This window comes from Choloepus didactylus, chromosome 22 (assembly GCF_015220235.1).
Source record: "Choloepus didactylus isolate mChoDid1 chromosome 22, mChoDid1.pri, whole genome shotgun sequence".
Taxonomy (NCBI): Eukaryota; Metazoa; Chordata; class Mammalia; order Pilosa; family Megalonychidae; genus Choloepus; species Choloepus didactylus.
This window is the reverse complement of record NC_051328.1, coordinates 455,982-528,070: the sequence shown is the minus strand read 5'-3', so window position 1 is coordinate 528,070 and position 72,089 is coordinate 455,982. Positions and strand designations below refer to the sequence as shown.

Here is a 72,089-nt window from a genome sequence, read left to right as displayed (position 1 = left end):
ACCTACTACATGTCTCTCAGTCTTCTAATGCTAAGTTTGGGGATTTTTCTAAACTTCATTATGATCTGTTGTTTGAAGGGCAGGCTATGTGTTTCTTCTCCTTTTTAATTCATGGAAAAGTATGAAAGCCTCCAGCACACAGGAGCACCTGAGTTTCATTTCATATATGTTTTAGTTGCCAAGGCTGCTCAAAGCAGATACTATGTGTTCTAGTTTGCTAATGCTGCTAGAATGCAAAACACCAGAGACAGATTGGCTTTTATAAAAAGGGGTTTATTTGGTTACACAGTTACAGTCTTAAGGCCATAAAGTGTCCAAGGTAACACATCAGCAATTGGGTACCTTCACTAGAGGATGGCCAATGGTGTCCGGAAAACCTCTGTTAGCTGGGAAAGCACGTGGCTGGCATCTGCTCCAAAGTTCTGGTTTCAAAATGGCTTTCTTCCAGGACATTTCTCTCTAGGCTGCAGTTCCTCAAAAATGTCACTCTTAGTTGCACTTGGGGTATTTGTCCTCTCTTAGCTTCTCCAGAGCAAGAGTCTGCTTTCAACGGCCATTTTCAAACTGTCTCTCATCTGCAGCTCCTGTACTTTCTTCAAAGTGTCCCTCTTGGCTGTAGCTCTTCTTCAAAACATCACTCACAGCTGCACTGAGTTCCTTCTGCTTGTCAGCTCATTTATATGGCTCCACTGATCAAGGCCCACCTTAAATGGGTGGGGCCACATCTCCATGGAAATATCCAATCAAAGTCATCACCCACAGCTGGGTGGGGCACATCTCCAAAGAAACACTCAACGAAATCTAATCAAAACTGATAACATCTGCCCACACAAGATTACATCAAAGATAATGGCGTTTGGGAGACACAATACATTCAAACTGGTGCACTATGAAATGGGTTAGCTTTAAATAACAAGAATCTATTAGCTTACAATTTGAGACCATGAGAATGTCCAGATCAAGGCAACATAAAGGCAATGCTTTCTTCCTGAAGACCATCTGCTGGCAATCCTTGGCTCCTCTGCCACATGGCTCTGTCTGTAGCTGTTGGTATTCCTCTTCTCTTCCAGATTCTGTTTATTTCAACTTCTTGCTTCTGTGACTTTATCTATCTATCTAACTATCTCTTAATTCTGTTTATTAAGAACTCCAGTGAGAGGATTAAAACTCATCGTGATTGAGGTTGGCCACACCTTGATTAAAGTAATTTCATAAAATTCCCACTTACAATGGGTTTATACGAACAGGAAAGGATTAGATTTAAAAACATGTTTTTCTAGGGTACATTCAGCTTCAAACAACCACACTATATATGACAGTTTCTATGCCATTAATCAGAAAATAATTCCTTTCCTTTGAGGCATGATGTGTGTTTTTTATTTTCTTTATGGAAAATTAGTGTAGCTGCTTAAACAGGAGTGCTTTTTGTTAAAAATAATAATATAAAACCTGGAAGGTAATGGGTACTTAAAATATGAGTTAAAAATTATATGTAATTACATGTAACTTTGAATAGGAAGTGAGATCTGGTAGGTTTGTTCAGGTTAGTGTGAAATTCTGATACATCCCAAAGTAATTTGGGCAGAGAATGAGGGTATATTTGCAGGCTACCCACCCTGGGGAACTGGAGAAGAATGAGGAAATGTTGGACTTCCCCACCTGGGCTGCTACTGGCATTCTCAGAAACATTAAGGACTGACAGTTTGATAGGATGAGCTCTTGATCTTGGGGCATCCCCTTGTGAAAACTATTGCTGCAAAGGAGAGGCTGAGCCTACTTATAATTGTGCCAAAGAGGCTCCCCTGAGTGCTGCTTTTCTTTTACTCAGATATGTCCCTCACTGTCTCCCTAAGCAAACTCAGCAGGTGAACTCACTGCCCTCCCTGCTACATGGGATATGATTCCCAGGGTTATTTCTCCCTGGCAATGTGGGACATGACTCCAGGGATGAGCCTGGACATGGCATTGTGGAATAAGAAAATCATCTTGACAAATGGGGGGAAGTTAAATGAAACAAAATAAAGTTTCAGTGGCTGAGAGATTTCAAATGGAGTCAAGAGGTCACTCTGGAAGGCATTCTTCTGTGTTATATAGATATCCCTTTTTAGTTTTTAGTGTATTGGAATAGCTAGAAGGAAATACCTGAAATTGTTGAACTGCAACCCAGTAGCCTTGATTCTTGAAGACAATTGCATAACTACAGAGCTTACATGAGTAACTGCAATTATGAAAACCTCAAGGCTCACACTCCCTTTGTCCAGTGTATGGACAGATGAGTGGAAAAATGGAGACAAAAACTGAATGAAAAATATAGTGGGATGGGGGGATGGAATGTTTTTGGTGTTCTTTTTTACTTATTATTATTATTATTTGGAGTAAGGAAAATATTCAAAAGTTGATTCTGGTGATGAGAGCAGAACTATATGATGGCACTGTGAATAGTTGATTGTACACTGGACGATTGTAGGGTATGTGAACATATCTCAATAAAACTGTATAAAATTATATATGTTATAATTAGCAGCCCAAAGCACTTATACAAAAGTTCTTTTTTTAAAAAATCCAGGGACTTTGGTTGCATTTGATTTTGTAAAGAAGTGAAAGATTTTCAAAGATAAGTAATTCTGCATTTCGTATTGCCTGATCTCTGGAGTCTGGGGTAATCAGCCTCCATGGAGACCCTCAGTGATCCTTCATCCTGGCATTCACACCTGTGTGTAGCCCCCTCCCACAGTGAGTAGGCTTGACTTACATAACAGGATGTTTAGAAAAAGGACAGTGTGACATCCAAGGCTAGGTCAAAATGATATGTGTGGCTTCTGTCTTGTGTTTTTAGATCTCTCCATGGGAAGCCACCTGCCATGACATGAGGATATTTAAGCATCTCTGTGGAGAAGCCACTGTAGCAAGGAATTGAGGCTTCCTTCCAACATCCATGTCAGTGAGCCACCTTTGAAATGAATTATCTAGCCCTAATCAAGCACCTTCAGATGTTTTATTTAGGAATATTTCTATTTAGGACTTATTTGACATATCCACTTGGATGTTTCAAAGGCATTTTAAATTTAATATGCCAAAAGCTGAATCCAGATTCTTCTTCCAAACTGGGTTAGAATCCCAGGTATTCTGATTATATACTGCTAAGTAACAGACCACCCTAAAAGTTGGTGACTCAAAATAATAACAATATTTTTATTATTTCTTGGGGTTTCTGTGGATTAGGAATTGGGTAAAGGTTCAGCTTGGTTCTTCTATCTTGGAGTCCCTGATGTGGTTGCAGACAGGTGGTGGCTGGGGTTAGAACAGTTGGAACCTTGATATTCCAGGGCTAAACAAATCCACTATTAGTTTTCTATTGCTGTTACAAATTGCCATGAACTTAGTGGCTTAAAACAATATCCATTTATTGTCTTACCCCTCTCCTGAGTCAGAAGTCTGGGCACAGGGTAACTTAAGCTGGGGTCTCTGGTTGGGGTCACATGAGGCCAAAGTCAAGGAGTCGACAAACCAAGCCCTTACCTGGGGAATAATCTGCTTCCAGGTTCATTCAGGTTGTTGGCAGAATTCGGTTCTGTGTAGTTGCTGGCTGTTAGCCAGGTTCCAGTCTCAGATCTCAGCAGCTAGTGAACACCTACCTTCCTTGGCCTCTGGACTCAAATTCTTGTGCTTTGAATCATTTTGCATTTCCCTTCTGCCTTATCTCTCTGACTTCCTCTTCTGCCCTCTATCCTGCTTTTAGGGGCTCATATGATTACACTGGACCCACCAGGAAAATCCAGGATAATCACAGGGGCCAAATATTCTGCCATCATAAATCTTAAGTGCCTATACAGTAGTACATGGTTTGTCTTGATGGAGATAGTAGTAGAATGGCATTTATATGGATTTATCCACACTTCTGCCACAGAATTTTGTCAGTGGAACTAATGAAATTGAGACCACATGGTCTTAAACTATTTAAAACAATACACTCTCACACTATTACTTATGAATGTAGATGTTCACATTAAAGCACTGGTTCCCCAAGGATCCAGAAGTGCTTATTGAATCAGGTTCACAAAATAGAGGGAGGAGAGAATTGTGTTTCATTTCAGGCAGCTGCCAGTCTCAACACACAGCTGTCCCTTTGGAGTTGTCCCTCACTTACTTGTGAATGCTTTTCCTCTTCCACAGGAAGGCCTCCTTTTGGGTGTTTGCACAAGACAATAGGCTTCCTCTAAAAGGGAGTTTCCTTACTTGGGACTTGGGTGTTTCCTCTTTGTGTTCTCAAACTTCTGGTGCTTTCCTTTTCTTTTGATGTGGCCAGGAGAAAACTGTGCGGCCAACTGCAGGAGAAGTAATGATTTCAGAGAAAAACATAGAGGTAATTCTTATTCATTCCATTTTGTTTGTTCATTCATTCATTCATTCCCTTCCTCTTAGGACAAAAGATTTGGAAACACTCTTTGGGACTTGTGGTTGGTTCAATTTTCCCCCTTGTTTTCTCATGCTGGAGATGCTACATCACATTAAAAAATTCATTTTCAGGTAAGTATGGGATATATTATGAAGATTCTTTTGTACCTGAGCATTTTTTAGTGCATGTTCACATGGAGAAGACCAATACTTTACCAAACATATTTCACTATGAACACACACCCTCTGTGCACGTGACACCTGATTAATGTGCATGAAAACCAGGGTTTCAGGGAACACACTGGGAAGAGTTGTGTGAGAGCACAGAACAAAATTGAGGCTGTTGAGGGAGTACATTTAACAGGATTCCTGGGGACCTAAATGATTAATGCATGGAGGCAGTGCCCAGGAACAACTGTGAAACTAATGCACCATTTTGAGGAATGAGAAGGATACAAATTGTGAAGAGCATGTAAAGCTGGGTCAAGGGTTGAGGATGATCATGGTCAGAAACACTGAGGAAAATATGGCCACAGAATGCCATATGGTATATCTATGGGGGAGTAGACAAATCCCCTAGAGCCTAGAGTTATGCAAATAGCTCCATGCCTGTTCCAAGTCCTCTTCTGAAACTGTTCTTCAGAACTTGCACAACTCAGAACTTCTTGAGTTGACTCTGAAGAAGTGCAATTTTATGTGTGATCAAAGTAAAATCTATATGTTGAGCACTTACCACTTGCAAAGCCCATTAGGGGGAGAAGTTGATTGTAAGTATGAGCTATGTTCTCTGCAAAACCCATGTAGAATTGCTGATAAAGGAAAGGACTAGGAATCATACTTTGCATTAGGTGTATTCATGAATGTGATCACTCCGTATTCATTTCCACCAATGTCACAGGAAGAAGCAGGCTTGAAAGCATATGAGGAGAATTAGGTAAAACTTTAGAGAAGACCTTGACATAAATGGCTAAGCTCCAAAAGAAGAGCATATTCTTATATTTTGAACTTTCATTTATTAACGTACCTCTTGAACATTCATATCTCAGGTAATGACATTTAATAGCCACTCAACCATACAATTGAGATGACTCAGAATCAATTTTGAATCTCCTATTTTCTTAATCTTTCAAAATCTGTTGGTCTTTTAAGTCTTATCTTTCTACTTCCAAAGTGTCTCTAAAACCTATGCTTTCCAACATATTCTAGTATCACTCTCCTAAATCAGTTCCTCATTATCTTTTGGTTCATTTATAAAAATAACCTCCTAATTGTTCCTGTTATTCTCACTTTCTACCAAATCCAGCCCCTCTCCTAGTCTGCTGCCAATTATCCATCTAACAGAGATCTGGGTATGTCACTTTCTTGCTGCCATCTCTCAGAGGTTCTCCATGCTTGTCAGTTGAAGCCACAAAGTCAACCTGTCGTTTATAAGGCCCCTTGTGATCTGGCCCCAGCCTGGCTCTTCAGTTTCCTCACCTTCCTATTGCCACTACCCACACTAGTCTTCAATTCTGCCATCTCTGCCAAGCACCTTCCCTCCAAAGCAGTTATCTCTGCCCCACGCTCTCTATTCTCCCTTTTTTTCTATTAAGTAAATACCTATTCATCTTTCCATTTCTATCTCTCTAGGAAGCCTTTTCTGGTTCATATCTGCCTTCTTCCACTCCATCCCCCATTCCTCATTTATATCCTGCTATGATGATAACAATGATAATAATGGCAACTCCCATTAATTATCAGTCTGGGCACCACAATTATACTGTCTCACTTAATCACTCAATACCTGTATGAGTTAGACATTATTATTCCTACATCACAGATGAAGAAACAGGTTCAGAAAAAAGTTAAGTGGCTTTCATAGGTATTCCAGCTGGTACATGGCAGAGTACATGTTCAAACCCAAATCTTTCTGACTCCAGAGCAAAGACTGGACTATTTACTGTTACTTTCTATGGCTTTCTTCAAAGGATAATAAAATGAATGATGTCAGGGAAGTAGACTTTCCGGTGCAGCTGTCTTGTTCCCTGTCTATGAGTTCTGAGGCCTTCTTTTCTACAAGCATCTGAAATAGTGCCCGGTTCACAGCAGTTCCTTAATGGATGTTTTTTGAGTGAAAGAATGAAAGAACAAATGAATGACTATTTTAATAAAGACTTTGCTGGGTTCAGTACAGAGTGTGTGTGTGTGTGTGTATATATATATATATATATATATCATGATAATGAAGAGTATGAATTATATATTTCATAATAATGAAATATCATAATAGTTTGAATTTCTATGTTGGGAATAATTAATCTGGGAAACAGAGATAGGAAAGATTGAATGCAGAAATGAATTAGATTTTTGTTGCTTTATTGTGTATCTGTATCAGTTAGGAACAGCTGCCATTAACAGCCTAAACAAAGAACTCTGAAAGTGGCAATTACTGTTCAGTACCAGCATCTCTGTAATTCTCTTTCATTTTCCTCCTGTGCATGTTTCCTCAAGGTTTCAAAATGACTGTTGTAACTCCAGACATGACATTCACTTTTAAAGCATGAGAAGGAGGAAACAGGAGTCATGCCAGCCATATATTTTCCTTGTTACTAGGAAAATGTGTTTTCCAAGAGCCCTCAACAGACCTCCACCTGCACCTCATTGGCCAGAACCATATCCTGGGGTCACTCTACCTGTTAGGGAATCTGGAAATATATCCTTTACGCTGAATGAGGGCAGGTTCTGTTAACAAAGAAGAGGGGGAACGAAATAACAAGGAGGCAACCTATAGCACCAGCCACACCATGTGTATTGTTCTTAATTGGTCACACTGACTTTATGCTTCAGTCATCATTATGTTGTCCTTCCAAAATTTCTATGTTCCAACAAGAGGAGACATTCAAGATACTAACAGACAGAGAGATATTTTAAGATTAACTAATGATAATTGGGGGTGAGGGGCTGAGCCCTTATCATTAACCATGCATGTTCTTTAAGTTCTTTAAGCTTCAGTTTTCTCCTTTGTAAAGTGGAAATAATAATAGTGACATCACAGGATTAATGTGAGGATTAAATGAAGTAATGTACATTTGTCCAGAATATTGGAAATGCAGGGAGGGATGGATAACAGAGATTGAGGGAAGAAAGGAGGGAGAGGAAGAGGAAGGGAAAGACAGACACTGACAGAGAGAGACAGACAAACACAACGCCCTTAGGGAGTTCTTTGTTCAGCATAGGACCTAGTGAATCAGTGGGCAGAGGTTTGAGAACCTGGCCTAAGGTTTTGAGGGCAGTGGGCATGGCTTGGTGGCCATTCCCTTGGGATGTGGCCTCGTGTCAGCCAGTTGTCAGGTGGGTGGTGCAGGCACTTGGGCACCGCCTTCTTCCCTGGTCAACCAGCATTCCTGGGAGCCACCAGAGATGGCGCTAGGAGCCTGCTCCTGGGCATAGGATAAGGGCCGCCCCTTCAGGAAGTGGGCGGGGCCACCCCAGTCCAGTTGCTCTGTTGGGGCAGGGAGTTTGGTGTTGGTGACTATGTGGGGTGGGGCCGGGAGCTACCCGCCTCTCCCTGGCGTAGTGCTCACTTCCACGCCAGAGGCCATGGCATTTGGAGCATCGCGGGCATTGCAGCCAGGAATTTGGTGATGGCTGCGGATCCTCAGACACTAGGCTGAGGTGAGCTCTGTGCGCCCTGGGGATGTCTGTGGTAGGTATTTGTCCTGTGCGCTGAGAAGGGAACAGACCCTTCTGTTAAGTTTCTTATCCTTTAACATGCTGCAACTCCTCTTGTCCTCCACTGGAGTATGTCGTGGTGGATTTGTCTGCAGTGGACCCCGAGGGAAACTCTGATCACCGAATGTAGAAATTATCACACTTCTGTGAACTGGATTAGGATACAGCTGTTAAAAATGATTGGTTAGCTCTGGGATGACTGTTTCCCTTTGTCTAGGGCAGTCCTGGTGTATGTCTGTTGTCCTACCTATAAATGTCACCCCGTTTCACTCTCAAGAGTATTCTGGTATGGACTTTGTTTTATATGGTCACACCTATTAGGTCTAATTTTGAAATTTCTCTAAAGAAGTTTAATTTAGTGACTGAATAAAAATAAGTTAAAAACTTAAAAATGCATAAAAAATAGGATGCACAATCAGACACAGACATATATGCTTGTGCCAGGATGGCCTATCCATGCAGAAAATGGAAGAAATTGAAAAGTGAATGTCTGGGAGGTTGTATAGCTGAGGGAATAGGAGCTGGATGAGAGGGAGGCTTACCTTTAATTGTGCACCTTTTTCAACATTTTTTGATTTATTAATATGAACATGTGTTACTTCTTCACAAAATATATATTAATAATAATAAAGATCATAGGTGAAGTGGGGTCCCTTTCCCTTAATCCCCAAACATCTACAAAGCAACAGTGTTGTGTAAACAGCATTAGGCCATGAGGAGGGGGGAGTGAGACTGGGCCTGTACCAGTTAAAGAAATCAAAACTTTACCGTTTAGGGGAGGCAAAGCTGCGGTTGCACACATCAGCCAAGGGTAACCCTTTTAACAATAACTGCTCCAGGTCCAAGTGAAACTTTTTGTAACCCTTTAATAATCAATAGCTGCTCCAGTCCCAAGTGAAACTCTTTGTGAAATTGTTTTCGTGAAATTGTTTTGTATGATCAATAACTGCTCCAGTTCCAAGTGAAACTCTTTGTGTAATTGTTTTTTTGTGATCAAGAGCTAAACTGCCAACTCTGCTTCTGTTAGAATAGCTTGCTTGCGCTTCTAGGATACGGTTTCTGTCTATATAAGGCACCAGCGCACACAGGTGGGGGCTGCTTGCTGAACTCCCTGCGTGGAGTGAGAGACGGCAGCCGCCTGCTAGCTGGCTAATAAAAGACTCTTTAAATTCTGTTTGGCTGTCTCGTACTTTAACTCGTGGGCACCGTAACAATAGGGAGGGGCCTCAACAGGAGTTTGAAGTATGGCCTGTTGTGTGAATCTTGCATTTCAGAAGGTCCCTGGTCAGCTGGACATTCCCAGCCAATAGGACAAGGTTTTGGATTTATGTTCATGAGACATATTGGTGTGTAATTTTCCATTGTTTTAATACCTTTATGTGGTTTTGGTATTAGTATAATGTTGGCCTAATAGAATGACTGGTAAAGTGTTCCCTCTGCTTTATTTTCTGAAAGAGATTGTGGAGAATTGGTTTCAATTCTTCCTTAAATGTTTGGTAGAATTTACCAGTAAAACCATCTGAAGCTGGTACTTTCGTTTTGGAATGCTATTAATTATTGATTCAAAATTTTAATGGCTACAGGACTATTCTCATCTTATTTGTTCTTCTGTCAGTTTTGGTAGTTTGTGTCTCTCATGGAATTGGACCATTTCATTGAAGTTATCAAATTTTTGGATGTAGGGTTGTTCATATTCTTCCTTGATTGTCATTTTAATGTCCACAGAACCAGTTTTCATTCCTTAATTTGATAATTGATTTTGGTAATTTGTAGCATCTCTATTTTGTTTGGTTAGCCTAGCTAGAGGTTTATCAGTTTGACTAATCTTTTCAAAGAACAAACTGATGTTTGTGTTTGGTCATAAGTTTTCATTCCTAACTGATTAACTAGCATGGTTGTATGGTAGGAGTGTTTTTCGATTTATAAGAAACTGCCAAATAGTATCCAGAGTGGCTGTACATTCTACATTCCCTCAAGCACAATGTTTGAGAGATTTAGTTTCTCTGCATTCACACTATTTTTTATTTTACTTGTTTTAAGAGTATGTAATTACATCTTATAGTGGTCTAATTTGCATTTCCTGGAAGTTTAATGATGATGAACATGTCATGTACTTATTTCCTATCCATATATCTATTTTGGTGAAAGCTTTATTCATATATTTTACCCATTTTCTAATTGGATTGTTGTTACATTTTTTTTTTACTGTTGAGTTTTACATAATATGTATAGTAGGTATCAGTTCATTGTCATATATGAGGTTTGCAAATATTTTTCCCCTGTCTGTAGCTTGTCTTTCCAACCTCTTAATGGACTTTTGTAGATCATTAGTTTTACCTTTTGGTGGAGACCAATTTTTCATTTTTATAAAAATCTAAGTCTTTGCACTCTCCTTTAAGAATCGAACTCTAGAGGGAGGCGGGGCAAGATGGCGGACTGGTGAGCTGTATGTTTTAGTTACTCCTCCAGGAAAGTAGGTAGAAAGCCAGGAACTGTGTGGACTGGACAACACAGAGCAATCTGACTTTGGGCATACTTCATACAACACTCATGAAAACGTGGAACTGCTGAGATCAGTGAAATCTGTAAGTTTTTGTGGCCAAAGGACCCGTACCCCTCCCTGCCGGGCTCAGTCCCATGGGAGGAGGGGCTGTCAGCTCCAGGAAGGAGAAGGGAGAACTGCAGTGGCAGCTCTTATCGGAAACTCATTCTACTGATCCAAACTCAGAAAGACTGAGACCAGACACCAGAGAATCTGAGAATCTGAGAGCAGCCAGCCCAGCAGAGAGGAGACAGGCATAGAAAACAACAGCACGAAAAACTCCAAAATAAAAGCAGAGGATTTTTGGAGTTCTGGTGAACATAGAAAGGGGAAGGGCAGAGCTCAGGCCCTGAGGCTCATATGCAAATCCCGAAGAAAAGCTGATCTCTCTGCCCTGTGGACCTTTCCTTAATGGACCTAACTGCTTTGTCTCTTAGCATTTCAATAACCCATTAGGATCTTTGAGGAGGGCCGTTTTTTTTTTTAATCCTTTTTTCTTTTTCTAAAACAATTACTCTAAGAAGCCCAATACAGAAAGCTTCAAAGACTTGCAGTTTGGGCAGGTCAAGACAAGAGCAGAACTAAGAGAGCTCTGAGACAAAAGGCAATAATCCAGTGGCTGAGAAAATTCACTAAACACCACAACTTCCCAAAAAAAGGGGGGTGTCCGCTCATAGCCATCATCCTGGTGTACAGGAAACACTCCTGCCCATCACCAGCCCCATAGCCCAGAGCTGCCCCAGACAACCCAGTGTTACAGAAGTGCTTCAAATAACAGGCACACACCGAAAACTGGGCGTGGACATTCACCTTCCCTGCAACCTCAGCTGATTGTCCCAGAGTTGGGAAGGTGGAGCAGTGTGAATTAACAAAGCCTCATTCAGCCATCATTTCAGCAGACTGGGAGCCTCCCTACACAGCCCAGCAGCCCAGAACCGCCCTGGGGGGATGGCACTCACCTGTGACACAGCACAGTCATCCCTCAACAGAGGAACAGGGGATGCACAGCCTCGAAGAGGGACCCACTTGCAACTCTCAGGAGCCATACTCCAATACCAAGGACTTGTGGGTCAGTGGCAGAGACAAACTGTGGCAGGACTGAACTGAAGGATTAGACTATTGCAGCAGGTTTAAAACTCCAGGATCACCAGGGAGATTTGATTGTTACAGCCACCCCCCCTCCCTGACTGCCCAGAAACACGCCCCATATACAGGGCGGGCAACACCAAATACACATGCAAGCTTGGTACACCAATTGGACCCCACAAGACTCACTCCCCTACTCACCACAAAGGCAAAGCAGGGGAGAACTGGCTTGTGGAGAACAGGTGGCTTGTGGACGCCACCTACTGGTTAGTTAGAGAAAGTGTACTCCACGAAGCTGTAGATCTGATAAATTAGAGATAAGGACTTCAATTGGTCTACAAATCCTAAAAGAACCCTATCATGTTCAGCAAATGCCAAGAGGCCAAAAACAACAGAAAATTATAAAGCATATAAAAAAACCAGACGATATGGATAACCCAAGCCCAAGCACCCAAATCAAAAGATCAGAAGAGACACACCACCTAGAGCAGCTACTCAAAGAACTAAAGATGAACAATGAGACCATAGTACACGATACAAAGGATATTAAGAAGACCCTAGAAGAGCATAAAGAAGACATTGCAAGACTAAATAAAAAAATAGATGATCTTATGGAAATTAAAGGAACTGTTGACCAAATTAAAAAGATTCTGGACACTCATAGTACAAGACTAGAGGAAGTTGAACAACAAATCAGTGACCTGGAAGATGACAGAATGGAAAATGAAAGAACAAAAGAAAGAATGGGGAAAAAAAATTGAAAAAATCGAAACGGACCTCAGGGATATGATAGATAATATAAAACATCCGAATATAAGACTCATTGGTGTTCCAAAAGGGGAAGGAAAGGGTAAAGGTCTAGGAAGAGTATTCAAAGAAATTGTTGGGGAAAACTTCCCAAATCTTCGAAACAACATAAATACACAAATCATAACTGCTCAGCAAACTCCAAATAGAATAAATCCAAATAAACCCACTAAGAGACATATTCTGATCACACTGTCAAACACGGAAGAGAAGGAGCAAGTTCTGAAAGCAGCAAGAGAAAAGCAATTCACCACATACAAAGGAAACAGCATAAGAATAAGTAGTGACTACTTAGCAGCCACCATGGAGGCGAGAAGGCAGTAGCACGATATATTTAAAATTCTGAGTGAGAAAAATTTCCAACCAAGAATACTTTATCCAGCAAAGCTCTCCTTCAAATTTGAGGGATAGCTTAAATTTTTCACAGACAAACAAATGCTGAGAGAATTTGCTAACAAGAGACCTGCCCTACTGCAGATACTAAAGGGAGCCCTACAGACAGAGAAACAAAGAAAGGACAGAGACACTTGGAGAAGGATTCAGTACTAAAGAGATTTGGTATGGGTACAATAAAGGATATTAATAGAGAGAGGGGAAAAATATATATGACAAACATAAACCAAAGGATAAGATGGCCCAAATCACATCCCAAATCACCAGGATACACATACTTTTCTAGTGCTCACGGAACTTTCTCCAGAATAGATCATATGCTGGGACATAAAACAAGCCTCAATACATTTAAAAAGATTGAAATTATTCAAAGCACATTCTCTGACCACAATGGAATACAATTAGAAGTCAATAACCATCAGAGACTTAGAAAATTTACAAATACCTGGAGGTTAAACAACACACTCCTAAACAATCAGTGGGTTAAAGAAGAAATAGCAAGAGAAATTGCTAAATATATAGAGACGAATGAAAATGAGAACACAACATACCAAAACCTATGGGATGCAGCAAAAGCAGTGCTGAGGGGGAAATTTATAGTACTAAACACATATATTAAAAAGGAAGAAAGAGCCAAAATCAAAGAACTAATGGATCAACTGAAGAAGCTAGAAAATGAACAGCAAACCAATCCTAAACCAAGTAGAAGAAAAGAAATAACAAGGATTAAAGCAGAAATAAATGACATAGAGAAAAAAAAAATAGGATAAATATCAACTAAAGTTGGTTCTTTGAGAAGATCAGCAAGATTGACAAGCCCCTAGCTAGACTGACAAAATCAAAAAGAGAGACGACCCATATAAACAAAATAATGCATGAAAAAGGTGACATAACTGCAGATCCTGAAGAAATTAAAAAAATTATAAGAGGATACTATGAACAACCATATGGCAACAAACTGGATAATGTAGAGGAAATGGACAATTTCCTGGAAACATATGAACAACCTAGACTGACCAGAGAAGAAATAGAAGACCTCAATCAACCCATCACAAGCAAAGAGATCCAATCAGTCATCAAATATCTTCCCACAAATAAATGCCCAGGGCCAGATGGCTTCACAGGGGAATTCTACCAAACTCTCCAGAAAGAACTGACAACCAATCTTACTCAAACTCTTTCAAAACATTGAAGAAAAGAGAACACTACCTAACTCATTTTATGAAGCTAACACCAATCTAATACCAAAACCAGGCAAAGATGCTACAAAAAAGGAAAACTACCAGCCAATCTCCCTAATGAATATAGATGCAAAAATCCTCAAGAAAATACTTGCAAATCGAATCTAAAGACACATTAAAAAAATCATACACCATGACCAAGTGGGGTTCATTCCAGGCATGCAAGGATGGTTCAACATAAGAAAATCAATCAAAGTATTACAACACTTTAAAAATTTGAAAGGGAAAAATCAAATGATCATCTCAATAGATGCTGAAAAAGCATTTGACAAAATCCAACATCCCTTTTTGATAAAAACACTTCAAAAGGTAGGAATTGAAGGAAACTTCCTCAACATGATAAAGAGCATATATGAAAAACCCACAGCCAGCATAGTACTCAATGGTGAGAAACTGAAAGCCTTCCCTTTAAGATCAAGAACAAGACAAGGATGCCCACTGTCACCACGGTTATTCAGTATTGTGCTGGAAGTGCTAGCCAGGGCAATCCGGCAAGACAAAGAAATAAAAGGCATCCAAATTGGAAAAGAAGAAGTAAAACTGTCATTGTTTGCAGATGATATGATCTTATATCTGGAAAACCCTGAGAAATTGACAATACAGCTACTAGAGCTAATAAACAAATTTAGCAAAGTAGCAGGATACAAGATTAATGCACATAAGTCAGTAATGTTTCTATATGCTAGAAATGAACAAACTGAAGAGACACTCAAGAAAAAGATACCATTTTCAATAGCAACTAAAAAATCAAGTACCTAGGAATAAACTTAACCAAGATGTAAAAGACCTATACAAAGAAAACTACATAACTCTACTAAAAGAAATAGAAGGGGACCTTAAAAGATGGAAAAATATTCCATGTTCATGGATAGGAAGGCTAAATGTCATTAAGATGTCAATTCTACCCAAACTCATCTACAGATTCAATGCAATCCCAATCAAAATTCCAACAACCTACTTTGGAGACTTGGAAAAGCTAGTTATCAAATTTATTTGGAAAGGGAAGATGCCTCGAATTGCTAAAGACACTCTAAAAAAGAAAAACGAAGTGGGAGGACTTACACTCCCTGACTTTGAAGCTTATTATAAAGCCACAGTTGCGAAAACAGCATGGTACTGGCACAAAGATAGACATATAGATCAATGGAATCAAATTGGGAATTCAGAGATAGACCCTCAGATCTATGGCCGACTGATCTTTGAGAAGGCCCCCAAAGTCACTGAACTGAGTCATAATGGTCTTTTCAACAAATGGGGCTGGGAGAGTTGGATATCCATATCCAAAAGAATGAATGAGGACCCCTACCTCACCCCCTACACAAAAATTAACTCAAAATGGACAAAAACTCTCAATGTAAAAGAAAGTACCATAAAACTCCTAGAAGATAATGTAGGAAAACTTCAAGAAGTATTAGGGGGACACTTCCTAGACTTTACACCCAAAGCACAAGCAACAAAAGAAAAATAAATAAATGGGAACTCCTCAAGCTTAGAAGTTTCTGCACCTCAAAGGAATTTCTCAAAAAGGTAAAGAGGCAGCCAACTCAATGGGAAAAAATTTTTGGAAACCATGTATCTGACAAAAGACTGATATCTTGCATAGATAAAGAAATCCTACAACTCAATGACAATAGTACAGACAGCCCAATTATAAAATGGGCAAAAGATATGAAAAGACAGTTCTCTGAAGAGGAAATACAAATGGCCAAGAAACACATGAAAAAATGTTCAGCTTCACTAGCTATTAGAGAGATGCAAATTAAGACCACAATGAGATACCATCTAACACCGATTAGAGTGGCTGCCATTAAACAAACAGGAAACTACAAATGCTGGAGAGGATGTGGAGAAATTGGAACTGCTTCTCGGTATATACCCGGAAGATTGGAAAGCAGTGACACGAACAGATATCTGCACGGCAATGTTCATAACAGCGTTATTCACAATTGCCAAGAGATGGAAACAACCCAAATGTCCTTCAACAGATGAGTGGATAAATAAAATGTGATATATACACACGATGGAATACTACGCGGCAGTAAGAAGGAACGATCTCGTGAAACATATGACAACATGGATGAACCTTGAAGACATAATGCTGAGCGAAATAAGCCAGGGACAAAAAGAGAAATATTATATGCTACCACTAATGTGGACTTTGAAAAATGTAAAACAAATGGTTTATAATGTAGAATGTAGGGGAACTAGCAATAGAGAGCAATTAAGGAAGGGGGAACAATAATCCAAGAAGAACAGATGAGCTATTTAACGTTCTGGGGATGCCCAGAATGACTATGGTCTGTTAATTTCTGATGGATATAGTAGGAACAAGTCCACAGAAATGTTGCTTTATTAGGTAACTTTCTTGGGGTAAAGTAGGAACATGTTGGAAGTAAAGCAGTTATCTTAGGTTAGTTGTCTTTTTCTTACTCCCTTGTTATGGTCTCTTTGAAATGCTCTTTTATTGTATGTTTTTTTTTTTTCATACAGTTGATTTAAAAAAGAAAAAAAAGTTAAAAAAAAAAAAAAAAAACAAGGAAAAAAATATGTAGTGCCCCCTTGAAGAGCCTGTGGAGAATGCAGGGGTATTGGCCTACCCCATCTCGATGGTTGCTAACATGACCACAGACATATGGGACTGGTGGTTTGATGGGTTGAGCCCTCTACCATAGGTTTTACTCTTGGGAAGACGGTTGCTGTAAAGGAGAGGCTAGGCCTCCCTATAATTGTGCCTAAGAGCCTCCTCCCGAATGCCTCTTTGTTGCTCAGATGTGACCCTCTCTCTCTAGCTAAACCAACTTTAAAGGTGAAGTCACTGCCTTCCCCCCTACGTGGGATCAGACACCCAGGGGAGTGAATCTTCCTGGCAACGTGGAATAAGACTCCCGGGGAGGAATGTAGACCCGGCATTGTGGGACAGAGAACATTTTCTTGACCAAAAGGGGGATGTGAAAGGAAATGAAATAAGCTTGGGTAGCAGAGAGATTCCAAAAGGAGCCGAGAGGTCACTCTGGTGGGCACTCTTATGCACAATATAGACAACCCTTTTTAGGTTCTAAAGAATTGGCGTAGCTGGTGGTGGATACCTGAAACTATCAAACTTCAACCCAGAATCCATGAATCTCGAAGACAATTGTATAAAAATGTAGCTTATGAGGGGTGACAATGGGATTGGGAAAGCCATAAGGACCACACTCCACTTTGTCTAGTTTATGGATGGATGAGTAGAAAAATAGGGGAAGGAAACAAACAAACAGACAAAGGAACCCAGTGTTCTTTTTTACTTCAATTGCTCTTTTTCTCTTTAATTATTATTCTTGTTATTTTTGTGTGTGTGCTAATGAAGGTGTCAGGGATTGATTTAGGTGATGAATGTACAACTATGTAATGGTACTGTGAACAATCGAATGTACGATTTGTTTTGTATGACTGCGTGGTATGTGAATATATCTCAATAAAATGAAGATTTAAAAAAAAATGTAACTCTACTGAGGAATAAAAGATCTCCATAAATATTGCAGTAAAAAAAAAAAGAATCTGTGGTTTCATATATCAAATATGCATTATGATAGCAAAATCCTTCTCTTGCCTAGCCTGACAAATCCATTGATTCTTCTTCCTCTCTCTCATGTTTTTATCACATGTTCAATCCAGCAACAAGTACTTCAAATATATATATATATAAAACCTGACCTCCTGTGCCAGTTTGAATATATTGTGTCCCCCAAATGCCATTATCTTTGATGTAATCTTGTGTGGGCAGATGTTATCAGTTTTGATTAGATTTCTTTGAGTGTTTCTTTGGAGATGTGCCCCACCCAGCTGTGGGTAATGACTCTGGATAGTTTCCATGGAGGTGTTGCTCTGCTCATTCAGGGTGGGTCTAAGTTGATCGGTGGAGCCATATAAATGAGCTGACATACAGAAGGAACTGAGTGCAGCTGTGAGTGACAGTTTGAAGAGGAGCTACAGCCCAGAGGGACACTTTGAAGAATGCACAGAAGCTGAGAGAGTAGCTGCAGATGAGACACAGTTTGAAGACGGCTGTTGAAAGCAGACTCTTGCTCCAGAGAAACTAAGAGAGGACAAACACCCCAAGAGCAACTAAGAGTGACATTTTTGAGGAACTGCAGCCCAGAGAAGAATGTCCTCGGAGAAAGCCATTTTCAAATCAGAACTTTGGAGCAGACACCAGCCACATGCCTTCCCAGCTAACAGAGATTTTCTGGATACCATTGGCCATCCTCCAGTGAAGGTAACCTTTGTTGATGGATGCTTTATGGCCTTAAGACTGTAACTGTGTAACTAAATAAACCCCCTTTTATGAAAGCAAATCCATTTCTGGTGTTTTGCATTCTGGCAGCATTAGCAAACTAGAACAGCTCCTTACTACTCTGCACTGCTACCACTCTGTCCAAGCCACAATCAAATCTCACCTGGACTACTGTGATAGCTTCCTAACAGGTGTGCTTACTGACCTGCGTGGCACTGCAGGCCATTCTTATTCATCAGCCAGAATGATCCCATTAAAACCTAAGTCAGAAAGTCCCACATCCATTCTCAGCTGACTAATGGGAAAATCCAAAGCTCTTACACTGGCATGCAAGGGCCTCCACAATGTGTGTCCCAACTTGCCCTCTTTTATCATCACCTGCACTCCTAATCACTGTCACCATTCCAGTGACAAGAGCTTTCTAACTATTTCTGAAGACACCAGGCATCCTATGGTTTTGAATGTAACTGTTCCTATGCCCACAATTCTTTGCACTCAGATATCTCCCTGGCTCTCTTCTTTCACATCCTTCAAGCCTTTGCTCACATCCCACCTTCCAAACAGGCCTACTCTGTCTATCCTATTTAAATTGAAATGGAAGCTTCTTGCTATCTCCATCAATCACCTACATACTGTTTTTGCCTCCATAGCATTCTTACCTTCTAACATACTGGAATATTTACTTATTATGTTTGCTGTTCATTTTTCCACAGGTAAAATGTAGGCTCCACTTTGTGTCTTGTATCTAAAGTGAGTCTATTATACATAAAATATTGATGGATGATGTTCTTTTTATCCATGCTGTCAATGTCTTCCTTTTAATTGGAGAGTTAAATCCATTCCCATATAAAGTAATTTACTGATAAGAAAGAATGTTCTTGTGCTATTTAGCTATTTGTTATCTATTTGTCTTATATTTTTGTTTCTCAATTACTCTATTATTGCCATTAAAAACAGTTCATTTTTTTATGTGCCATTTCAATTCCTTCTTTCTTTTTCTGTAGATATTTTAATTATCTTTTTACTGGTTATCCTGGAGATTAAATTTAACATCCTAGACTGAAAAGAATATAGTTTGAATAATATCAGCTTAGTTTGAATAGTATACAAACATTCTGCTCCTATAGTATACAAACACTCCCCCTTTTATACATCATATGCCCATTTACTTAGATTTATAATTATTGTGTTTTGAATTTGCCTTTTAAATTACATAGGAAAAAAGAGGTGTTACAAACCAAAAATAAAATAATACTGACTTTTATATTAACCTATGAAGTTACCTTTGCTGGTGCTCTTTATTTCTTCCTATGGCTTCTAATTAATGTCTAGTGTCCTTTCTTTTCAGACTGAGTGATTCCTATTAGGGCTCCCTCTAGCATTTCTTGACGATCAGGTATATGGTTAATGAATTCTCTCAACTTTTGTTTATCTGAAAATGTCCTAATTTCTCTGTGGTGGTTTGAAGGTGAAAGAACCCCAGAAAATCATGTTCCTAAAGCTAATTTATTCCTATAGGGGTAAGCCTGTTGTTGTTGGGATCATTTTTTTCTTTTTTTAATGAAATATTATTGATATATATTGAAATACCAGATAACCGTCCAAAGTGTACAATCAGTGGTTGATGGTATCATCATATAGTTGTGCATTCATCACCATAATCAATTTTTGAACATTTTCATTACTCCAAAAAATAAAATAAAAATAAGAATAAAAAAAAAGAACACCAAAAACATCCCATACCCATATCCCCTCCTCTATTATTTATTTTTCATCTTTATTTTCTTACTCATCTGTCCATACACTGGATAAAGGGAGTGTCCCTGCCTTTCCCTCTAGCTATCACCTTAATTCCCTGTTACCCATTTAACAGTAAAAGTCATTAGAGAGCTGTCTTTATACAGTGGCTCTAATTCAGCTTATCCCATTTTCCTTTAAATCCAGGCCAATTAGACTTTACCTTCCTAATTCCACTGAAACTGCTCTTGTAAAGCTCCCAGTGACCTCTGTGCAGTTCAATACTGTGGTTAAGTCTCAGATCTCTTCCTGTGCAGTCAGGAGCATTGGTTCCACAGATCACTCTTTCCTTGACTCTCCCTCTTCACTGGCTTCCAGGGCACCATACTCTCTTGCTATCCCTCTACCTCCTCAGTCACCTCTGTGTCCCTTTGCAGGTGGCTCCATTATCTGTGACCTCTCCATGTTGGAGGGCCCCTGGGCTCAGTCCTTGGTCCTCTTCTCTCCTCTTTATATACACACATTCCTGGTGTTGTAGCATGGTCTGAAGGATTTAAATGCCTTCAAACACTGACAACTCTGAAGTTGCCATCTCAACCCACACCTCCACCCCAGAACTCCAGAATCCCCTTCACCATCTCCACCTGGCTTTCTAAGGGACACTTTCATCTTAACATTTCCAAAGCTGAACTCCCAACCTTCCTGCCCCAAAGTTCCCACCTGCATTCTACACATCTCTGTTCATAGCAAATCCATCCATTCAGTCAGAATAAAAGCCTTGCACTCGTCCTGCAGTGATTCTCCATCCAAAGTGTCAATGATTTGTTGGAACCCTTCATACTGTTACCACTACAACCACTCTGGTCCTGACCCTACATAATATCTTGCTGAATTATTGTAATAGTCTCCTGACTAGTCTCCCTTCTACTTCTGCCTGATGCCTTCCCCCCACCCTGGAAAGTCTGTTCTCAACAGACAGCCTGAGTGATTCATTTAAAAACTTTTTCAAATCCCGTTTTATGCTGAGGATCCTCCAGTGGATTACATCTCAGTTGGTGACCCCCAAGGTCCTGCCCAGTTGGGCCTCACAGCATCTCCCTGACCCTTCTTTTACCCTCCTGTCCCCACCTCCACTCCCAGTACAGGGCCTCCTTGCTGCTGAGCAAACACTCCAGACCTGCCTCCATGTTCAGCCTTTGTACCTGCTGTTCTCTTGCTGGAATGTTCTTCCCCCAAGAACATTGCTCAGTGTCCTCACCTCCTTTAAGTCTGTGCAAGTGTCACCTTCTCAGTATGTAAAGCCTATTTAACCCACAACTTCTTCCCTACACTCCTCAGCTTTATTTTTCTCCTTCAAAATGCAATAACTTGGCATAATGCATAACATGAGTCATTTATTTACTGTGTGTCTTCCCTTCCTTGAATGAATGCTACACCAGCCTGGGTTTTTCCCTTTTTGTTTGTTTGTTTCCTTCCATGGCTGCTTCTCTATCATGGAGAACAGTAACTGGGACACTGTAAGTATTCAAGAAATACATGTTGACCGACTGAATGTATCTCATTCTTGTTATTTCAAGCATCAAAATATCAATTAAAACTTAGTCTGTGGCCCTAACGTGTGCCCTTAAACTTCCCACACTTTGCCCTTCCACATCAAACTCTGCCCCAAGCTGACATTAAAGACATCTTCTCACCAAGATGGAATCAAATTTTATCTCCTCCAGGAACCCTTTCCCCATCCTCCATTCTTTCTCTTTTCAAAGTCCTTTCACTTGGCTTTTCTACCTTATGCTAGAATTATTTTGTGTATAGCGAATCCTTCCTACAAATTTGTCGTTTGCCAAAGAGCAATCAAGCCTTGTATTCTGTAGTGTTTTTCATCCTACACAATACCTAGCAGAGCCTCCTTTAAAAAGATTTGTAAAAATATTAAAAAGTCCCAGTGGGGAGTCCGGCGGCCTTTAATGTGTGGGGAAACACTGGTGGCTCCGGCTCCATGAGGAGCCCGGCAGCCGGCGGCGTCTCCACGTCATGAACTACCCGGGTCCCCGCGGAGCCCGGAGAGCCATGGCCCGGGTGGCGACGGCGGCGGCGGTGCCTGGGAGCTGGTTCTGCGCGGAGCCCGCCGTCGGCGGCAGCGTCTCCTGCTTCCAGCGCCTGCCCGGCGGGGACCCGGCTACAGCGAGGCGCCCCCGATCCTGCTGCGCGGGATGCGAGGGGCCCCAGGGACCACCTGGCGCTGGATCCTACCTCAGTGACGGAACTAGGACTTCAGCTCGGCGGAGGCGGGCTCCTTCCTGCGCAGCTGCAGCGCGGGGGAAAGCGGCGGCGGCGGCGGCTCCTCGTTGCTCTACGCAGCAGCCACCACTGGTCGGGGCGAACTCCGGGGTGGCGGGGCTGCGGGAAGGCGGCTGGGGGAGAGGAGGCGCAGGTGGCCGGCCTGCTGCAGCGCTCCGAGGTGGTGGCTAAGCTCGGCCCGGAGGAGGTGCGCTGGTTCCACAAGGAGGACAGGAAGACCTGGAAGCCCTTCATCAGCTGCGGCTCACTCCGCATCGCGCTCACCTTCCAGACCCTGCTGCAGGCCACGGCTGTCCAGTCCCGGGCCGAGGAACCAGACGGCGACCACGTGTGTGCCCGGCCTCAAGCTCCGTGGAGGGCAAAGATGATGCCCCTCGCATGCAGTGAGCTAGCCCGAGGTGGAGGTGCTGATACATACCGACCCGGTGTGCGTGCGGAGCTAACTCTATGAGCTGGATGTGACCCAAAGTGTGCTACCCGGTGTATTGGAACCAGGATGATAAAATACCAGTAATGTGTGGACAGTGGTTTATTGATGGTACTTGGCAGCCTCTAGAAGATGACAGTAATTTAAATGAGCAAGCATATCTCAGCTGTTTTGGGGGTCAGCAAATGCAGGAAAGTTTTGATGTTGAACTGTCAGAATCCAAAGACTTAAAATATGCTATTCATTAGTCTAAACCACGTGGACTGGCACAGTGTGAATGAAGTATATATTTACAGTGAGGCAAGAACAGTTATCAAAAGCTGAGATTTTCTAAAGCATCAAACAGTAGGTCCAGACTTCATAGAGGTTATGTAGACAAAGCCACATTAGAGGATAAGCCGTCACAGACTACCCATACTGTATTTGTTGTGCATGGCATTGGGCAGCCAAAACTTACCTTTGATGGAGACACTTTTGATTCTATTATTCCTGACAAAGTGTGAGGTTTAAGGGATATAATGAACAGCAGCACAATGGACATTATGTATTTTTTTTAATTCATTTTTATTGAGATATATTCACATATCATGCAGTCATACAAAACAAAGCGTACATCCAGTGGTTTACAGGATCACTATATAGTTGTGCATTCATCACCAAAATTAATTTTTGACATTTTCATTACCACACACACACAAATAATAAGAATAAAAATTAAAGTGAAAAAGAGCAATTAAAGTAAAAAAAGAACACTGGGTGACTTTCTTTTGTTTTGTTTTTTATTTTCCTTCCCCCATTTTTCCACTCATCCGTCCACAAACTAGATAAAGGGGAGCGTGGTCCACATGGCCTTCCCAATCACACTGTCACCCCTCACAAGCCACACTTTTATACAACCTTCTTCAAGATTCATGGATTCTGGGTTGTAGTTTGATAGTTTCAGGTATCTACTGCCAGCTATTCCAATTCATCAGAACCTAAAAAGGGCTGTCTGTATTGTGCATAATAGCGCCCACCAGAGGGATCTCCTGGTACCCTCCCCCCGCCCCCCCCGAATGTCTCTGCCACTGAAGCTCACCTCATCTCCCTTCACATCCCCTTTTTGGCCAAGAAGATGTTCTCCATCCCACAATGCCAGGTCTAGATTCCTCCCTGGGATTCATATTCCACATTGCCAGGGAGATTCATTTCCCTGGGTTTCAGATCCCACATGGGGAGGGCAGTGATTTCACCTGCCAAGTTGGCTTAGCTAGAGAGAGAGGGCCACATCTGAACCACAAAGAGGCATTCGGGAGGAGGCTGTTAGGCACAATTATTATAGGGAGGCCTAGTCTCTCCTTTGCACCAACAGTCTTCCCAAGGACAAATCCTATGGTAGAGGGCTCAGCCCACTAAACCACGAGTCCCCTATGTCTGAGAGCACATCAGCAAACATCGAGGTGGGGAAGCCCAATACCCCTGCATTCTCCACCAGCTCCTCAAGGGGACTTTGCATATTTTTTTTCATTTTTTTTAATTAACTCTTTTCTTTAAATCAACTATATTGAAAAAGAATTAAAAAACATACAAAAAAAAACACATTTCAAATAAAGTGGAACAAGGGAGTAAGAAAAAGACAACTAAAGGTAACTACTTTACCTCCAACATGTTCCTACTCTACCCCAAGAAAATAACCTAATATAGCAACATTTCTGTGACTTGTTCCTACCATACCCATCAGAAATTAACAGACCATAGTCATTCCTGGGCATTCCCAGAACATTAAATTTACCTACAATAGCTTATCTGTTCTTATTGGGTTATCATTCCCCCTTCCTTAATTGCTCTCTATCACTAGTTCCCCTGCATTCTACATTATACACCATTTGTTTTACATTTTTCAATATTCACATTAGTGGTAGCATATAATATTTCTCTTTTTGTGCCTGGCTTGTCCTCTTTATAGGGATGAATTAGTTACAGGCCTTCAGCAAGAGTGAATTGGCTATATTCCCTTTTCTTTTCTTGGAATCCAGACTTTGAAGTTAAAGGGGTAAAGTCTCAATAGTGCAACATTCCTTGTGATGTATACTCACTTATGACATAATGACTGGCTGGAATCCAGTTCAATTCTATGAACAGTTACTGCAGAAGGAAGAAGAGTTAACTGATGAATGATGGTTGAGTTATGAAAATGGAATTTTCTTGATGAACTCCATATAACAAAACAAAGCTGAGGGAAATAGAATGGTTACTTGATTAAAGTCATCATCTGTGAACAAATACCTGCCTTAAAGTTTAAGGTTGAGAATTTCTTCTGTATGGGATCTCCCTAGCTGCTTTTTTTGGCATTGCATGGCATCTGCCCAAGAAACAATGGAAAGCAAGACTGTATTTTGCCCAGAGAGATTTGTGACCAGTTACTAAATATTTTTCATCCAGTAGATCCAGTGGCTTATAGATTAGAACAATTAATACTGAAACACTACAGCAACATTTCACCAGTTCAGATCCAATAGCACAACACTTCAAATCCTCCACTCTGTGAGCATATGAAGCCAAGCTTTCTCAATCCAGCAAACCTCAGTTTCAGAAAATGAAGATGTTCCAACCATACCAAGCCCAGCAACCTCACCAGTCTTATCTTGCTGACACTATGGGGAATCTATAACAAATGTAGGAAAAGCAAGCATACTAGGAGCTGCCAGCATTGGAAAGGGATTTGGAGGAATGTTCTCAAATTTGGACATTCATCTATATTATACCATCTGTGACATCAAAAGACCCAATAGAAGATGAGAAGAAGCCAGTTGCCTCACCTCCTACTCCCACTGTGGCAAAACAGAACTTCCACACAACAGTTCTGGTTCTTGATTCTGCATTGGAATTGGATCACAGGATAGATTTCAAACTCAGAGAAGGTCTTGTGTAGAGCCATCGCTGGTCAGCTGTCACATCACATGTTGCCCTCTTTCTTTTAACCTTCAGGTACAAATGTGAGCACAATAATGATTCAAAACCCAATTTAGATCCAAACTGAAGACTTGAAGGACAATAATATCTCAAAATTGATTTTTTTTTTTTTTTTTGGTTAAAATATGTGAGTCAACACATGGAGATTTCAGGTTTAAATACATTTAGTTTGATTAGGGCAAGAAATACCTGAATTTAAAAGCACTTTTAGTTTATTTAAAAAACAAAACTTGTTTGATTCCTAATGAAGTTATATGCAGTTATCATTTTAATTATGAATCTGATAGAAGCCCTTGTAGAGCATCAAGCAAAAAAACCTAGAAGTGAGGAATGTTTGGGTGAACTGCAAGTAAAAGTTGTAAAGCACAATCTAATTTCTTCTGAATATAAAAGCATATCAATGAGTTGAATCTAATATATTGACCAAAATATGTTATAAATGTAAAATGGTCAAGGTCCAGAGTATTCTATGTAAAGATCACAAGATGTTACATTATTTTAGTTTCTATGAAAACTTCCATCTCCACAATTCCATTGAAAGCAGTGTAATAGATTTAAAATCTGTTTTGAATTTAACTTGTTACAAAAAACTAATGCTAAAAAAGAAACAATATTTGCACTACTGTATTTAAAAACTTATTACCTCTGACTAATTGCTTTATTTCATTGCATGAAGTATTACACTTTTTTTGCTGTTTTCTGTAAGTACAATTTAGGAGCCACTTTTATTTCCTGTAGTGTTAAGAACTTTTTTCTCAGAACTCCATCTTTGTACTCTTCAGATGAATATACAGACACTGTGGGATACTTTCAGTATTTTTCCATTAACAACTTGTGGTTTCACACAATAACACCAGTTTTATTATTTTGAAGGGAAAAAAAAGAACTTTTTATTACATCATATGTACCTCAGAGAAAATTGAAATTTTCTAAGGCTGATATGGAGTACTCTGTAATGGGTACATTTGATTAACTTTATTGAAAAATTAGTAAACTTCTATGGAGTATGGAGTATGGCAATTATTTTAAATGAATAAACATTTGTGTGCCAAACAACATAAATGAAGGGATGGAGTGCCACTAACAAATTTTAAAGTGCTTAGGAAACTGTAATTGAGGCCTCTAAGGCACAATAGATCAGGATTCTAAGGCACTGGAAGGGATTCCCTCAGCTGTAATTGTTTCCATGGAGCCATTCATCTGAGGAGCTCAAAGTGCTTTAAAAGGTGTATGTTCAGCAATCTATGTGGTAGCTTCTTGAGGTAATTGTGTTATATTCATGTTACATATTGATATACAACTAAGGCACAAAAACATTTAAAGTGCCTTGAATTAGATTAGCATAGCAAATCATAAGAGTGTAGATTAAAGCCAGACCATATTCTTTTTTATATGCTCTTCAGTGGCTAATGACCTCATAGATATTTGCAAACAGAACTTGCAATCCATAGTTTGGAGAAATGGCTGTGAAGCCCATATTCTGCCCTACTTGTTTTATACTTTCACAAACAGAGGAGATAGCAGGGATTAGAAGCCATCTCTCCCACAGCCAACCCTCAGGTCTGAGTGGCTTCCACTAGTTTCCACTTTAAGTGCTGTTTTTGTCAGTGGCTTGTAGGTTTTACTCAGCACCATCAGTACTCTTGTCTATTTTGGCCTTTCATTCATTGTGCACAATATAAATTTTTAGTGTTTAAAAAAATCCTAAGGCTTCAAGACCAAGTTTGTGATGCACTAAGGAACCCCCACTATAAAAGGCTTTTAATGAGATCTTAGTAAACCTGAAGCAATCTCTTTCAGATTTAGAGATTTCCTATAAACTCAGGTTATTTTCATAGACTATTTACTTCAGAAGTCTAATTTAGCTCTCAGGGAAATCAAACTCAGGTCATCTGCTTGCATCATTAAGGGTACTTGAACATATGTTGCTGTGACTGGTATAACACAGAAAGCCCTAAAAGCTTTAAGGGATTCTTAACCACTGACATGTGAAAACCCCTTTTCACTTGAGAAGAGTGGAAGTCTGTGAAATTAATTTGCTACCTTGAGTAAAAAGGAAAGAATGTTCTGGTGGTCACAGCAATAGCAGTATTTCCTTTTTTCATACTGAGAGGTCAAATTTAACATCTGGGGGTTTATCTGAATTCTTCGAGAGAACAGCAGCCAACACTCCCCTTTCAGAATGAGATCCTCTGGACTAGTGGGAAGATACGTTGTATTTAATACATTTCTCAGTAGAGATGGTTTTGATTTTATAGTGCTTGTATTACCATGTCTCAGCATGTTATCATGGAATTTACTCGTATATACTTGAGTAATATCCAGAGTATGTGCAATTCTGGCTTGATACAGAAGCTAAGTCAGTTACTGAGTAACATTTTGCAAATTTATTCTAGCAAGTACTAAACTGGCCAGAAAGTTCAGATTTTTTACAGCATTAAAATTTTAATTCTCAAAAAAAGGGGGGGGGGGACTGAGAAATTTCAAATATATACAAAAGTGGAAAGTATCGCATTTTGAACTAACATTAGCCATCATCTTACTTCAACAGTTACCAATAGGTTGTCAAATTTGTTTCACTATACCTTCCAACCCTCTACCTACTGTTGGTGATTTTTGAGAGCTTTATTGAGATACCATTTACACAACATAAAATTCACCCATTGTAAGTACAAAATTCAATGAAGTTGAGTGACCGCAGACTTGGGGGTATTAGGATGGAATGACCAGGGCTGCTCTGGCCACGCAGACCCAGCCTAACCCCCATTGTCGGCTAGCACAACACAGCCGAGCCCGCCCAGCTGCTGCAGGAAAGCCCATGGGTCCGGGAGGCCACCATGGACCGCGACGACCGCACGGACAGCGCCCTGAGCACCCAGCCCACACCCGCGCCTGCCGTCCATGACTCGAGCCCCGGCTTGACAAACTGGACTGGGTCCAGTGGTCTCGGCATGCAGCTCGCTTTCTGGTGGCGGGTGACCAGCGGCAGCCAGCGCGGCGTAGAGCACAGCGGCATGCGGACCCCACAGCAGGCCTTCCGGGAACTGCAACGCTCGCTGCCATCAGTGCCGCAGGACACCACGCTCTCCAAGCTGGATGTGCTGCTGCCAGCCACCACCTACATCGCGCACCTCACCCGCAGCCTGCAGGACCAGGCCGAGGGGCCCGCGGAGCCCAGGCTGGGTGCCCCGCGTGGAGAGGGCTACCTACACCCGCTCAAGAAATTGCCCATGCGATCAAGACTGTACATCGGTGCTACAGGTCATTTTCTAAAGGATTCTATCTTGGAGAGAAACCACAACATGGCAACAATTCAAGAAACTCACAGCCTTAGGCTTTCCCCTGGTGGGGGCTGACTGAAATGGGGTTTATTGTTTTTAAACAGTAGGAAGTAATTCTATTATTAGACATAGCAGACCTCATTTCTGAGAGTTATATATGAACGCATAGTTGGATGATCACAATTATCCGTCCAATCTGAATATATATGAAATGAAATACGCAGTCTTGTATAAAATATATAGATTATCTAGTCAGTGTGACAAGTAATCACTGCTATATAGTACAAGAGACTATTGGAAAAAAGAAAAAGATATGCAAAAGCAAATTGTGTATATATCCAAAATATGCATACATTTTCAGTAATGTATCTGTTAGAAACAAAAGCTGTCATCTATCCATTGATAGTCTTTTCAGTTTTTTTAAGCCATGTTTATAATACACCAATATTCAATTTTTGTGGAAAGCAGCTCGTGCTAATAGTTGATCTATGATGACATTTCAGTTGGTTGATGTGAGATTGTTTATTCAGTTTTAGCTGAATATGTGTGAAAAACTGGTAATGTACTATGAAGATGCAGTAACTTCTACAACTCACCATCTTTCCCTCTTAGAAAAAGTGATTGGGGTATGAGAAATGGTTTGCTCTGTAGGACAAGGGTTTAATAAGCCTTCCTAGAAGCTTATTAAATATTCTAGTAGGCTTCCCTGTTGTGAAGGCAATTGGGGATCCCCTGCAGCCACTGTGAGCAGGAGGACATCAGTCATGGGTGCCAGGGTCCCTTAGGCTCCTCCCCAGCCCCCTGTGTCCACACACCACCCTCCTTCAGGACATCAGCAAGGTGAGTAGCTTCAGCTACAGCCATGCCAGAGAGAGAGAGAGAGAGAGAGGTATGTGCTGGCCAGTTGGGGACCTTGTGTGAACCCCCCAGGGACCCTTCCCTCCCTTGTCAGGTCCTGTTCACAATCTCTCTTCTAAACCATTATGAAATGGGAGAAATTATGTTTGATTTGGGAGTTCTGGCACTGATCTGCACCTTGAGGGGGTCTGAGGACACAAAGTCACCATCCTGAGCTAAATTCAGGCTCAAGAAGACCCCAAATTTTGAGCCCTGATATGCACCCCATAACCAGAGAAGACCTTTCTCCATGGGTTTCTCTCTCCTGCAGGTCATCAAGCCCCTGGGGAGCAGCTCCTCTGCCCAGTGCAACCAGCAGTGGTTTCAGTGTTCACCAGGAGCTTAGGGGACAGAAGAAGCCCTGAGGTAGAGATGTCTGCCAGGGAACACACTGAACCCCCAAACCACAGGGTCAGTAGAAATTCCTAAAAATAAATGATGCCCCATTTTATTTTCTCCTGAGCTTGGTTTTCTTCCAGCTTTTGACAGTGAAATTAAGCAAAAGACCATTTGAAGGCAAAATATCATTCAGTTGTTTCAGGGGAATATAAACATTTTAACTCATAGCTGAGAATTCTTAAATTTTATTATTTTAATATAAATATGCTCCTCATAATGTGGCTAAAGCAGATCGTTTTAAAAGAAAAGGCATATAATAAGTTTCCTCTATGTTAATATGTACAACTAAAAGAAATATTTAATGGAAAGGATCAAATACCTTAAGGGCTTGAAAAATGTCTCTCATTTTCAGTGTTAGTATTATTAAATTTATTACCTCTTGTAAGACTATAATGAGTTCCATAAAAAAGAAGGAAACAACATTGAGTGGTCATTTTTGAAATTAAAATAATATTCAGGGCAAAAAAATGAAAATTATTAGTGTAAATCAACTCCTTGGAAAACCTTCAATTTCTTTTTGTACTTTGCATAAATATTATGGTATGGCAATTATTGTATAAAATTTGGGAGGCAAAAATTCATTAATGATCTTATGAGTGAATCTAATTTTGTTTTACTTTTCACATTTTAAAATGAATTTTGGTTATAGAGGCCATTCAACACTTAATCAAAAATTATTTTCAAACCATTCTTATTTTTGCTACATTAGAGCAAATCCCTGATCTTTTGGAATTGTGGCCCCACATTGTTTTTGAGGTTGAAAATTTCCTTCTAAATATGCAATATGGCAGTAAAACCTATTAAAATGCATTGTGTTTTGACAAACACCATTCGTGATAATTATAGGCATACAGATGGTTGTCAGGCTTTTAGATTGGTTATTCCATTTAGTTTTCTGTCTGCCATTAAAATACTTCCCAGCTTACTTTTGCCTCTTCTAGCAGTAGAAACTGTGGAATTCATTTTCATATTGGGAAGAGGTATTGCTATCAAATTTCTATTTTGTCTGAGAAATACCAGATTCTGACTCTTAGAAATATAGTAATAGTACCATGTTTGTTGTCTGCATTTTTAAAATTCAATTTTACTGAGATATATTCACATACCATACAGTCATGCAAAATGTACAGTTGTTCACAGTACCATTATATAGTTGTGCATTCATCACCAAAATCAGTATTTGAATACTTTCATTACAGCAAAAAAATAAGAATAAAAATAAAAGTAACAGTGATAAAGAATACCTAAATTATCCCACCCCCATCCCTCTCTATTTTTTCATTTACTTTTGTCCCCATTTTTGTACTTATCTGTTCACACACTGGAGAAAAAGAGGGTGAGCCACAGGGTTTTCACAATCATACAGTAACACCATGTAAGTTATATAGTTATACAGTCATCTTCAAGAATCAAGGCTACTGGGTTTCAGTTCAACAGCTTCAGGAATTTCCTTCCAGCTATTCCAATACACCTAAAAATTAAAAAGGAATATCTATACAACACATAAAAATAACCTGCAGAATATCCTCTCAACTCCATTTGAGGCATTTTTTAGAAGTATTTCAACTCTCTTGCACCTTCCAGACTGCCCAGCAGATGGCACTTTTTGGTAACTTCATTTCCCTCAGAGGCTGCTTTCCCTCTAAGCACAGGCTGCATCAACACAGGTGAGCTGAAACTCAGGGATTCCTGTGCCCTCACTTGGCTGACCAAAATTTGGCTCAATGTGGGGCTCCACCTGTGGCAAAGTACTCTCTCAGCTCAGTGAGTCTTCCAGCTGCCCCCAAGGTAAGCAGATGGCTGCTGGCTGCTGCTTCCCTTGAGGTTGGGGGACGGGCTTCAGATCCAGGGCTGGAAATGCATCTCCATCTATGTTTTCTTAGTCTTTTTCTCTGTCCCTCACTGACCTGGGCCTTGAAATATCTTCCCCTGCCCCTGGGTCTTCTGACGGTAGAGGTATATCTCTAGTGTGAGAAATTTTAGCGACTGCATCCCTGGTGTGAGAGGCCCCAGCTGCTGATTCCGTGCCTTTCTCACACTGAGACCAAGTAATGGGGAGAGGAGAGGACCAGCTTGACCAGGATGGATGCTTCCTACCTGAAATGTCTTCCTTTCTTCAGTTTGGCATTTGCAGGGACATTCTCCAGTCTATATCCTCCTCCACAGTTTCAAATTATTCAAAATTTTCCTTTTTTATTGAATCTCTGGAGAGTTTTCAGTAGTTGTTTACATTGCCATGTTTATAACATCAAGCTCTGGTGTCTTCTTAAAAAATAACTTTTTAAATTGAGGGTTTTATTTTCTGTAAAATTGTTTCCTAATTCATTGGCTACAGGTATTATCCTAAAAGAAATGATTTCATTCATCACCTTTTGTGCAGAGCCATGAAAAATTTGAGTCACTTTATATATATATCACCAGCCAAGTTCGATGAAGGGAACACTCTGCCTTCTTGTTTCAGCTCTCATACTGTAAACAAAGTGTTTGTCATGGTATATTTAGTGTCACATTTTGTGCTTTTTGTTGGTACCTTCACTGTATAAAATGGCCCTCAAGCATATGCTGAAATGTTGTCTAGTGTCCCTAAGTGCATGAAAGTTCTGATGTGCCTTACAGAGAAAATGCATGTGTTAGATAAAATTTATTCAGACAGGAGTGCTATTGAGTTCAATGTTACAGAATCAACAATGTATATTAAACAAAGGTCTTGAAACAGAAACACACATAAAACAAGGTTATGTATTGATCAGTTGAAGAAAATGTGACCAAAGGCTCACAGGAACTGAGACTGAATTTCCCCTAGGAGCAATGGTTCAATATTCACTATCAGTGTTTGCAGTGACTTTATAAAACAAAACTACTGTGAATGATGACAGTCAACTGTATTTACATAGGATATAATTCAGGGAGAAAAGAATGGACCCAAAGGAATGTCAAAGATGCAAGAAGAATGTAAATTGGAATTCCAAATGCATTGATAGAAAGATATTTTCCAGAATTTGAGGGTGGGGAGGGAAGAAGGTTATAATTTTTCTTCATCTATTGTTATGAACAAGATACAATTAAAAATCCATTAGCCAATTATCATATTCAGCATGTAAGTCTTATATAATAATTGTGAACATGGAAACTCAAGAAGCCCAGAACAGTTTTCTGAGGTGGATAAAATAATTCCGTTATTACTTTTATTTATTTCTTTTGTCATTTCCTTTTCATGGAGGCATATATGTAGGGGCACTCAGAGTGACTATTTCAAGTGCTATTTATTTACTGTAACACAGGGGATAACAGAAAGAATAAGCATTTTAATACAGAAAATCTATATGTTTATCTGTCCATCTATTACCATCTATCTACCTGCCTATCTATATGGCTATATACTATTTCTTTTCTTGTTCCAAAATATTTGGTGAGGGTTATCTTATTGGGAAGAGTGAGACTTGGTAAACATTAATAAAGTTAATGCAAAATATTTTATCTCTGAAAATTTGAAAATGATTTTCAAAATTCTTACAGGATAGTTCTGCATTTTCTGCCGTCTTAATTTTTTATTTGTTTTATGAAATCTCCTGGGAAAAAGTACTTAATTGGCATTTTATTCCAATGGCATCTGCTGTAATTGATAAATGTGTCAGAGGCATGCTGAAGGATTTGCTTATTCTAAAGAGGTATACAGTTAACACTGCCTAATTTTGTGCTATAAATTCCAAATACTTGTAGAATGAAAGACTCATTAAGATGTCTATGTAACATATTATATCTGAATATAAGTTATAGTATTATGACTGTGATATATATTTAAATGAATGTGATATCTAATATACCATGTGATTTGAACATTATTAAAAATGTATATAGTTTTGGACTTACAATTATAAAATTACTATGTCTATATATGTTTTAATAAATATTTGTTGATATTGATGGGACTGTTAGAGGCATGGTGGAGATTCAGTTGTCTTATGTCTCCTGAAAACAACTATATTTCACCACCTACATCATATCATAGAACTAGAAAAAGGGATTGCATGATTTTTATATTATTAAATAGGCTGAAATATGTGCTGTGTTTAGCTGCATTTGGAGTGCCTAAAATTTTAATTTCTTTCTTTCTTTTTTTTTCTAACAGTGATAATCCAGTTCTTACTTCACTGATTAAACAAAGAAATCTGATGAAATTTGCACTGGCATGCTCACAGAGCCCTTAATGATGGCTATGACAGGACCAAGTGTTACTTTGATGGTGAGCTCTGTGGCCATCATAAAATAGAGCTTATTATAAACTGTCTTTTCTGACTCTACTGAACACAAAAAAATAGTATATTACAACAACATTTACATTTTTGAATGAGATTTGTACATGTATAATATTTGAAAAAGCATTTCAGGAAGTATACTGTCTGAAAAATTCCCAGTATATTGACTGGTGTGCATGTATAGGTATGCATGCAAATGTATCTAATAATTCAAATAGAGATTTGTTCATTTTATTAGGAAGTAAATTACATGGTGTATAAGTCAGGTTCTTGTGAAAAATAATTTATAGGACATATATCTATATCTATCTATATCTGTATCCACATATATATACATGTATGTGTGTATTTTTGTATATTTAGAGAATTACTATAAGGAATTAGGTCACAAGATTCGGGGGCTGGAAAAGTTGAATCCAGAGGAAAGGCTAGCAGGTGGGAAATTCAGATGGGAATCAGGTTGTAGCCTTAAGGTACATTTTCTTTTTCTCTGGAAAATCTCAATTTTTCCTTTTTGGTGCTTCAACCAAATGGATGAAACCCACCCACATTATTCAAGATAATTTCCTTTGCTTAAAGTCAACTGGATTGTAGATGTTAACCACATCCACAGAATACCTGAACAGCAATATCTAGACTAGTGTTTGACCAAACAACTGAGCACCATAAACTAGCCAAGTTGAAATATAAAATTAACCCTCACACATGGCATTGTTGCCCAAAATAGAAGATGCTCTTATAAGCAGGAAAGAGAGCTTAGGTTTTTAGGAATATGTTTATTCATGAAATTCAATATGCTGATACAACCATGGCTTCCTAGAAGTTTCAGATCTTTTCTTTTTTCACAGTTGTCTAGTTGATTGCATGCTGATAAGCACCAGCATAATACATGCCCATGGAGACTCAATAACTGGGGGAAGTGGGGCTAAGACTGGAAATGGGTCCTTAGAAAATGTATTAGTGGATCATGATTGACTTATCTCTCTTCAATGCAATGTTTATCCCTACCCTTCTCAGAAGCAATAAAACTTCTTTTTCAGAAATATCTGGAAATATGTAAAGTAAGCACATCAATTGTTTATACTCATCAGCTTACTTATTTAACTAGCTACAAGATTCTGCATGGTGTGCTTCCAAAATGGTTTGATTTGTGGCCACAGACAGATACAGACAAAGAGAAGAAAAACATCAACTCACTTTTATCTTTTTTTGTTTGTGTACATGCTAACCATGCTTGCTGGATTTCTTTGTGTCATTTGAATTATTGCATGATGAAAGGTAATTGGCATTAGCTTCTCTCAGCTGTCGAGTTCCTGGATATTTGGCTATGGCCAGAAGTAGGGGTTTTCCTTTGCTGGAATACAGATGGTCAGAGTATTGTACATCAGGAGTTGGCAAACTTTTTCTTAAAGATCAGCTAGTGAAAATTTTAGGCTTTGCAAGCTAAGAGGAAAAACTGAGACTACAATGTTGGTACTTGTATAACCATTTAAAATGTTACCATTTAAAAATGTAAAACCCATTCCTAGCTTTCAGGCCATAAAAACAAAAACAAACAGAAAACCAGGGAGTTGCTGGATTTGACTGTGGGCTTTAGCTTGCCTGCTCCTGTTCTAGATGAGTACATTCTTTGACACTGTAACTACCAGCTACTTCTTCTGCCAAACAGAGGCAATATCAAGATATTATTGAAGGTAGACATTAGCAGTCCTCTCCCTTCCTCAAATAAGATAAGGAATTAATTTTGTAGCATGTTATAGCCTTATCTCACTAGCCAAGGTAATCAGATTAAATCATTGTTCTAGAATTAAACAAAAAGATGTATGAGCTGGATGGTGTTGAAAAATAGTGATATATTATATATATTATATAATAATTATATTAAATATAATAAAAAATATTATGTTTTAGTGATATATTTATATATATACATACACACACTTACATGTATAGTAATATTTTAAAAGCATTTTTTTTTCACTTTAAGTATTTCCATTTTAGAAAAATCTAGAGATTCTCATGGCTTTAATCTTCCACAAAAGAATCAGGCTTATTCAGCAATTTTATGAGAATTCATTAGAATCAGTCTCTTCAAAAGTCACTTTTAACTCAAACTACCCAGCTAAAGGATTCCAGTATAGTTGAGAGTGATTTAAAACATGTAAGGTCAATAAATTTTGCTTATTTTTCTTTACATTGTTTTGCTTTCCTTTGGCAGATTTTTTCCTCATCTTTTGGTAGGTATCTTTCCAAGCTTTTTCTTTCTTGTGATTGCTTACAAAGGAATTATTTTTCTTCTATTAGAAATTCTAAGAAAATCATACAAAATTTATTATTTTATCCCCCTTTATAATAAAGATAGTCTTATCTGATAAAAAACTAAAGCATGAAATATTTGGAAGACCTTCAATATAGACAGCTTGAGTTAAAGTTGAAAGAAACTGTTGTTATTAGTTTATTACAATGAAAACCCTTTCACATAGAGTAGTGAAAACATGTCTAAAATACTCAACAACTTTGTTATTTTGCCTGAATTATGAAAAATGTCTATATTTTTACAAATCATTTATGTCATTAATCTGTCCCAGATATTTGTTTGAAATGAAGTTAAGGCCATTTCCTCTCCCATGAGGGTGGGTCTCCTCCATACTTGATCATCTTCCTCTTTGAGACAGCATTTTTCCTGCCCCTTTCCCTGGGTCATACTTGTGGAGATATTACGGCAAAATAGAGGAATGTCTAAAAATATAAAAAAAGAGGAATGTCTTAAAAATATCCTTCTGATTTAAAAAAACAAAGATAATGTGGAAATGGAACAGGTAATATAATTGTTAATGTAATAACATATGCTGATCTTATAACTTGTGAAGGCAGTACTTCACGATCATTCTTTAACAGAAGGAATTTCTTTAGAGGTTTTCTAACCTGGCTTCATGGTTAGGAATTAAAGAAAGGCATTTGTTTCTGCAAAACCCCTTCCAGAGGTCTGCAGTGCTAAATATCTGAAAGTGCACAAGCAAGACAAACTATTCACTACCAAAGAGATTTACTAAAGCTGCCTTGCCAAATACAAGTAGCTATGAAAATGTTTGACAAAATGAAACATAAAGGTCTGTTGGGCTTGGTGAGGGAAGAGAGATAAACAGTATTTGAGAACATTTTTCCTTCTCACCTATTTCAGGAAATTTTGACCAGAGATCGGGAGTCTTTCTTCTCTTTGCCAGAATGGCAATTGCGACTAGTTAAACAGGGTGAGAGTGAAAGAAATCCAAGGAAACACACATCAGTCAGAGAGTTTCCCTTTTCAAGGTAATATTGAATTCATCACTAATTTCCCCAAATGTTTCTTAGCACTGCTTTTGAGGTCTCTTACAAAAACTGTTTCAAACATCCACCCCCCCCCCACCCTCCCCACCCCCACCTCCAAACACACACAGTTTTGACGCTGGAGGCCCTGTGTCAGTGTAGAACCCTCACCTCCTCTGGGCAGTCATACTGCCTGTGGCCAGGTGGGGCCAGCCCAGGCAGAGGTCCGGGCTCCACTTTAGGTGCAGGATTCTGAGAGAAAGCATCTGGGGGCAGCTGGGCCCACAGCGAGTCTGCAGAGGCCTCACCCTGCCGAGCCCTGTGCCCCGAGGTCCCTGCTGTCCTGCCTCTGCACCCACTGGGGCTGCACAGATCCTGGGGCCCGCTGGTGCTCAGAACCCTCTCCTGCCCAGGTAGGCACCCCAGCTTGGAGCAGCAAGGCCCATGCATCTCTCAGCACCTGCAACAGTGGGCCAGATCACACAGCCCAATCCTCTACTTCCCACTGTGATTCCTGCTTTGTAACAGAAAAATTCTCCTGATTATCTGATGTCCAGTTAGAACAGTTTGTGATGGTTACTCTCAATGTGAGTTTTACAACTTGAATCTCTGAAGGGTGGGTGGGGTTGGAAGGTGAGGAGTCTCAAAAAGCTGTTTGGAAAAACAAACATGTGAATGAGTAAAACAACAATTAATCCAAATGGGACTTCTTTAAGGTCAAGCTCAGTAGCTCAGTAGCTACTCTTCATCTCCTTTAGGTAACTGCTTCCTTAAAACCAAAATAAGTCAAACTGAGGGCATATACAGTTGCACTTTTTTCTCTTTTTCTGTTGGGGCACTGAGAGGTGGATGATTTTTTCACAGAGATATCATAAAGTAGCTCATTTGATAGTGCAAGGTATAGAAACCAAAGAACATCTCATACCTTTATTCTTTTTCCATTGTTAGAACTTAAACAATTATCTTGGGGAAGTAGAATGCTGTCAGTGCTGGGAAAATGTGCTCTGATTGTGGCAGTTGACTAGGTCCATACATTAATAGATAAGAGAATATGTCACAGAGCTCTGTCATAGGGCAAGCAATTCTGCAAGACAGAATCATCTAAAGATAATGTGGCACAATACATGTGGGTGGGGGCAATAGTAAAACCAAAATATTTTGTAATATGGTAAAATATTTGAGGTGATGAGAGATATAATTGTTATTGTCAGAGATTAGGGTTTCTCCACCTTGGTACTACTGACACTTTAGACCGAATAATTCTTTTTTGTGAGTTCTGTCTGGTATACTATAGGGTGTTCAGCAGCATTCCTGGCCTTTATTCATTAGAGTGCCAGCAGCACTCCCTTCATCCCCAGTGTGATGACCCAAAATCTCTTCAGACATTTCTTATTGTCCCCAGACCCCCAGGTGAGAAGTAATGATATAGACAGAATTTGGATTTAGCTACATATCTAACCAAAATATTGGAAGCCTTTTCTGAACTTTCTGTTATACCATTCATCTATTTCGTTTGTCTTTGCACACAAAGAGAACAAGCTAGATAAAGGGTGAAAGCAGTCCCATGGTTTATTCTCTATAAATCAGAAACACATGTCCTACCCAGAGTCTAGATGGTTACACCAAATGAGATGGTTTACATTGATCCCCTTACTTGCCCTCTGTTTTTCTTTTTCTTTTTCCTCATTTCACTCATCAAATATAATAACCTAACTAATTTGTGTTGGACAGTGTTTTTCATTCTGGGGAGTTACAGATGAATATGGCACATCCTTGTCTCAAGAATCTAAATCTAGACAGAAGACAGAGGATGGCAAGTAAAATCACAACTATAGTACATGTTGGTCCATGCTCAGAAAGATCACCAGGTATAATAGAAGGTCACTAGAGGTTTATGTAGTTGAGGCTGTGAAGAGTCAAGGAAAGCTTTATGGAAGAAGTACCTTGAAAGATAGATAGGGGTTAAATAGGGATGACCTGGGAAGAATGGAAGAGGAAAGATGTTTTCAGAGAAAGAAGAGGGGCCTGGTGTCACTTTGATTTACTCCTTTGTTTATAATCTTTGCCACTAAGAAATCTAGAAACTTCTCTGCAATGAGAATCTCTGAAGTTTCTATACTGAAGTTTCAGTAGTTCTGCATTGTACAGTCTTTAATTTTAAGAAAATGACATTGAGAATGTGCCTGTGAAAGAACAGGATGATGGTCAAGGTCACTAGTTTACACATGAAAAACACTGCCTCTCACTAATAAAATGTCATCTTGGAATATTTCCCCTTGTTTCATGATATGTTCTTTTCCTTATTGAGCAGGACAGTGAACCCAAAAGATTATCAGAAACAAAAAGCAGATAATTCTCAAAGAAATGGGACGATGATCTGTCACTTTATATTGAAGAGAATGAAAGGGAATTTAAAAACTAGAAAAAAAGAAATTAGAAGTGTATTTGATGTCATGTACAAACAATTCATTTAAATTTGCAGTTGAAATGGTAGGGTTAATTGCTTTAAAGAAAGGAAAAAAACAGCTGTGGTAAAGTTATGTAATTCTATATTGTATGGGTAAAGAGTAATGATAAAAACATTAAGAATGTTAGCATATCTATTGAATTCATGGTTGTGATAAAAGCTTTACATACATTATCACATTTGATTCTCAATATAGCTCCCTCAAGTAGTTAATACTATCCTTGTTTGACACATGAGAAAGTAGAATGGCAGAGACATGGAGAGACAGGTCTCAGCAGGATAAAGATTACACCCTTGAAAAGAAATCAAAGAGTGTAATGAAGGGATTCTTTCTAAAAGTCTGGACAGAATTAGGGGTACAAGTTAGTGCAAGTGCAGCTCAGCAGCATCAACAGGGCTTATCAAAGCAGGAAAACACGATCACACCTGAGACCTGAAGTGGCTACTGGGGGAAGATTTTCTATGAGTCTCTGATGTTTCTATATGCCTTAAGAGCAGAGGAACTGGTCACTTATGTTTAATCTGTCTTTTCAAGGTGATTTGTGTAGTGAATTACCTTGGAAGATAAAGATTGTTTTTCTCCAGGGTAAAGGGCAGGCTTGGTCATTCTCCAGTATTATGAAGATAATGTCTCCCTAGATGACAAAGGGGCAGGTTTGCTTGAAGCTTATTTTAAAACATTTGGGTTTTTTAAACTCAGGATATCTTGGTGGTGATGCAAAACCCCCTTTGTGTGCATACCTTATGTGGGCTTTGTATCTTTCCCATAGTACATAAGAGACAGGGGAACAGATGCATACATGAAGCTTATATGGCCTGCTGTACCAAGAATAACCAATAATCTCTACTTACTCTTTTCTGACTCAGGCATCTCATGACTTCTTCCAGCATTGATGAAACTACAGCAGACAAAACTGTTTGCAAGTAGGGTGAAATTTCAGCTCCTTCCTAGTTCTTGACAGGAGCAAGGGAAGGGAGTGTAATCCAAACTCCGTGAGAGATGTCCAACAGCAGCTTGGCGTTGAGGGCTTAAGCAGTGGAGCATTAACATGGGCAGACCTTGGTTTGACAGGAGCCAGCTGGGTAGAACTGGGTCCTGGATGCTTAGAATTCTAAGTCCTCCATGAGGTTTTGAGGGCTCCTCCTAGAGCAGAAATGATGTGTGCATACTATTTTCAGATGTTGTCTCCTCATATGACTCATACATCTTTGCTTTTATTCATCATTTTCTTGTAAACTGAAATGTGGAAGAGATAACCTAAAGGAAAAGTAAGAGAAAAATGGGATTGAGTAGAGATATGCTACTTTGATGCTAGGTGAAATTATCATATGCAGAATTGTCTGCAATCTGACAATTCTTCAAGAAGATCTAGTTGATGACTATCTCATATATTGATGACTATCTCATATATCTCCTCACTCAGATTCCTTTTATCCATGGACACATGATCTCTATATTCACTCTCATATCTCATTATTCTGCTATCCAGCATCTGCTGTAGCAAAGCAAAGCCATCATGCTCATTCCTGTCTCTATAAGTTTTAGTTTATCTAGTTTTCCTTGTCCAGGATGTTATGTCAGGAATTGCCTTTTGCTCCTATTAATACAGATAGGAATCCACAATTGGCTAAAAAAGAGAGGATTATTTCTCTTTCATGTAAAGAAAAAGGTCAGAGATTGGCAGTCCTTTGTTGCTATGACAACTCTACAGGGTCACTGGGAACTCAAGAGCCTTCCATCATCATGCTCCATCATTGTTAGTGTGTGGCTTCCATTTTTAAGATTACCTCATGGATGATGTTGACTTCTGGAGCTTCAGCCAATGTGGCCATATTCCAGAACAAGTTAGGAAGAATAAAGAAAAGCAAATATGTTCTATTCCAGGTATATTTTCCCCATTTAAAGAGACTTCCCAGAAATTCTACCAAACAACATCTGCTTACATGTCAGAGGCCAAAATTAGTCATGAAGCCCTACCTAACCACAACAGACATTACAGAATGTAGCTTTTTATTTGGGCACTCTTTGTTAATATAGAGATTGACAAGGAAGAATGAGAAAATGTATTTTGTGGGGGCAATTAACAGTCTCTCTACAGATATCCTCTTCCCTGTTCCCAGATGACTAAATTGTGCCTGTCCTCCAATACTGGTTTTTGGCCCATCATCTCATGAAGCCTTCCAAGTAGTACAGCTTACATAACATTTTCTGCCTTTATCACTCATTTTGGGCCCTGAATTATAAATTACTTAGATTTCTGCTTATCTGTTTCAAGAGTAATCTCTTATTTCTCCAACTAGGCTGAAAGCTTCTGGATGTAGGAACTCTATCATAAATGTCTTCTGAACCCCTCTAAAGGATAGATCAGTGGTCTGCATAAAGCAGATGTTCAGTAATACTTGTTAAATAAAGAGGTACCAAAATAGCCATGACCTCCTTATATGAAAAGTTAATATGAGGATAAAACTAAAGAGATCACATATAAACAGGAGGTAACAGAGGGGCTCAGGAGAGTCTGTGTAGAATGATTGAGATGCAGTGAGGGTCTACAATTAGCTATTCATGACTGAAGGGTTCCACTGATTGTTTCAAAACTACAAATACCATATGTGGTCACCATAGGCCTTAGTAAATGTTGCTGATATTTGGTCAGGTATCTAAAGTCACAGTTGTTTGGTTTTGTTTTTCCTCAGCATATAGAATAGAAGACATAAGCAAATAATTGGTGGATTATTGCATTATTTTCCTCTGGACACTTGTTCATAATTGAGTTCAAATGGTTATTATTCTGCTATGAATTGCAAAGTTTGTTCCATCCACCCCCACATTTACACAGCTATTTCTAAGTTACTTAAAATGATAATAAAATAGGGATACAGTACTAATTTATTTAATCATGAGTTTTAGTCCTTTATGCTCTAAACCTCCATTAAAATAAAATAAAATCATGAATTTAATCAGAGTAACTGATTGACTAGATGATTTGTCATGCATAATCAAGCATTTGTCATTTCTGGTGCCTTTTATATCAATTTCCTTGTTTTTATAACTAGGAAAGATTTCAAAAGATCTAAGTATAGCTTTTCAAATGATGAGATGATCCATTTGCTCCTGGAAAGACATGCAGATTTTTTTTGGGGGAGAGGAAGATCAATTTATAGCCAGATGCCTTAAATATTTAGGTCATAATGATTTGGCAAACTCTTTAGCTGTGTCCCTGGTAAGATAATTAGAATTTCTCATTACTGTAAAATTTTAATCAATTTTAGTATAGTAGATAATTAATAGGTATCATAAAGTATCTCCTTTATACACTTATCAACCTGAAATATTTATTCTGATTCTAGTTTATAAAATAGTTTTGAGATTATTTATTAGTAAACTAGATGCCAAAATTTGAAGTAACTTATAGAGAATTCATACAGTTGCTTGCAAGAATTGGAGATTAAATAGCATATAATCTCCAAATGCAACTTTCAACTCTCTTGATAATAAGAAATGAATCCTGTTCTTAATTCTAACACAATATCTAAAAGTGAGATTGAAGAATAGCTTTCAGTAGGCTTCCCATTCCAGGATGAACTTTTTTAACATAATATCTGCTATTTCATTTATCTCTAGAAAAACATTTTAAATGGTAAATATTTCTTACTTAAATATTACACTATTTAAAAGTCTGGTAAAAATGCCTTGTGCCTGGAATGTGCTCAGTAATATTTATTAAACATTTATTCAATTTTGCAATTTAAGTTGATTTCAAATGAAGTAATATATTAAAATAGTAACAAATGGTAGAAGAAGTCAAGGAAAAGAAGAAAAAGAATAAATGCTCAACAAATATATGACCAGCTAAGTTTTAACTGTAATACATGGACCATTACTTGACATGAGCTAAGAGAAAATATCCAGATCCCAGGGTCCAGAATTTTATTCCTGACACATGACAAGTAATGACAACAAACATTCTGCTATTTTCTTATCTGGTTTGCTTTCAGGAGCTTCTCATTGTTATGTATTTTCATGTTATGGTTTATGCTTGTTTCTTAATCTTGTGTAATATTATTTGCAACTGTTTATGAAAAGGTCAAATTCAGACTTTTTCCATTTAAGGACTGTGATATTTAATACAAAAACTGTTTTCATGTGGGCAGTTTGAGTCACATGGTCATCTCTGAAGTGGGATCTGCATGCCCAGTCACATTATTGTACAAGTACATATAAGTATTCTCTTGTGTATAGACATAAATTTTTTCAGAAAAAAATAATTGGTGATACAAACTGGGAAATCATATCTAGGTATCTAACAACACCATTTATGACTGGGTAAGTAAGATAACCTAACTCTGCATTATACTTACTAGAAGGCTGCTTGGTTGCTAGTAATACAGTCACCATGATGGTAGAGCATTTCTGAAGAGTTAACTTTTTCTAAAGTAATCAGTCAACTTTGTCTTGGCTTTGTTCTAGTTGTGGGTTGATGGGCTAAAACATTTTAAGTGAACAGAAAGTGAACAGAGGGAGAGGATAATTCTTAGATATTTATACACTAATCTGTAAACATTTTAGCTGTTCTTAAACAACTAAATTGATAAAGGCTGATTTACAAGTGAGATTTAAATGTATTCATGTAGAAAGTTAGAACCTGATATTTTTTTTTTTTTTTCTATAGCAGGAAGTTCAGTTACTCACTTCACTAGGTCACAAAACAGCCAAATAGTTATGATGCTACATTTGATGAGTCAAGGTTCATGTAATTTCTCTGGGTTGACTTCCTAGTCTTCATACACACTAGAATTTCTAATTTGAAGAATGTGGCACTCTGTCAATGATGGTAATTATACAAGTTGTTGCATCAGGCACCAACAGAAAACAGCACATTCAGGTGAGCAAAACATTTAGAAAAGTATTTTATTAAGTGCTGGACTGGGGTGCAAGTTCAGATGGTTTGACTCCAAAGACTATGCTCTTAACTGTAGCATTATACTGAACAATTTATGGATTGAACATAGAGTTAGTGATTGAGTGGAAATCTCTTCATAGACTTGGAGCTGTGATGATCAAGGGTTTGTAAAACCCAACCACAGTGATTCTATTCATGGAAGTTTGCAAATTTTATTGTATAGCTTTTATTTTGCTTTGCACAGCCCATACCAAATGTTATGAAACATGCCTCTCCTCATTCTTCTCAACTCCAATCCTGGAGTAGAGATATATAATAAAAGCATATTTTAAAGCTTTTAATGATATTCTGATAGTTCAGCATATAATTCTTAGTAATTTTCTAATTGCATAGTATTTTATAATTTTTAAAAGATTCACTGTGCTTACAATGGTTCAAGACAGGTTATTTGTACACAGCAGTGAGTACAGTGGCTTGGAGTACTTGACAAGATTGTCATTTTGGGCCATGTGTTTTGCCTCTGTTCTCAGTACCTGTTAATGGAATAATTGGAAAGCAACTGAACCATACAGTGTTCTCAAATCCCATATGACTTCTAAATGGACTATGCTCTATGAGTAGTCTTAAGTCTTACTCTTATATCTTGCAGGGGAATGATACAGAGAGGCATGCTTTTTTAAATGCTTAGGTAACTGTTGTTAACTTTGTGAAGCATCCATTTACATAAGATCTTTGTACTCCTAAAGTAGCAATAATATAAACAAGTGGATCTATACAAGTGAGCAAATTGTTCCTGTTCTAATATAGCATACAACAGATTAATTGAAATTGCTGAGTGATGAGAGAAAACAGAAAAATTGAGGTAACAAGAGAAGAATGAAAGGGAACCATCTAACCCTGGTCCCTTTGTAACTCTCTCATGGAAATGGTTTCAGAAAGGAAGGGATGGAGCACTGTGAGTGTGCTGACTTTAATCCAAATATGGTGAGGGATCACCTACAGTCAATATACGGAGAGGAGAGACTTTTAGCCTTTGCCATGAGTTATGCTGCCATAAGAGAACAGATACTCAGCAACATGAGTGGTTTCAATCAATGGCTAACATCCTCTATGGCTCTGGTTCAATGTTTTATTTTTAAAGCATCATGGTATAATATAATTGTGCTTAAGAGCCTATAAATGAAGAGATGGTACAAACCAATGATCTTCTGTCTTATATGTCATCCTTACCTAGGCCATCTGAAGAAATACCAGCTAATTAAATATTGTGTAGAGGAGAACAAATGAGTTTATATACTGGTTTTAGCCAGAATTGATAAATGGATAAAAGAAATACCTGTAAGTTGACAACCAATCACTTGATGGCATTTTTTTCTCTATGTATACATTTTTTATTCAACTTTATGGAGATATATTCACATACCATGCAATCAGCCAAAGTGTACAATCAACTGTTCATAGTACCATCATATAGATGTGCATTCATCACCCCAGTCTACTTTTTGAACATTTTTCTTGTACCATAAAAAGTGAAAATAAGAATAAAAAATAAAGGTAAAGAACACCCAAAACACTCCCTCCCACCTTATTTTATATTTAGTTATTTGTCCACATTTTTCTACTAATCCATCTATACAATGGATAAATGGAGTGTGATCCATAAGGCTTAAATAATTGCACTGTCACCTCTTGTAAGCTATATTGCTATACAATCATCTTCAAGAGTCAAGGCTACTGGGTTGCAGTTTGATAGTTTAGGGTATTTACTTCTAGCTATTCCAATGCATTAAAGAGCATTAGGGGAAGTTTAAATACAACAGTTCAGGAGCAGCTTCTGCATCCATATGCAGTATGCAGGGGAAACTCTTCACAGGCATGTTTATCTGGCTTTGAGAGATGTGAATTACTGTCTCATGTAACATGTCTCTCCAAAACTGGGCCCCAGCATCCAGCTTCCAAGACCAAAGCTCTGGGATTGTCAGGAAATAGAGAAGGGGAGATAAGAAGGAAGCATTCACATTATGGAAAGCATTATGTTTCATACTTTTATTGGTTGCAATCACATGACAATATGAATATCAATACACCACTGCTTGATCAAGGGTGGGCTCAATCTCCCCAGACAATCATGCCTTGCAAATTAGGTGGTGAGGCAAGAAACCAAAACTTGTGTCTGTGGTTCCCAGCCTCAGGAACAGTAATATCCTTGAGACAGAAATAGTCCCCTAAAGAAACAGATGGCCCTGCTCATGGGCTTCCAAATGGCAATACCTTTGAGCCACCCTCCCCTTATGAAAATGGATCCTGACACACATTTACATGGGCTCTCTATGATGAGCCTCCATCCCATCATGCTTAGCAATGCATGAGCTGCACTTTGCACATGGTTAAAAGTATTCTTAAATAGAAAATAAGAACTTCAAGGGGACAAAGATTTCAACTTCATTTGCTTGGGAAAAGTATATAATAATGAATACATTAACCAATCTAAATTACCTTCTCAAACCTCTAAAATTTTGTATTCTAATATTTCCTGCCCTTTCCAACCTTATTTCCAAAAGAAGTAATCCATGCAATAACCAAGAAATTCCATTAATTAAATAATTAATTAAATTAATTAAATTAATTAATTAATTAAATCTCAAAGAAAAAGCAGAGCACTTTTTTCAGAGGAAGAATGTGCATGAATGAACCAACTTATCCTAGAAACTAATTACAGGGTCATTTAGTGATCCTGAGAAAATTCACCATAATTAAATTTGGGAGTTTCTTGTTAAAAGTGAATTGCTGGAGATGAAGCAAGATGGCGGAGTGGTGAGGTGTATGTTTTAGTTACTCCTCCAGGGAAGTAGGCAGAAAGCCAGGAACTGCGTGGACCGGACACCACAGAGCAATCTGACTTTGGGCATACTTCATACAACACTCATGAAAACGTGGAACTGCTGAGATCAGCGAAATCTGTAAGTTTTTGTGACCAGGGGACCCGCGCCCCTCCCTGCCAGGCTCAGTCAGCACTGGGAATGAGGAGGGAGAACTGCAGTGGCAGCTCTTATTGGAAACTCATTCTACTGATCCAAACTCCAATCATAGATCAACTGAGACCAGACACCAGAGAATCTGGGAACAGCCAGCTTGGTGGAGAGGAGATAGGGATAGCAAAAACAGCAAGAAAAACCCAAAAATAAAAGCAGAGGCTTTTTGGAGTTCTGGTGAACATAGGGGAAGGGCAGAGTTCAGGCAGAGTGAGGGTCATATGCAAATCCAGAAGAAAAACCATCTCTCTGCCCCCTGAACCTTTCCTTAATGGCCCTAATTTCTTTGTCTCTTAGCATTTCAATAACTCATTAGATCTGCAAGGAGGGCTCTTTTTTTTTTTTTAATCCTTTTCTCTTTTTCTAAAACAATTACTCTAAGAAGCCCAATACAGAAAGCCTGAAAGATTTGCAATTTGGGCAGGTCAAGACAAGAGCAGAACTAAGAGAGCTCTGAGACAAAAGGCAATAATCCAGTGGCTGAGAAAATTCAATAAACACCACAACTTCCCAAGAAAAGGGGGGCATCCTCTCACAGCCATCATCCTAGTGGACAGGGAGAACTCCTGCCCATCACTGGCCCCATAGGCCAGAGCTGCCCCAGACAACCCAATGTGATGGAAGTGCTTCCAATAACACACACACACCACAAAATCGGGTGTGGATATTAGCCTTCCCTGCACCCTCAGCTGGTTGTCCCAGAGTTGGGAAGGTGGAGCAGTGTGAATTAACATGCCCCATTCAGCCATACTGTCAGCAGACTTGGAGCCTCCCTACACCGCCCTGCAGCCCAGAACCACCCTGGGGGAATGCCACTCACCTGTGACATAGCACAGTCATCCCTCAATAGAGTACCTGGGGGTGCACATCCTGGAAGAGGGACCCACTTGCAAGGCTCAGGGGCCATATGACAATACCAAGGTCTTCTGGGTCAGTTGCAGAGACAAACTGTGGCAGGACTGAACTGAAGGATTAGACTATTGCAGCAGCTTTAAAACTCCAGGAACACCAGGGAGATTTGATTGTTAGAGCCACCCCCCTCCCTGACTGCCCAGACACATGCCCCCATATACAGGGTGGGCAACACCAACTACACACACAAACTTGGTACACCAATTGGACCCCACAAGACTCATTCCCCCACTCACCACAAAGAAAAAGCAGGGGAGAACAGGCTTGAGGGGAACAGGTGGCTTGTGGATGCCACCTGCTGGTTAGTTAAAGTGTACTCCATGAAGCTGTAGATCTGACAAATTAGAGATAAGGATTTCAATTGGTCTACAAATCCTAAAAGAACCCTATCGAGTTAAGCAAATGCCAAGAGGCCAAAAACAACAGAAAATTTAAAAGCATATGAAAAAAACAGACAATATGGATAATCCAAGAGCAAGCACCCAAATCAAAAGCTCAGAGGAGACACAGTACCTGGAGCAATTAATCAAAGAACTAAGGATGAACGATGAGACCATGGTACAGAATATAAAGGACATGAAGAAGAGCATGGTGTAAGATATAAAGGACATCAAGAAGACCCTAGAAGAGCATAAAGAAGACACTGCAAAAGTAAATTAAAAAAATAGATGATCTAATGGAAATTAAAGAAACTGTTGACCAAATTAAAAAGATTCTGGATACTCATAGCATAAGACTAGTGGAAGTTGAACAATGAATCAGTGACCTGGAAGATGACAGAATGGAAAATGAAAGAACAAAAGAAAGAATGGGGAAAAAAATTGAAAAAACTGAAATGGACCTCAGGGATTTGATAGATAATATAAAACATCCAAATATAAGACTCATTGGTGTTCCAGAAGGGGAAGAGAAGGGTAAAGGTCTAGGAAGAGTATTCAAAGAAATTCTTTGGAAAAACTTCCCGAATCTTCTAAACACCATAAATACACAAATCATAAATGCCCAGCAAACTCCAAATAGAATAAATCCAAATAAACCCACTCTGAGACATATTCTGATCACACTGTCAAATATGGAAGAGAAGGAGCAAGTTCTGAAAGCAGCAAGAGAATAGCAATTCACCCCATACAAAGGAAACAACATAAGACAAAGTAGTGACTACTCAGCAGCCACAATGGAGGGGAGAAGGCAGTGGCATGACATATTTAAAACTCTGAGAGAGAAAAATTTCCAAGCAAGAATACTTTATCCAGCAAAGCTCTCCTTCAAATTTGAGGGAGAGCTTAAATTTTTCACAAACAAATGATGAGAGAATTTGCTAACAAGAGACCTGCCCTACTGGAGATACTAAAGAGAGCCCTACAGACAGAGAAACAAAGAAAGGAGAGAGAGACATGGAGAAAGGTTCAGTACTAAAGAGATTCAGTGTGGGTACATTAAAGGATATTAATATAGAGAGGGAAAAAACATATATGACAATACAAACCAAAGGATAAGATGGCTAATTCAAGAAATGCCTTCATGGTTATAACATTGAATGTAAACGGATTAAACTCACCAATTAAAAGATACAGAGTCACAGAATTGATCAAAAAAAATGAACCATCAATATGTTGTATACAAGAGACTCATCTTAGACATGGGGACACAAAGAAATTAAAAGTGAAAGGATGGAAAAAATATTTCATGCAAGCTACAGCCAAAAGAAAGCAGGTGAAGCAATATTAATCTCAGATAAAATAGACTTTACATGCAAGGATGTTATGAGAGACAAAGAAGGCCACTACATACCAATAAAAGGGGCAATTCAACAAGAAGAAATAACAATCATAAATGTTTATGCAACCAATCAAGGTGTCACAAAATACATGAGACAAACACTGGCAAAAATAAAGGAAGCAACTGATGTTTCCACAATAATTGTGGGAGACTTCAACACATCATTCTTTCCTATAGATACATCAACCAGACAGAAGACTGATAAGAAAATTGAAAACCTAAACAATCTGATAAATGAATTGGATTTAACAGACATATATAGAACATTACATCCCAAATCACCAGGATACATATTCTTCTCTAGTGCTCATGGAACTTTCTCCAGAATAGATCATATGCTGGGACATAAAACAAGGCTCAATAAATTAAAAAAAACTGAAATTATTCAAAGCACATTTTCTGACCACAATGGAATACAATTAGAAGTCAATAACCATCAGACACTTAGAAAATTCACAAATACATGGAGCTTAAACAACACGCTCCTAAACAATCAGTGGGTTAAAGAAGAAATAGCAAGAGAAATTGCTAAATATATAGAGATGAATGAAAATGAGAACACAACACACCAAATATATGGGATGCAGCAAAAGCGGTACTGAGAGGAAATTTATAGCACTAAATGCATATATTAAAAAGGAAGAAAGAGCCAAAATCAAAGAACTAATGGATCAACTGAAGAAGCTAGAAAATGAACAGCAAACCAATCCTAAACTAAGTAGAAGAAAAGAAATAACAAGGATTAAAACAGAAATAAATGACATAGAGAACAAAAAAAAAAAAAAAGAGGGGATAAATAACAACAAAAGTTGCTTCTTTGAGAAGATCAAAAAGATTGGCAAGCCCCTAGCTAGACTGACAAAATCAAAAAGAGAGAAGACCCATATAAACAAAATAATGAATGAAAAAGGTGACATTATCATGGATCCCGAAGAAATTAAAAAAATTATAAGAGGATACTATGAACAACTGTATGGCAACAAACTGGATAATGTAGAAGAAATGGACAATTTCCTGGAAACATATGAACAACCTAGACTGACCAGAGAAGAAATAGAAGACCTCAACCAACCAATCACAAGCAAAGAGATCCAATCAGTCATCAAAAAGCTCCCCACAAATAAATGCCCAGGGCCAGATGGCTTCACAGGGGAATTCTACCAAACTTTCCAAAAAGAACTGACACCAATCTTACTTAAACTCTTTTAAAACATTGAAGAAAATCGAACACGACCTAACTCATTTTATGAAGCTAACATCAATCTAATACCAAAACCAGGCATAGATTCTACAAAAAAGGAAAACTACCAGCCAATCTCCCTAATGAATATAGATGCAAAAATCCTCAACCAAATACTTGCAAATAGAATCCAAAGACACTATAAAAAAATCATACACCATGACCAAGTGGGGTTCATTCCAGGCATGCAAGGATGGTTCAACATAAGAAAATCAATCAGTGTATTACAACACATTAACAAATCAAAAGAGAAAAATCAAATGATCATCTCAATATATGCTGAAAAAGCATTAGACAAAATCCAACGTCCCTTTTTGATAAAATCACGTGAAAAGATAGGAATTGAAGGTAACTTCCTCAATATGATAAAGAGCATATATGAAAAACCACAGCCAGCATAGTACTCAATGGTGAGAGACTAAAAGCCTTCCCTCTAAGATCAGGAACAAGATGAGGATGCCCGCTATCACCACTGTTATTCAACATTGTACTGGAAGTGGTAGCCAGGGCAATCTGGCAAGACAAAGAAATAAAAGGCATCCAAATTGGAAAGGAAGAAGTAAAACTGTCATTGTTTGCAGATGATATGATCTCATATCTGGAAAACCCTGAGAAATCAATGATACAGTTACTAGAGCTAATAAACAAATTTAGCAAAGTAGCAGGATACAAGGTTAATGCACATAAGTCAGTAATGTTTGTATATGCTAGAAATGAACAATCTGAAGAGACACTCAAGAAAAAGATACCATTTTCTATAGCAACTAAAAAAATCAAGTACCTAGGAATAAACTTAACCAAATATGTAAAAGACCTATACAAAGAAAACTGTATAACTCTACAAAAAGAAATAGAAGGGGACCTTAAAAGATGGAAAAATATTCCATGTTCATGGATAGGAAGGCTAAATGTCATTAAGATGTCAATTCTACTCAAACTCATCTACAGATTCAATGCAATCCCAATCAAAATTCCAACAACCTACTTTGCAGACTTGGAAAAGCTAGTAATCAAATTTATTTGGAAAGGGAAGATGCCTCAAATTGCTAAAGACACTCTAAGAAAGAAAAATGAAGTGGGAGGACTTACACTCCCTGACTTTGAAGCTTATTATAAAGTCACAGTTGTCAAAATAGCATGGTACTGGCACAAAGATAGACACATTGATCAATGGAATCAAATTGAGAATTCGGAGATAGACCCCCAGACTATGGCCGACTGATCTTTGATAAGGCCCCCAAAGTCACTGAACTGGGTCATAATGGTCTTTTCAACAAATGGGGCTAGGAGAGTTGGATATCCATATCCAAAAGAATGAAAGAGGACCCCTACCTCACACCCTACACAAAAATTAACTCAAAATGGATCAGAGATCTCAAAATAAAAGAAAGTACAATAAAACTCCTAGAAGATAATGTAGGGAAACATCTTCTAGACCTTGTATTAGGTGGCCACTTCCTAGACTTTACACCCAAAGCACAAGCAACAGAAGAAAAAATAGATAAATGGGAATTCCTCAACCCTAGAAGTTTCTGTACCTCAAAGGAATTTGTCAAAAAGGTAAAGAAGCAGCCAACTCAATGGGAAAAAATTTTTGGAAACCATGTATCTGACAAAAGACATATCTTGCATAGATAAAGAAATCCTACAACTCAATGACAATAGTACAGACAGCCCAATTATAAAATGGGCAAAAGATATGAAAGACAGTTCTCTGAAGAGGAAATACAAATGGCCAAGAAACACATGAAAAAATGTTCAGCTTCACTAGCTATTTAGGGAGATGCAAATTAAGACCACAATGAGATACCATCTCACACCAGTTAGAATGACTGCCATTAAACAAACAGGAAACTACAAATGCTGGAGGGGATGTAGAGAAATTGGGACTCTCATTCATTGTTGGTGGGACTGTATAATGGTTCAGCCACTCTGGAAGTCAGTCAGGCAGTTCCTTAGAAAACTAGATATAGAGTTATCCTTCGATCCAGCAATTGCACTTCTGGGTATATACCCGGAAGATTGGAAAGCAGTGACACAAACAGATATACTGCATGCCAATGTTCATAGCAGCATTATTCACAATTGCCAAGAGATGGAAACAACCCAAACGTCCTTCAACAGATGAATGGATAAATAAAATGTGGTGTATACACACGATGGAATACTACGTGGCAGTAAAAAGGAACCTGTTGTGAAACATACGACAACATGGATGAACCCTGAAGATATAATGCTGAGCAAAATAAGTCAGGCACAAAAAGAGAAATATTATATGCTACCACTAACGTGAAGTTTGAAAAATGTAAAACAAATGGTTTATAATGTAGAATGTAGGGGAACTAGCAATAGAGAGCAATTAAGGAAGGGGGAACGATAATCCAATAAGAACAGATAAGCTATCATGGGTAAATTTAACATTCTGGGAATGCCCAGGAATGACTATGGTCCATTAATTTCTGATGGGTATAGTAGGAACAAGTTCACAGAAATGTTGCTATGTAAGGTTACTTTCTTGGGGTAGAGTAGGAACATGCTGGACACAAAATAGTTAGGTTAGTTGTCTTTTTGTTACTCCCTTGTTATGATCTCTTTGAAATGTTATTTTATTGCATGTTTTGTTAAATTTTTTTATTTTTTTATTTTTTATACAGTTGATTTAAAAACAAGGTTTAAAAGAAAACAAAAACAAAAAAAAAAAAAACAAGGAAAAAATATGCAGAGCCCCCTTGAGGAGCTGGTGGAGAATGCAGGGGTATTGGCCTGCCCTAACTTGTTTGTTGCTAATGTGCTCACAGACATAGGGGACTGCTGGTTTTGATGGGTTGAGTCATCTACCACAGGACTTGCCCTTGGGAAGACTTGCTGCAAAGGAGAGGCCAGGCCTGCCGATAATTGTGCCTAAGAGCCTCCTCCCAAATGCCTCTTTGTTGCTCAGATGTGGCCCTCTCTCTCTAGCTAACCTAACTTGACAGGTGAAATCACTTCCCTCCCCGCTACGTGGGATCAGACACCCAGGGGAGTGAATCTCCCTGGCAACGTGGAATATGACTCCCAGGGAGGAATGTAGACCCGGCATCGTGGGATGGAGAACATCTTCTTGACCAAAAGGGGGAAATGAAAGGAAATGAAATAAGCTTCAGTGGCAGAGAGATTCCAAAAGGAGCCGAGAGGTCACTCTGATGGGCACTCTTATGCACAATATAGACAACCCTTTTTAGGTTCTAAAGAATTGGCGTAGCTGGTGGTGGATACCTGAAACTATCAAACTACAACCCAGAACCCATGAATCTGGAAGACGATTGTATAAAAAATGTAGCTTATGAGGGGTGACAATGGGATTGGGAAAGCCATAAGGACCACACTCCCCTTTGTCTAGTTTATGGATGGATGAGTAGAAAAATGGGGGAAGGAAACAAACAAACAAACAAAGGCACCCAGTGTTCTTTTTTAGTTTAATTGCTCTTTTTTACTTTAATTATTATCCTTGTTATTTTTGTGTGTGGTAATGAAGGTGTCAGGGATTGATTTTGGTGATGAATGCACAACTATGTAATGGTACTGTGAATAATCGAATGTACGATTTGTTTTGTATGACTGCATGGTATGTGAATATATCTCAATAAAATGAATATTAAAAAAAGTGAGTTGGTGTGTATGCATATTTAAAAGCTGACTGTCATTATACACCTTTGACTGTATAATTCAGATTCTTCTATAAAGCAAACATTTAGCCCTTACAGAAACCAAATTTAAGATGAAAAGACCAAGGCTCAGCCAAGGTTGAGGGGCTCACCCACTGCAGTCAATTTATTGGTGTGACTAGCGAGACAGGCTCCTCACTCCTGACTCCTCAGCAGCTCCTCTACGCTGCACCCCACTGCTCCAGGAATATCTGTGTCCCTTATTAGCCTCCCAAAGGATTTTTCTCCCTATAAATAACACCAGGAGAACTAGTGAGAAGAGCACCACCCTCACTGCCTTCCTGCCCTGACAAAGCTCACCTGGGCAGATGCTAACTTCCCTGGTCTAGGGTTTCTGACCTGTAGGAAAGAAGGCACTGGCTCTACAAGGTGCCTTGACCCTTTAGAGAGGCTTCTCCCCTCTGCAGGGCTGCTGTGTGTGTGTGTGGTTGGGGGTTTCCCAAAATCAAATCCTCAGTGGGGCCTGAATCCCTCAAACAGCCAGTCCTCTGCCAGCAGGGCTGCAGATGTGAACCAGATCTGGGGGCAAGAACCAGGCAGCTGGTGGGATGCCTCCTGGAATTGCTCAACAAGTATTTGTTAATTGTGATTTAATTGAAAGAGCAGGGAGGTTAATCAAGAGCAATTAATCAAGAGCACAAACTATATGTTATAAATAAATAAATACGTTTTGCCATCTCCAAGAATTCTCTCAGTTATTTACCAGGTTATCACATCTCATTTTCAGTAAATAAGGAACAGCCTGATGTTTCAAATATTAGAGTTTCTGTCATTTTTCCACCAGATAAAAGGGGAGAAATTCAGTTTATCTGGCAAAGTAAAAAGTGCTACCTGTGATGAGGTATAAAACATAAGGATTTAAAATGTTCAAAAAGAATGGCATGTGTCCTGAAAGAACCACTTCAAATGTGACTATGAACAATTATTCAGCAGCTGCTTCAAGGAACAACTAAGAAGACAAGAGAGAAGCAAAGTAAAATGGTGCAACTCTGAATGGCTTTTGCAGAACCCCATCATGACTCAAACATCACTTCAAATGAGCTTGTGTGTCTTTCCTAAATAAAGACCCAAACACGCCCAGGGTTTAAGACTTGAGTCTTGATCCGTTTTTTCTCACCTTAAAAATATGAAAGAATAAAGACAAATATGAAAGACGGTAGCATCGGGCTGGCTGGCAGTGTGTTTTCAGGACTGCACCCAGGGCACTGTGTAGGCAACAGCTGGAGTCAGATCTGGCCACCTTCAGAGAAGTGCATGATCAATGGGAGTGGAGGGAACACCCAGTCCCAGGCTACAGAAAGGGTCACTCTCAGACCACGTGAGACTGAAATGGCCTAAGGGGCAAGGAGACTTCTCAAGTGAGAAGGGCCTTGAGCCAAATTTCAAGCAAGAGGGTCTACATGACTGCAGAATGGCTCATTCTGCACAGAGAAAGGGGCTTTGAGGGCACTTAGGGGCAGAGGAAAGCTTCTGGCATGTTTCATAGGGGTCCATATAAATTCTGTTAGAGAAAAGATTTTGTATTACATTTCATGTAGAAGAAAAATATCAGTTATCAAGTTAAAGACACAAAATGAGTACCTTTGAACCTATATCCTTAGTTGTAAACCAAGATTCAGAGTATTTTTGCAGTTTTTAAGTTAAGTATTTCTCATAAAAGGAGAAGAAATGACTTCATGTTAAGGGAAAATGCCCTTATAATTTAGGATTCAATAGGCTGATTTGGAATAGGGCTGAAAATGAGGGACAACAGAATAACCATGAGCCCAAAAGTTTAATCAACAAGCATTACTTCCAAAAAGCAAGTCTTGTGCCTCTAATACTAAATAAAAGAATTTATAAATATTATTACTAGAAACATATCAGTCCCTGGGGAGCATGGATTTCACAACAGAGAAAGGTGACAACCACAGCTTTTATTTTAACTGCCATGGGTCTGCAGGTGGACAGGTCCCAGCGTGGCCCAGGTGAAGGTGTTGCTTGTGCTCCCCCCACTCACCTGCACCTGCTGCTTGAGCTCCCTGGCCTAGGTGCCCTCCTGGAAGGTGTCCTCCCACTGAGAGGCCTCTGCCAGCATGTTCAGTGTGGTTTCTGCTTCCTGGATCCACTTGAGGAAGTTCTCCAGGTCCTGGTGAGAGGCCTGTGCCTCCAAGGCCCTCTGCCTTTTGGCAATACTGAAAGAACAACAGGAGGTCTCATTGGCTCCAGGCCCAGCCTGCATGTACACCTTCACCAAGGGCGTCAGCTGCAAGGACAATCACTGATGACCATCAACCTGGCAGGCGGGAGGTTTGCTGACACTGGGTCCTGACTGAGCCTTCATGAAGGAGCCACATGACTTGTGAGATGAGGAAGAGAGACAGGCAAACCAAATTGTGGGGCTCTGGAATGGGGAGAGGTGAGACCAGGGCCCACCTTCACAGCATACTCTTCTGGTACCCACTTTCCTCCTTCAGATTCGGGGTGCAGGGTTTGGTCTGTGGGGTGTGCTGAGCTCACCAGCAAAAGGCGAGGGTCGACCCTGGAGCCCTTCTCCTTCCTCCAGAGAGGACACCCACCCTCAGCCAGCCCAGAAGCCCGCTGCTCTTTACCCCATTTTTGTCACCCCGGAAGTAGCGGCGCCCCTCCCCCAGAGTCCCTTCTCTCCAGGCTGTTCTTTGTTCATTTTGTTTCTTACCTCACCGGCAAATCTCTTCTCCAGAGTCTTACCTGGGCTGAAAATCTCAGAACGTGTGATCAGCTGCAGGGCGTGGGCCTAGGAGGACACGGGGACGGGCGGCCGGAGGGGATGCTGAGCTGGAGAGGGAGCATTGTGGGGCACAGAGCACGGTCTCCAGGGATGCTCATCTTTTCAGTCTAGCCTCGCATCTGCTGCACCAGGCCGCTGCCAGAGGAACGCGCAAGAGCCTGACCCGCGCCCGGCCACGGGACCAGGAACTGGCAGCCAATCAGAGCTCACGTTCGGAGGCATGGGCGGAGCCAGGGGCTGAGCAGGCGGGGCTGCCGCAGACTGCCTGGGGAGAGCGGCGGCACCGGTTCGCAGCCCGGAGCTTCGCACTGCCATGGACGGCACAGTAAGGATGCCTGGATCCTCATTTTTTTTTTTTTTTTTTTTTTTTTTTTTAATCTAATGGAGTCAAGCTTTCTTTGTTGGGTGCTCTAGACTTCCCACAACGTGACCCCAAGCTAACACTCCAGCTCTGTTGCTTACCTTGTTGAGGCAGCAAATGAACCCAGATCTACCTCCTGCTCACAAGCCTTTTTGATTCTCCCCCTGCCTCCCCAGCCTCGACTACTCAATTCTAAATTTGTCCTTTCTGAAGTTTTAGCTCCTGTCTCTGGATATCAGTATCTCTTAAGACCCTTTAAGATATTGTATACTTACTAGTGGATCTTAACATTATAACAATTGGTATTATACCTGTGTGGGCAGATGTCTGTTCTCCACTCTTGGTATGTAAATCTTTATAGGTCTGGGCAAGGTATTTTTTCCTTTTAAGGTACTTCACATCCTTAAGTAGGCTGACTGTGATGTTCAAATGAATTGAAAGAATGAATGAATGAATGAATGATGTTAATTAACTGTATGACCCATGGCAGTCCGGATTGTGGCTTGGATTTTCTTATTTATAAAATAAGGTTGAAGGAGACTCTCGATGCTCTGCGTGTTATCCTCCAGTTTAAAAAAGTTATGATTTTAATGACGTCATATAAGGAGAAAGTGTAGGATATTTGAAATTAAGTATAAAAAACTCTTTAAATATAATTACCTGTTCAGTTTCCCTTCTTCACACCTCTGTTATTTTTAATTCCCTGCTAATGTTAGCAAATGAAGCACAATGCTAAAATTTTACAAAAAGTAATTAATAAAAAGTTTTCTTAAATAACGGAGTGCATAATGGGGGAAAATGTAGTGGCTTTCTCTCCATTGGCCACAATTCCCCTTCCTCTGAGAAGGTGGGGTCTCCTCTTATGTGATTTTACATTTCCATATTCTAAATAAGGTTTATCAATATTCAAAAGGGTTGAAGTCTTATTTTGTTAAATGAGGATAGATGGAGTTTTGTGTCCCAACCTCCCCTATTTTCTTCCCTCAGCATTACCTTTTTAGAGAAATAGATGTTCAGTGTTGACAATTATTTCTTGCCCAAACATCATTAACCACCAAGCAGTGAGGTTCACTATAATTTTGTTTCCTCTTTTTCTTTGTTTGACTTGAGAATACCAGTGGATTTATATATGCTTGGTTTTCTTTGCTCTCATTGCTGATTTTTCTTACCTTTCCAGTGGCCCAAAAGTACAATTTTCCATCAAGTTCGGCATAGTAAGCCATCCGTCATTGCTCATATTTTTTTCTTGGGGACATGCTTTCTAAACCTGTTGCACAGCCTCCATACTGTGTGTTCTGTGTGTTTTTTTTTTTACTCATTTGGATTCATGATTCCCTGAATATAATGCTTTGGGGTTTTTGGTTTTGTTGTGGTTTTGGTTTATTTCATCATTGTGTCTGAGTGCATCCTTCAGTAGTTTTTTTTTGAGTCAAAAGAAGAAGGCACAGCTTGGCATTGTAGGACCAACTGATCTGCTCTGATTTGTTTCCCTTCCTCTTCTCTGGAATTGTCTTTCCCCCTTTGACTGAGATGTATCTACTTCTCTGTATGTTGGGGCTGGTATAATCATGCTTCTCATGACTTCCTCTTTCTTGAATTACACACTGAATTTTGTGGAGGACAATTCCCAGCAGCTTCTTGAAAATGGTGTGTGGAAGGGAATTTTAAAGACATATTAGATTGTCATTATTCTGTAAATACTCATTGCCATACTTTAACAAGGACTCTGAGGAATATGAAGATATGAAGACCATTCCTGCCCATGGTGAGTTTATAGAATAGGTGGACAGACCAGAATTCTTTATGTGATTTAGTTAAAGTGAAATCTTAGATTGAAATAAGATCACACTCCATTGGCTTTTCCAGTGTGTATGTGTTAATTTCTGTATAAATGGAGTACCAAGCTTTATGAACCCAGTTGAACTGGGATGGTCTGGAGGAGGTGGTCCTTAACTTTTAAGGGATGGACAGGATTTTGTGGAGATGGTTGGAAGAACATTTTTTACCTGGATATAAGCAAACATTGAGTATGTTCCAAAGAAAAAGGAGTATGCTGCTTTGACTGGACAGAGAATTGGAGATAAGTAGGGATAAAGTTGCAAAGTAAATTGGGGGTCAATTATGGAGGACATTGCATTCCAGGCTGAGGAGTTTGAATTTAATCTGTGGGCAATCAGACACAATTGGAGGTTTTTTTATAATAAATGCTAGGAAAAGGCTGATTCCATTCCAGAATGCCATATAAACAGAATCATAGTATGTATTATTCTTTGTCTGGCTTCTCTCACCTAGTGGAGGGCATTTGAACCTCATTCAGGTTGTTGAGTGTGTCAGTATTCTGTTTATTTTTATTACTGAGTGGTGCCAAATGCATGGAAGCATCACAGTTTATCTGTTTATCAGTTGTTGACATTTGGCTCATCTCCAGTTTTGGGCAATTATGAATAAATCTGCTATAAAGCATATATGTACAGGTTTGATGTGAATGAATTCCATTTTTCTCATGTAAATACATGGTAGTGAGATTGCTGGGTTGTATCATAAGTACATGTTTAAGTTTATAACAATCTCTCAAATTGTTTTCAATGGTCTGTCCCATTTTACATTTCTGCCTGCAGTGCACAAACATCCCAGCTGCTTCACATACTCAGAACCACTTAGAATTGTCAGCTTTTTAATCCATTTTAATATATGGTGCCATCTCATTGGGGTTGTAGTTTACATTTCTCTTCTGACTGATAATGCTGAGCGTCTTCTCATGGGCTTGTTGTCCATCCATGTAGCTTCTATGGTGAAGAGTTATTTAAAGCTCTTACCTATTTTGTAAAGAATGTGATTTTTTATTTTTTATATAGACACATGCTCATCATAAATTCAGAAAATTCTGAAAAGTAAAAATAACAAAGTAAATCACCATAAATCCCATCACCCAGAAATAACCATTTTAATATTAAGTTAACATTATTCCAGGCATTTCTGGAATATACAGATTGAAGGGCAGATAAATGGCATCATATAATAGAGGCTGATTTATTGAAATATTCATAAACCATGAAATTCAATCTTTTCAGCTGTACAATTCAGTAGTTTTTTATATTCACAATGTTGTACAATATCACCCCTTTTAATTTAGAACATTTTTCATCACTCCCCCAAAACAAACCCATACCCCTCCTCACCTCCTTGGCCCCTGACAACTGCTTATTTACTTTATGTTTCTATGAATTTGTCTTTCCTGGACATTTCTTATGAGGGGAATCATATAACATGTGGTCTTTTGTGTCTTGCTTCTTTCACTTAACATCATGTTTTCATGGTTCATCTATATTGTAACATGTACTCGAACTTCATTCCTTCTTATACCAGGAAAATATTCCATTATACAGATACACCACATTATATTTATCCATTCATTAGTTGATGGGTATTTGGTTACTTCCACTTTTTGGCTATCATAAGTAATGCTGTTAAGAACAATGTGTGCACGTTTTTGGTGGATGGACTTTTCAGTTTTCTTGGGTTTAAATACCCCAGGGTGGCATTGCTTATGCCCACTGTTTTGTTTTTGTTTTATTTTTTCCTTATGGAATTCTGAGGTATATGAAGTTTTAAATGTTGGATTATTATTATAGATGTATCTTTAAAATCAGTTACCTCCAAGATAGTTCTCTCTTCAAAGTACCCAATTTTGATGTAGATTTAATAAAGGGCTTGTAAAAGCTTGATTGTCTAATGTTCTCCAAATATAACATTACTAAATCATCCTAAAAAACCAACTTGTATTGATCTAAACTGTATAAATCTATGTAAGTTGTCCCTTCAAGTTTTTATTCTATGTTAAATATTTCTTCATATTTTCTTCTTTTTAGAATTAATTTATTTGCTCATTATAAGTATTTATTGATACAGCATTTTGCACATCAGGCATTCTTTCCAGTAAGGAACTGGACAAAAATGTTCAGGGAATGACTTTAGCTGCAGTTATGATTTGTAAAATGTGGTCATGATGAATTTGTAGTATGGATGGCTGTGATTTTGATGGAAATTAGATGTATATAAGTGTGGGTGAAAGGCATATCATTAGTTTGAGATGAGACATATGATTCTCCTGGTAAAATACCAGTATGTATGTATGTATGTATGTACTTGTATATAGAATGTGCTGCTAAACAGAACAGGCTTGTAGAAGTAAATGCATTACACAGAGGTTTGGTAGTCTGTTATAAACTGAAGAGAAAATACCCAGACTTTGTATTTTTAATAATTGTGCATTGAGCTTTTTTACATTGACATATTTTTTCAGAACCATCTATCTTTGTACTGTATTATTAGCCCTATTGACACAGAGCCTCAAAAAATTGGGTATAAACTCAGAATTGTTTCTCTCCACAGAAATCTTTAGTAAAATGCAAAAGATTTATACAACCTGTAGAGACACCAGAGTATGTATATTAACATATTTTATTACAGACCTGAAGACTTGTGAAATTTCATTTCAGTCATTTCCTTCATGAGGTGAAATCATTGTATTCTGTCCATGTTTACATAGACCTGCCTCAGTTCTAAATGGTCTTGACTTCCTCTGTCCACTATTATTTGTTGGTATTTTAAGGCAAAGACAAGTGAGTGCTTTTCAAATCTGTAGTTCTCATTTTCGCCTTAGATAATACATTTCTCCTTTTTAAGAGGAGATACTCTTTTTCTTCAACATTTTTCTTGATTGGTTCGTGTTTCAGTTTGCTAAAATGCTGGAATGCAATATACCAGAAATGGATTGGCTGCTATAATGAGGATTTATTAGGCTACAAATTTACAGTTCTAAGGACATAAAAGCATCCAGACTAAGGCAACAGAAGAGTATACCTTCATTGAAGAAAGGCCAATGGCAACAGGAACACCTCTGTCTGCTGTGAAGGGACATGGCCAGCATCTGCTAGTCCTTTGCTCCTGGGTTCTGGTTTCAAAATATTTTTCTTCAAAATGTCTCTGAGCTTCTGTCTTAGCTTCTTTCAGCTTTCTGCTTGGTTTTTCTTGGACATTTCTCTCTAAGCATCTGGGAATTCTCTCTTAGCTTCTCCAGGGCAAACTCTGGGCTTAATGTCTTAGCTTAGTATCTTCAAACATCTTTCTGTCTGCATCTCCAAATGTCTTGGTCTGTGTGAGCTCTCAGCTCTGTTAAGGACTCCAGTGATCTAATTAAGACCTACCTAGGATGGGTGGAGTCACATCTCCTTGGGAATCTAATAAAAATGTCCCACCCAGAATTGGGTGGGTCACATCTCCATGGAAACAATCTAATCAAAAGGTTCCACCCCATAATATTGGATTAAAATATCATGACTTCTTCTGGGGTATATAACACCTTCAAACTGGTACAGTTACTTTTTTTTTCCTTTAAATGATTGTGTTCAGTTCTTTGTTTTTGTTTTTTTTTTTTTTTCCGTTCAGATTAGCTTACAACTGTACACTACAAGAGATTGAATCTGTCTTTACCATTCCATCCTTTCACTATAGGAACAGTAATGGGCATGCATATCTGCATTTTGTTTTTAGAAATAAAATCTTCTTTAGGTTTCAAGATTTAATTGAACAAATAGCAGTTCATTTATATATACTGGTTTCTTAAAGAACACAAAATCCATGGGATTCCCCTCCCCGTATATATTTATGAGCCAATTAAACATGAAAATTGTTTTTCATGTAAATTACATGCCTAAAGAAATCTAAACTCTAATTCTGTATGTTCAGTGCCAGTCTAAAGAGTGCCTATAGCTTGGGGGAAAAGCATAAATAATACAGTTGTAGTTAAATAATCATCTTATAGATTTTCCTTCTTGCCAACTATGTGATTTTCAGCTATTTGAGTCTTTTTTTTATGTAGGCAGAAATTTGAAATTGAAACTTGTGAAATTAAGGCTACATATTGCTTTGGGCCCCTGAAATAGTACATTGCATCAATTTTCACTTTAACGCTGGATTTGCTGGAAAGGAGGGAAAAAGTATATAGAAACTAAGTTTAAAGATGAAAACAACTCATAAATCAGTTCTCCTTAATCTGCATAAATGAATTACAAAAAGGTATATAGAAAAACATCTGAAAGTAACATTGTATTAGTGGGGAACATGGATAAATTCAGTTGGTTGTATTTTATTTTATGGTGTATGACTCTGTGGTAAACAGCATTTTTGGCATTTTTCATTTGTTTATAAAAATATTAGAAAATGTAATTTAATGTTAGAAATAAAATATTTGAACAAAAGCTGTCTAATTATCTGTGCTTTTATGAAGCACAGTTAAACATTCAAAGTGTATAAACAGATTTGTGTTTATTTTGACTAGTTGCTAATTATGGCCTCATAAGTATATGAAAGTTCTTTGATATTTTATTGTTGCCTTGTGTTTTATAAATAACATTGCTTTTGAAAATCTGATAGTATCAACATTTCAAAAGTTTTATATGAAATATTTATGTATTTTAAGAAATTACAGTAATACCATTTGTTTAGTCTGAATGTTTCCAGGCATTGAAATAAATCTTGACTAAGAGATTATATATATGAGAGTGGCTTCCTCATTTATCATAGTTAAAGATTTCTTTATTATGATTCTAAAGGCACTAAATATAAAATGAAAACAAATGAAATTAGGTGTATTTAAATCTTCATTTATGTTCCTTAAAGAACAACATTAGTAGAGCTAAAACACAAGTAAAATATTGGATCATGAGTCATTATAAGCATATATCTGACAACATGTTAATATTCAATATATGAACTACTCCTATAAAAATTACAATTACAAAATGGATAAAAGTTTTGAAGAGATATTTCACAAAAAAAAAGGATAAATAATTTCTCAATAAAAGTTTGAGAAGAGAAGAGATATGATTTCTTATCTTAGAAATGAAGGTTAAAACCAATGTGAATACCATTTCAAACCTCAGGATGTAATAAAGTTTAAAGAATTTGAGTACAAAGTTTGACATACATTGGAGGAGAAGGAATTCTCACAGATTTATGGTGGGAACGGAAAAGGGAACAAAGAATTTAAAAAATGACTTGTCAGTATGTACTATGAAAAGACATGCTTTTTAATTTGATACTTTAATATCAAGAGTGTTGATACTGATAACAGGAATAGCTAATGGTTCATGCATAGACACTACGCATCAGGCACTGAGTAATCTTTTTTCTTTATTAGAGATGTTGTATATTTACAGAACAATCATGCATAAAATACAGGATTACCATATACTGCCCTATTAATGACATCCTGTAGTCGTGTGGAACATTTGTTAAAATTGCTTATACCATGTGTTTATAATTGTACTATTAAGTATAGTCCATGGTTTGACTTAATGTTCACTGTTTCTGTACTGTGGTTCTATGGATTTTTAAAAAATTTATTCTGTTTCCATGCATACAATCTAACATTTCCCCCTTTTAATCATTCAGATGTATATTTTAGTGTTGTTAATTACATTCACAACATTGTGCTACCACCACTGCCATCCATTACCAAAACATGTCCATATTCCAAAGAGAAACTATGTACATTTTAAGCCTTAACTGCCCATTCACTATCTGCACTCTGCCCCTGGTAGCCTATATTCTAGATTCTATGAGTTTGTTCATGCTAATTATTAAAAAAACAAAACTGTGAGATCATACTATATTTGTCCTTTTGTTTCCGGCTTATTTCACTGAACATGTCTTCAAGAACCGCATGTGTTGTTTGTACCAGGACATCATTCCTTTTTATGGTGAAATGATAGTCCGTTGAATATATATGCCACATTTTATTTATCAGTTCAGAGGTTGATAGACACTGGGCTGTTTCCATCTTTCAGCAATTGTGAATAATGTCACCATGAAAATTGGTATGCAAATATCTGAGTCCCTGCTTCCCAGGAATGTACCTTGAGGAGGGATTGCTGGGTCATATGGGTTGTACTATATTTGGCTTCCTGAGGGAATATCAAATTGTCTTCCACTGTGGCTGCACCATTTTATATTGCCAGAAGCAATTAATGAATGTTCCTATTTCTCTGCCTCCACTTCAGCAGTAGTTATTTTCCATTTTTAAAGTAGCAGCCATTCTAATGGGTGGGAAATGGTATCTAATTATGGTTTTGATTTGCATTTCTTTGATGGCAAAAGAAGTTGAGCATCTTTTCATGTGCCTTCTGGCCATTTATTTATCTTCTCTGGAAAGCTGTCTATTCAAGTCTTTTGCCTATTTTTAGTTGAGTTGTTTGTCTTTTTTTGTTCTTAAGTTTAAAATTTTCTTTATATTTTCTTGATATCAAAACTTTATCACTCTAAGCCTTTGTATGCTTTGGATGGATTATTTGGTGTGTGAATATATCTCAATAAATTGCATTATAAACTTAATCAGATATGTGGTCTCCAAATGTTTTCACCCTTTGTGTAGATTTTCATTATAATTTAATGATAAAGTCCTTGGATTTGCAGATGTTTTTAATTTTGATGTGGTCCCTTTTCTCTAATTTTTTCTTTTGTCACTTATCCTTTGGATATAAATTCTAAGAGACAATTGTCTATCAGAAAGTCAGGAAGTTTCTCCCCTACATTTCTTCTAGGAGTTTGTAGTTCTGTCTCTTATATTTAGCTCTTTGATCCATTTTAAGTTGGTTTCTGTATAAGGTGTGAGGCAGAGACACTCTTTTTTCTTCTTTTTTTGCAAATGGGCAACAGTTCCACCATTTTTGAAGAGCCAATTCTTTCCCAATTGAGTGGTCTTATACACCTTGTCAAAAATCATGTGGCCATAAATATGCACATTTATTTATGAGCTCCCAATTCAATTCCATTGGCCTATATGGACGTCCTTGTGCCAGTTCCATGCTGTTTTGATTACTGTGACTTTGTAATATGTTTTAAGATCCAACTTTATTCTTCTTTTTCAAATGGCTTTAGGTATTTGATGCCCCATACCATCCAAATAATATTAATGATTGACTTTCCCATTTATGCAAAAAATAGATTGTTGGAATTAAGATTGAAAGTCAATAAATTGTTTTGGGTAAAAATGACATCTTAATGATGTTTTAGTTTGCAATAGCTGAAGTGAGGTATATCATAAATGGGTTGATGTTTACTATGTGGATTTTTAATTTGCAAGCTTATTGTTCTAAGTCTGGGAAAAATGTCAAAATCAAAACATTATCATATAAATACCTTCTCTGTGAAGGCAGGCTGCCAGTGATCCTGGACTGATCTGTCAGATGGCAAGTTGCATGGTGGCGTCTACTGGTCTCTTCCTTGTCTTCCAGGTTTCATTGCTTCCAGCTTCTGGCTATGGTGGCTTCCTCTCTGTTTCTGTGGCTTTCTCTCTTAGCTTGGTAACTTTTTCTGTGTTTCAACATGTTATAAAGGACTCCAGTAACAGAATTAAGACCAACATGGGTCATGACTCAGCTGAAGTAATCTAATCAAAAGGGTCCACCTACAATAATTTACATGCACATGAATGGATGAGTTTTAAGAACATGATCTTCTGGAACCATTCAACTTCAAACCACCACAAGAATATTTAGTTTTCCAATCCATGAACATGGAATGTCTTTCCATTTACATAGGTCTTCTCTGATTTCTTTTAACCATGTTTTGTAGATGTCTGTGTACAAGTCCTTTACATTTTTGTTTGATTTATTCCTAGATATTTGAATCTTTTGGTTGCTACAATGAATGGAATTTTTATTGATTTATTCTTCTGATTGTTCATTGCTTGTTTATATAAACACTACAGATTTTTGGGTGTAGATGTTATACCTTGCTACTTTGCTGAATTGATTTATTAGTTTTAAGAGTTTTGCTGTGGATTTTGCAGGATTTTCTGCACATAGGATCATGTCCTGTTCAAATAGAGAAAATTTTACTTCTTTTACAATTGCATGCTTTTTATTTCTTTTCCTTGCTTAGTTTGCAGGCATAAACTTCCACTGCAATGTTAAAAAATAGTAATGACAGTAGATATCTTTGTTTTCTCCTGAAATTAAAAGGAAAGTTTTCATTAAGTAGGATATCAGCTGTGGACTTTTCATATATGCCCTTCATCATGAAGAGGAATATTCCTTCTATTCCTAGTATTCTAAGTGTTTTTATCAAGGAGGAATGCTGAATTTTCTCAAATGACTTTTCTGCACAAGTTAAAATAGTCATTTCTTTTCTCTTCATTGTGTTAATATGGTAGATTACATTAATTGATTTTTTTATGTTGAACCAACCTTGTGTTCCGGGGATTAATTCCACCTGATCATGGTGTATGACTTTTAATATTCTGTTGGATTTGGTTTCCTAATATTTTGTTGAGGATTATTGCATCTATATTCATGAGAGATATTGTAATATAATTTTCTTTCCTTCTGATATCTTCATCTGGCTTTGCTATGAAGGTACTGTTGACCGTGTAGAATAAATTAAGGAGTGTTCTTTTCTCTTCAAATTTTTAGAAACATTTGAGCAGAATTGGAGCTGTCTTCTTGGAAGGTTCAGTAGGAATCCACTGCAAATCCATTTGGTCTTTGTCTTGCCTATGATGGCAAATTACTGATTACTGATTCAGTCTCCTCAGGAGTAATTGTTTTTTTGCAATCTTCTATTTCCTCTTAACTGAAATCAGGTTTGTTTCCTGGGCTGTCTTAGTGCCAGGATTTGCTGTTGTATTTTGTGCCCACCACAGGTCTCACTCTGGGTACAAATGCTGAGTGACTGTCAAGGGAGTCTGTTGATGCAGTGCCTAAATGGTGACAACCTGTTGTGGTGTTAGAGTTGACTGGGTTGAAGACATAACTGGGGACAGGAAAGGAGACTCCCAGAGGGCATACATGATGGTTTGGTTCAGGGTCTAGGAAATCCCATAGCCCTAAGGGAATTCCCTGCTCTGGGAGCCAGCCTTCCCTGGCTTGACACTGAGAGTGTTCCCCTGGAAACTGTGAAAGCCCACCCCCATCGACCTTATACATGGTCTTGGACTTGGAAGACAGTAACCTGAGATGTGGCACATTGGTTATTCAGCCTCTGAAATCAATGTTATCAGAAAAGGAAATTCCAAGAAGACTTCCCCAACTGGTCTGATCCTGAATGTGCTGATTCCTCAGAGAGTAGCTCCAGGTGGCACTGACTCTGACCATTCTTCTCCAATCTAGTGAAAGACAGATCAGTGTAAGTTCACTCTGATCTGACCATCTGCCTTGATGAGGAGGACAACCACCTGAACTTAAGTTGATTTATTTTATTTTTTTTCACCAAGTTAACATTTGCATTCTTTTCTTTTTATAATAACCTTTTTCCTCAACCATTGGAAATTAATGTATAAAAAGTTACTGTCTATAAATAGTCTTGAAATATATCATCTAAGGACAAAGACATTTGCTTATGTATTCAGAGAAAGATTATCACAATCAGGAAATTCACCTTGGTATGGTACTTGAATCTCACCTATAGGCCTTATCCTTATCTCACCAATTACCCCAGTAATGTCCTTTATAGCAAGCAAAACACAAATAAATATAATGAGAATAGAAATGAAGAAAGAAAAAGAAAAAACATAACAAGGCCCAATCTCATATCATACCTGGCAATTTTTTTGTTGGGTATATTTATTCTCCTTAATCTGAATATATATATATCTTTTTTTCCTTAATCTTGACATATTTGAAGAATGCTGAACAATCATTTTATAGAATGTTCCACAATTTACATTATTCACTGTTTCTTAATGATTAGGTTGAGTTTATGAATTTTGGGCAGAGATGTCAGAAAGATTTTGTGCCCTTGGTGTGATTATTTTTTAAACGTTATCTTTTTTTACTTCTATTAATTTTATTTTATTTCATTTTTAACTTGAAATTGAAAAATTAAAAACAACACACAAATTAAGAGAAAAAACACCACTTTACAAACAAATCCAAGCAAAGGATTAAGAAAAACTAATACTGTAAAATAACTACTTTGCTTACGTCATGTTCCTACCTTGCAAAAATGTGGTATTTTAATTGCAGTTGATGAAAGAACATTTCTAAAATTATAAACTGTACTGATTATTCAGGCCATGTATTTTCTTATGGGTCATGTGTGTTGCTGTGCAGTCCTACATTTCTTATTTTCCTCTTTTTTCCTCTAGTTTCATATACATTACTTCATGTCCCTCTTACCCATATAGACTTCTCTGCTGAACATTATGTGTAGAATCTGCTACAGAAAACACCAACACTTACTGAATCTTTTCTTCACTCCAAAGAGGAATCCCTCTACCAATATAGCCTAATATCCAGCAGGAAATACCATCACAAAGAAACCTCAGGAAAGAAACTTCATTTCAGCTAGAACCTGTGGAGAGAATGGACTCAGCCCAGGTTTCCAAGGTGGTCTAGATTTCAGGTGGTTCCTCAGAATGCACATGAGCAAGTTCAGCGGCCACCAAGTCACCTCACAATTGAGCACAGTTTTGCAAAGCAACAGGCCTCAAATACAATGGCTCCCTCTAGGGTCTGAAAATTTCAAGGGCACTTCAAGTGGGCAGGTGATGCCAGGTAGAATTGGTGACAGTGCAGGCTGAAGTAGCTATATGGGGATGCTTCTACAGCCCACAGGATGAGCTGTGCATCTGATGGATGGTGAGCTTTTGGCTTTACCTGGAATATTCTGTGTGAAAACCCCAGAGAAACTCCCTGGTTGGTTTTGGCTGCTAGGGGCTTTAAGATAAGTGCCCCTGGCTGAGTACTGTCCTGTGTATATTTTTCAATGATGCATGTTACCAATGCACTTCAGGCATGTTGCTAAGCACCCCTCATGCTCACTGTTACCAGGGCCCACAATGGGGTTCACACATGCACATTCTAAGATCCCACCTGAATTCAATGAAGCTTTGCATACCTGGGATGAGTCCTCCTGGTCCACATGTCCTAGCTGAAATGTG

General features: G+C 38.5%; 1 long non-coding RNA gene, 1 other non-coding gene and 2 pseudogenes across 2 annotated transcripts; 2 read left to right on the top strand and 2 right to left on the bottom strand.

Annotated features, from left to right (window-relative positions):
- Window positions 1-21,678: 21,678 nt before the first annotated feature.
- On the top strand, window positions 21,679-25,929 carry LOC119519047 (annotated as a pseudogene).
- A 2,655-nt stretch (window positions 25,930-28,584) lies between these two features.
- On the top strand, window positions 28,585-29,196 carry LOC119519046 (annotated as a pseudogene).
- Window positions 29,197-36,748: 7,552 nt separating this feature from the next.
- LOC119518920 lies at window positions 36,749-58,914 on the bottom strand. Its single transcript, XR_005213877.1, has 4 exons — window positions 58,746-58,914; window positions 58,036-58,210; window positions 41,321-41,726; window positions 36,749-37,434 (listed from the first exon to the last, which is right to left on the bottom strand). It is a non-coding gene; the product is annotated as an uncharacterized LOC119518920 (long non-coding RNA).
- Window positions 58,915-63,476: 4,562 nt separating this feature from the next.
- LOC119519075 lies at window positions 63,477-63,592 on the bottom strand. The gene has a single exon (XR_005213935.1). It is a non-coding gene; the product is annotated as a U5 spliceosomal RNA (small nuclear RNA).
- Between the last annotated feature and the right edge of the window lie 8,497 nt (window positions 63,593-72,089).